At 41.3% G+C, this 72,089-nt stretch overlaps 2 protein-coding genes across 2 annotated transcripts; one reads left to right on the top strand and one right to left on the bottom strand.

Annotated features, from left to right (window-relative positions):
- Nucleotides 1–16,541: 16,541 nt before the first annotated feature.
- LOC120573525 (28S ribosomal protein S28, mitochondrial-like) lies at nt 16,542–23,677 on the top strand. Its single transcript, XM_039823311.1, has 2 exons — nt 16,542–16,926; nt 23,529–23,677. The coding sequence occupies exons 1-2, from the start codon at nt 16,542–16,544 to the stop codon at nt 23,675–23,677; spliced, it is 534 nt and encodes a 177-aa protein (XP_039679245.1).
- A 16,248-nt stretch (nt 23,678–39,925) lies between these two features.
- Nucleotides 39,926–66,904, bottom strand: LOC120573524. Its single transcript, XM_039823310.1, has 9 exons — nt 66,605–66,904; nt 66,299–66,511; nt 65,962–66,091; nt 65,694–65,764; nt 47,646–47,952; nt 46,838–47,191; nt 46,483–46,581; nt 44,603–44,643; nt 39,926–40,828 (listed from the first exon to the last, which is right to left on the bottom strand). The coding sequence occupies exons 1-9, from the start codon at nt 66,902–66,904 to the stop codon at nt 40,694–40,696; spliced, it is 1,650 nt and encodes a 549-aa protein (XP_039679244.1). The 3' UTR covers nt 39,926–40,693.
- Between the last annotated feature and the right edge of the window lie 5,185 nt (nt 66,905–72,089).

The raw sequence follows: 72,089 nt of genomic DNA, 5'->3' as shown, positions 1-72,089 counted from the left end.
TACCAGTAATAATAAATGAATAGTAATACTAATTACAGAAATTCCACTTTATGCACAACAGTTTAGGCAATTTACAATTCAAGCTTGTAGTCATCCTTCAAAGTACCCAACTGAATAAAATTCTCCCACATGTCAACATCTCTATGTTTTCCGTTCATTTTAGCTAACATTCTTTCATATGATACATTCTCAACCATAAATTCAATCCACATTTTAAAAGAAGGACATTGAGTATCTTTCAAAAATCGGAGTATCAATCGAACTGCCGTAATTACACCCACAGTAACAAGTGAAAACTCATTATTTTTAATCTGGGGAATCTCAGATTTATCTCCTAAAAGGCAAATCCTTGATGAAAATGGAAGGTCAAATCCCAAGATATTTCAACACAATTTCCCAAAAAGTTGAATCTTTGAAAAATGCCAAAGAACATGCATATATGTGCCAGTTTCTTGTTTACATTTCCAACATTTATTATCATTTAGACAACCCATTCTAAAAAGTCGGGCTGGCGTATAATAATGCTGGTGTAAAACCTTATACTGGATAAATTTACTTCTTGCTTCCCTTATATACCTTCCACTGTTGGACAGAACTCTGCTGCAGGTGTCCTTATCTATGTCACTATTAATGTCTCTTTGCCAAATCAATCTCAAATTTTCACAGTTCTTATCACCAATCCTTAAACTGAGATTATAAAATGTAGATGATTTTTGAAAGGGTCTTGGTAGTTCACAACATTTTTCTAAAACATTCTTCTCTTGTCCAGTGGGAACCTTTGCCACTAAACAATTTCTAATCTGCCAATATTTCCAGAAATGATCCCGGCCTTCTAAATTAAATTTTTCTTTTAAATTATTGTAAGATAAAAGCTTATCATTACTAAATAAATCATTTAGGATACGTATTCCACTTCTAAGCCATTGTCCCCAAAACAAGGTCTTTTTCCCTACCTTAACAAATGGGTTATTCCATATTGATGAGTAATATTGACACAGGTGAGAAATCTTATACTTTTTGTGGGTGATTTTCCAAACCTCTTTGGAATGAAGCAATATTGGATTGGTCATATGATGCCGATCCCCTTCTGGGTTTTGTGAAAATGCCTCTATTGGCCGAAAGGGGGAGGTAAGTTGTCGTTCTATTAATACCCAATCTAAATCTAAATCATCTTCCCCCCAGTGTCTAGCAATCTTAGACATTTCAAATGCTACTTTATAGAGATCTACATTCGGCAATGCTAAACCTCCCCTATCTCTGGGCAAACATAACTTATTAAAGCCAATCCTGGGTCTTTTACCTTCCCACAAAAAATTCCTAATCATAGCATTATATTGTTTATATATCTGGTGAGGCATATTTACAGGGACCATCCCCGATATATAATTAAACTGTGGAGCTATCACCATCTTTATTATATTAATCTTTCCCCATAAAGTTAACAAAATCTTTTTCCAACCATCTAATTTTGCCTGTATTTTGTGTAGCAAAGGTTACATATTCAAATTCCTTATATTCTCTAAGTTAGGGCTCAGGTGGATACCTAAATATCTAATACCTTTATGCATCCATTTAAACTTAAATGTACTGACTGAGGAAGAAAAACACACGGCTGATACTGGCATAGCCTCTGACTTATGCCAGTTAATTTTATATCCTGAGAATTTAGAATAAGATTCATTTTTTTTCATTTTCATTTTTTCATTTTGTTAACACTTTACAATCTACGTTTAATAAACTTATTGGACGGTAATTAGCAGGATCCATCGTATCTCTTCCAGATTTTGGTATGAGTGATATTAAGGCTTCATTAAAACTGTCAGGTAACATATCATTCACAAGTATCTCTGAAAATACATCCGTTAATACTGGGGTCAACTCATCGACAAACTTCTTATAATATTCTGCTTCCCCGGTCAATTTTGACCCAGTGGTGCAATGGGGCACTTTTGCGCTCAACAGCAGATGAACACACACACACGTACATGAATGCACATGCGGAGACACACATACACCCCCCACCCCCCCAGAAACACACACATTCATACAAACAGCAGCTGAGAACTACCTCATGTAATTGATCACATTATGTGCTTTCCAGCACATGGACAGAAAGATAGACGTGGATAAAGGTAACGTTAATGCTCCTAAGCTTGTTGAGAAAGCAGACGCATGGAGCCAAATATGAAGTTATTTCTTTAGTCAGGGCGAGCCCACAGATCCCACGTAGCCCGCCTGTAAAAGATGTTTAAATCTCTGCTGACCAAGGAGCCAACAGACATGCAGACCTCTTCAAAGAATTCAAAGAGCATTATTCAAAGAGAGAGGTTAGGAGTGTAAATTCTATCAAATATAAATCAAATGCAAGCTTATTTTGGAACAATCTAATTTTTTTCACCTTCAGAATTTGACAAGGTAATTGAGGGCAAAGCTAACAGCTAAATTTGGCTTTAGCTTTTTAGCTAACTTCCCAATGACAAAGGCAGCGTTCACCCTGCTAAAGCTAACGTTAGCACAACATGCAAGCTGGTGTCCACAAGTTTACAGTTCAACTGTACCAGTTATAAATGATCAATTTATACTCAATCAGTACTGGCAATGAGCTATTAATGGGGTGGGGGGGATTATGTAATAATAATCTCTTTCAGAGAGCAAACAAGACAAACAACAAATTAATATGTATTTGTGTCTAAATGACATATAAACATATTTTCCAATTCTATTTTGCCTGAAACGCTTCCAACACGCTAGCGTCTCGCGTGAAAAATAGGCGTCGGTGCTATTTCTAGCAGGCACGCGTCTCACGCCGGCAGTGTGTAAGCTCTAACCTGTTAACATGGGAGCCGAAATATAAACGGACACGCCACGCAGCTGACACGCTCACGCGACGCTTCCAGTGTGTAACCGGCCTAACTGTAAAAACGTAAACCCAGCACGCTACAGCTGGAACGTTAGTACAGCCATGAAAGCAGCAAACAAACAAACGAGATCAACAGAGATAAATTCTACATGAACTAAAAAAACAGCATGTTTCTAACAGTTGCGTGACCAGAGACGTAACAAACCTCAGGTAAATATTGAGGATGTATTTGAAAGATGGAGACAGCTTAGAGCCCAAAAGGATGCAGAGTTGGCTAGTTTCCTCCTGAACAGGTAAGCATTAGCTTCAGGCTAATTTATCACGGCTACAAGGGACGGGCATTTTATGTAATTTCAACATCCGTGTACTCACATTGAATTATATAGCTGAGTACCTGAGTTGGTTACTTTAAGCATGGTTCACACGGGACGATTTTAAAATTGTCGTCCGATTTTCCAATCCTGAGAGACCCCACACACGGCGATAAAAAATCACGGGTCTAACAGTTTTGGTGGTACAGTGTGTGGGCCGCGTACGGAAAATAACCACACAACAACCACCGAACCGATTTGACTCCCGAGCATTCCCAGGTCCGACGGGAAATCCCGCGCAAATTTCGCGATCAAACGTGATTTCTAGAGTAAACAATATGCAAGGAATAGAGAAGGTGGGTGTAGTTTGAAGTCGTTAGCAACAAAAGAAAAGAAGAAAGAAATAGAGGCAGGCGGGTTAAAGAAACTTGAAAAATAAGCATCACACAGATTAATTACCGTTTGAAATAAACGTTCATATATTCGTTTCCATGTACTCTGGTGGACTGCAGTTGTGGATGTAGTTATGTCCATCGACTTTATTTGTATTGTTATATTTTACAGGTTTCTGACAGAGAAGGGGTCAAGGAGCTACTTCGCATGAATGTGGAGGAGCTTGAGTTTGTCCTCAATAAAGTAGCCCCGTTGATCACAAAGCAGGATACAAACATGAGGCTGTCCATTTCTGCGAAGGAGAGACTGGTGTTGACACTAAGATTTTTGGCAACAGGTTTGTTTGCAACAGCCTGTTTCGTTTATTGTGTTTACTTTTACTAAATCGGGTGAATGCCACTTAATGTTGTTTCTTAATCTTGTTGGAGAGTCCTTTACATCGTTAAACTTCCAGTTTAGAGTTGGAAAGTCAACCATCTCCCAGATTGTCACTGAAACATGTGAAGCCCTGTACCGAGCATTACCTAAGGATTATCTCAAGGTAATGACTAAAGTAGATTACATTACTAATGAAATGTTTGTTGTCGTTTTTTTAAATACACACACAAATGAAATTAAACACATAATGCTTGTGGTCTATTTTTTTTTTTTCATCAAACAAGTATTTAGATAAAAACTAATAAAACATTTGAAAAAAATATATATATTTTAAATAGTCTAAAGTATTTAACAAATATTTGATATCACTTCAAATATTACAGTGGTCCTCACTGAAAGTTTAATTATTTAAGAGCTTTGCCCTGATGCATAAATCTGTCATTTCAGACACCAACCACAGAGGAGGAATGGCTGGACATAGCACAAGATTTTCATCAAAAGTGGCAGTTCCCCCATTGCCTTGGAGCCCTAGATGGGAAACATATAAACATTTTGCCCCCAGCTCATAGTGGAAGTATCTTCCGTAATTACAAGGGGCGGTTTTCTGTGTTAATGATGGCTCTTGTTGATGCCAAGTACCAGTTTCTGTATGTCACTGTGGGAGCACAGGGAAGAGCATCAGATGCTGGAGTGTTTAATGAGTCAGATTTCAAGAAAGCACTGGACCAGGGCCTTCTTAATATCCCTGCAGCAAAACCACTTCCACAATCAGACATACAAGCACCCTTTGTGTTCCTGGGCGACGATGCTTATCCTTTGCGCACAGACCTCACGAAGCCATACACATTTCGTCAGATGGACTATCAGCAGAGAGTTTTTAACTACAGGCTTTCTCGAGGACGCAGAGTTGTGGAAAATGGATTCGGAATACTTGCAAACAGGTGGAGAGTATTCCTCACCACCATAATGCTCAACCCAGACGAGGTACAGAAGGTGGCCTTAGCTTGTGTGTGTCTCCCCAATTATTTGTATGGGATTCGGTCTGACACATACGCACCTCCAGCCCTGATTGACTCAGAAGACGGTGACCACAGATTTGTGGAGGGTACCTGGAGACAAGATGGTCTGGGAGCCATGCTCCCTCTTCAACCTGGAAAACCCTGCAACAGCTCCATGGCTGCCAAACAAACAAGAGACAAGCTGAAGAGCTACTTTGTTTCATCTGCAGGCAAGGTTTCCTGGCAGGACAACTACATTTAGGCTCAAACATGTCATATTCAGTTATTCTTTTTCCATTTTTTGCATTGACAAATTTATAGTTCTGCAAATACAGCTTTTTTTCCTTGTTTCTTCAGTATAAGTTACAAATTGTAAGTGTCTGGAAATTGAACATGAATAACAAATTGACCCTGAACTGCCTTAACTTTGCAATATTTTAAGGTTTACAAAATTGTATATTCACAACTTTGTTTGTATTCAACATTAATATTTTGATATATAGTGCCACCTGAAATTCCCTGAGCAACAAATTAAACTGGCTGCATAACCAAATGGTTTAGCATCATCATATTTTAATGAAATAATGTTGTTACTTTTTCTACTCCTTGTAGTATTACTATGACATTACAGAATTCAATCTTGGAAGTTAATTCGCAACAATTGGGTAGAGGTCAAAATTGAAAACAAAAAACAGTCTGCTTGGAAAAATAAATAACTGTTTATTATTCACTTCAGGATATAAGCAATCCAATAAAACATTTGTTCATGTCACTTATGGTGAAATGGTTAAGCATTTGTGTGGTAAAATACAACTTAAGGTCTTGATATAACAAAAAGGCCGAAATGTAAATAAAACAAAAGACCTCAATAAAGGATGTACACAATTATAACTGAAGATGCATTTGAAAACACACAAATGCATTGTTTTTCTGATTAACCACAAAAAACAGAGGTAGTTGTAGTAAACCTTGAGAACCAATCTATCCTTAAATCTGTATTCACTCACTGTCTTCTAGCATTCTCCTGTAGCTATGCGTCTCATTATTTTGAAGCTGGTACTGATTCGGGTGGGAGTTGTGTTCCTATGGGTAGAGGCATGTGGTGAGGTGGTTCTTGTGGAGTTGTATATGTGTGTAGAGGGGTTGGTTGTGTGTTGGGCATATGTACAGAGGAGGGTAAAGGGTAAATACTAGGTGGCAGCTGGTATGAGTTAGATACCTGTGCATCGTTCTCCTGAGCCTCATATACATCATTCATTATTTTTCTCTTTAGTCTTGTCTTTACCACAGTGTTTTTAATTGACCTCAACTCCTCAGCTACTTGTGCTCCAAAGTTGCTGTCACTATCAGCAATAGGTTTGCTTCTACCAGCCGTAAAAGCAGTTGACATCTGCTGTAAAATTTTCAATTTTTCCATTTCAATGGCATCAGCAGATTGGCTTTTCTTTAGTCTCTTCGCAGTAGGTGTACGAGGTACAGGAGGGGAAAGGTCGTCATCATTCTGGATAATAGATGGTTCCTTAGCAGATGTTTCGTCTGACATCAGAGAGACGTCGTCATCTGGATCACTCAAGGGGTCCCTCTCTGCAGCCAGGCCATCTTTAATTGTTTGAGGCAGCTATATAAAAATATATGAATGGCTTTTTAGACATAAAACTTAAATATTGATGAACAGTCAACAATTAGGCTACATACGCTGCTTTCAATGGCACGTTGGGTGACATGCTTCCTCAGAAACATCAGTGTCTTCATAAGCCATCGTTGTTTGCTTGTTAGTGGCTTTTCAAAAGTCCCACTTGGTTTAGTTTTCAGAAGCTTGCTGAACTGGGTTCTTAAAGTTGTGGCCCGCGTCTTCACTTCGTCCACTGACATGAACAAACACGAGACATTTATATGAATGAATATTATCGTAATGCTAGCGATGGGTAGTGTAGATAAACATTACCTGGTATCTCAAGTGCAGCAGCAATTTCTGCCCAATTCCTCTCCTTGTCATTTCGGTTATGATATTCTTTACACGAAACGTTGTACAAACATTCACGGTGTTGCCACAGGTCGATGAGTTGGTCCTCCATCTCCGACGTCCACCGGACTTTCTGGTGCGCCATGCCGCCGGCTGTTTTGATTTTGTTTCCTGGTGCTTTCCTCGCCGCCTCGTCACCTCGCTTTCTGATTGGCTACACGCCACAGTCCACAGGCTGCGTGCTCGTTTGTCCCCGGGGGACACCACACATGAGGAGAAATCGGGCCAAATAAATCCAACATGTTGGATATCCCCGATTTGAGATCGGAGCGGTCCCGACGTCCTTCCGAGCAGACGAGAGCAGTCTTAACACACGACACACGGCAGGAATATCTGATCAGATTATTTTACCATAATCGGAGCATCCTTATGATTGTCGGGAGGGGTGATTCGGGGCTAAAATCGGCCTAATTATCCTGCCGTCTGAACCAGGCTTTACTCGCAAAAACAGTTGAGACACAGCCAGTAAAGTGTTCCCGACTGGTACTGGCTAACGCTGCCATGCTAACCCTGCTAACCCTGTTAACTGCTAACGTTACTGGAGTACCAGGCAAGCGAGTGAGTTATTTTACGCCAAGAGAGGAGGGTTGTAAATTGGGAAGAGTGGACCGTGAGTTTGCAGTGTGTTTTGCCGTAATTCTAAGCCAATAAAGTGTGTTCAGTCGGGTGGAGAGGACAGCAAGGTAGTGGTATTTTTAGCGGTTCCTAACGTAATTTTAAGCGTAGGAAGTGTGACTGTCCGTCAGGTGTAGAGGGTGGGCAGGTTGTTGTGTTTTTAGCGGTTCCCACCGTAATTCTAAAGCCGAAAAAGTGTGTCTGTCAGTCGGGTACAGAGCTCTGCGTGAGTAAGGGCTTCTATGAATTTCAATATAGCCAGCATCTATTTAGTATTTTGTATGCGAACCTGCTCCGACGGTCTTCCCAGACGTCCATGTTGAAAAGGAAAGCTCAGCACGCATCTAGTTCCACATTCAGAAGTGTGCCGTGACAAAGCTCATGCCGGGGACACTAAGACGACACTGAACCTAGCTTAAGACAATGACTGAAAGAGCAGCGTCATGTAACGTAACTGGCATACTGCGCTCAGCACAACGCACCAGGCTAACGTCTCAGATCAAACTTTCAAACTAGGAGGTTCTGATCAAATATGATTCAATATTATGTTAATATTCTGATAATGCATTTTAGTTTGCCAAGAAATTAATTGACAGGCCAAAACCACCACAAAAGGTTTAACCCTCATGCCCTCTTCGGTCATTTTTGTACATTTTTCTCAAGTTTTCTTTTTCATTTTGTGATCATTTTTGCTGTGTTACTTCTTATGGCATGAAATTTTGTAGGAATCCTTCTTTTCAGTCAGATTTTTTAAATCCAGTGTTTTTTACTCTTACATGTCTTTTATACTTAAATGATTCATTTTGTACCCTCTGGACACCTTCGAGGCAAAAATGTCCACGCACACAAAAACTGTTATTAAATCATCATATATCAATATTTTTTTCTGTTTTTTTTTCATGAATCACTTAAACAACTTCTTACCTAATCAAAACCACCAAACATTCAATCATTTTCAGGATTTTAACCCTTTAAATGCCAGTTTATGTATTTAAAGTATGTCATTATTTATAAAAAAAAAAACACAAAAAATGATTTTTTTCCCATATAATGAATAATATGTAGATGGGGCTTTGGTGGTGATTAGAGGCTTGGATATGTCCAAGATAAGCAACAAAACTGATTTGATTGCATTAGTATTTTTTATGTAATTCCAGATACTCCCTCTGGACACCTTCGAGGCAAAAATGGCCCCATTCACTTCCATTATAACCACATGTTTTGATCTCACTGCCTTTACAGTATAAAACCATGCATTCTGTAATATCAGCATTTCATTTGGAAGAAAACTAGTCATATTTGACATTTTTACAGTATTTCACCAGATTCAACCATTTTGCCCTTGGAGCCCGATGCATGAAATTATAGTTAAATTATGGAGCTCTGTGTGTGTGTGTGTGTGTGTGTGTGTGTGTGTTGCATACTGTGCGTGCGCGTGTGTGTGTATATGTGTGTGTGTGTATATGTGTGTGTGTGTGTCTGTGTATATATGTATATTTGTGTGGTGGGTGTGTGTGTGTGTGTGTGTGTGTGTGTGTATGTGTGTGTATGTATGTGTGTGTGTGTGTGTGTGTGTGTGTGTGTGTGTGTTGTGTGTGTGTGTGTGTGTGTGTGTGTGTGTGTGTATGCGTGTGTATGTATGTGTGTGTGTGTGTGTGTGTGTGTGTGTGTGTGTGTGTGTGTGTGTGTGCATGCATGTATGCATGTCTGTGTGTGAGAGAGAGTTTGTGTAAATCTGTAAACAAACAAACAATGACAATTTTAGTGGTGAAAAAAGCGCACCTTACTTTTGCCAGTTATATTATGGAGCCGTGTGTGTGTGTGTGTGTGTGTGTGTGTGTGTGTGTGCATGCATGCATGTCTGTGTGTGAGAGAGAGTTTGTGTAAATCTGGGTGAAAAAAGGGCTTCTTTTGAAGGATGCATTTCATGTGTCTTTGAAGACGTGCTTGAATAAAAACATTGTCTCCTGCTTTAGTTGTAAACAGAAACAACTATTAGTGTGTTTATGCACCTGGCTCTAGAGAAGGAGACAGACCTGGAGCAAAGAGAAGGAGCCTTTATCTTCCAGCCAACTGCAGGACTCATCTGAAGATGACACAAGTTTCTGGAGTCTGACAAAATGGTCACTGGTGTCCTCCAACTCTGTGAGAGCCTCTAACCCTTCCTCTGAAAGTGGAGAGGACACTGAAGATCCTCTCCATCCTAACATTGAATGGACAGTGAAGAATTGGCAAGTCTGGTCTCCATCTAATACTGAGACGCTGCGCAACATTCAAGCACCGACCGGCATGATGCCAGAGCCCAGGAGATATGCCATATCAAGAATCCATGATGTGGCATCCTCTTTCGACCTTTTCTTCACTCTTGACTTGATCCAGCTGATTCAGGAAATGACAAACCTACACGGGAGGTGTTCAATCTCAGGATGGAGTGATGTGGATGCTCAAGAGATTTTAACATACATGGGACTTCACACCTGGCTGGTGTGTACCCGGTCCAAAGGGGAATCCACCCGGAGCCTGTGGGATGTCCATAGTGGGAGACCAGTCTTCAGGGCCACCATGTCCCACAAACCATTTGAAATGATAAGCGCCAGTTTACAGCAAATGCAGGAGACAATGTTTTTATTCAAGCACGTCTTCAAAGACACATGAAATGCATCCTTCAAAAGATGCCTTTTTTCAGCCCTAAAATGGTCATTGCTTGCTTACAGGTTTACGCAAACTCTCACACACACATACACATATATACACACACACATACACACACACACACACACAAACACACACACACACACACACACACAAACACACACACACACACACACACACACACACACACAGAGCTCCATAATATAACTATAATTTCATGCATCGGGCTCCAAGGGCAAAATGGTTGAATCTGGTGAAATACTGTAAAAATGTCAAATATGACTAGTTTTCTTCCAAATGAAATGCTAACATTACAGAATGCATGGTTTTATACTGTAAAGGCAGTGAGATCAAAACATGTGGTTATAATGGAAGTCAATGGGGCCATTTTTTGCCTCGAAGGTGTCCAGAGGGAGTATCTGGAACTACATAAAAATACTAATGCAATCAAATCAGTTTTGTTGCTTATCTTTGACATATCCAAGCCTCTAATCACCACCAAAGCCCCATCTACATATTATTCATTATATGGGAAAAAAATCATTTTTTGTGTTTTTTTTTATAAATAATGACATACTTCAAATACATAGACTGGCATTTAAAGGGTTAAAATCCTGAAAATGATTGAATGTTTGGTGGTTTTGATTAGGTTAGAAGTTGTTTACGTGATTCATGAAAAAAAAGCAGAAAAAAATATTGATATATGATGATTTAATAACAGTTTTTTGGACATGTACATTTTTGCCTCGAAGGTGTCCAAAGGGAGTTTCTGGAACTATGTAAAAAATACTAATGCAATCAAATTAATTTTGTTGCTTATCTTTGACATATCCAAGCCTCTAATCACCACCAAAGCCCCATCTAGATATTATTCATTATATGGAAAAAAAATCATTTTTTGTGTTTTTTGTAATAAAAAATGAAATACTTCAAATACATAAACTGGCATTTAAAGGGTTAAAATCCTGAAAATTATTGAATGTTTGGTAGTTTTGATTAGGTAAGAAGTTGTTTAAGTGATTTAGAAAAAAAAGCAGAAAAAAATATTGATATATGATGATTTAATAACAGTTTTTGTGTGCGTGGACATTTTTGCCTCGAAGGTGTCGAGAGTACGTTTTTTTAAGGAGGGCATGAGGGTTAAGGAGCCTCCTGCTGTACCGGAGTGTGCAACATCAACGGTAATGACTTCATAGAGTTTATCGTGTGGTGAAATTGTACATTTCACTTTATAGGCTACTGATTAAATATATTCAACCTATTAAGTTGTGTTTGTAATTTTAATTTATTGATGTAGCCTCACAAACTGTATTTGTTGTGTCTGTATTTTCAGAATGGCTCTTCAACAAATAAAAAATTTAAAAACACGACTGAGCCGAAGACCTATAACTCACCACCTATACAGGATGGCTTTTTATCAACCTTTAGTGCGGCTTTTTATCCTGTTTTGAATCTGTTGAAAACTGTCTGGACACCAAAGGAGGGCCCCGTGCCCCGTGCTCTCGGACAAAGGCCTGAGCAACAAACAAGGCCTCCTAACCTTTGAGTTTTAAGTCTTCTTACCCTGACTGTAACCTTTTACTATAGAGAGCCGAAGTCCCTCCCCTTCCGGTGGACCTCATGGGACCTTAATTCGGAAAAACTGTGAACAGTGGTCAATGGTGAAAGACAAACTATTTTCTGGTCCCGATCGATTTGTGCCTTGGATTACACATATGATGTTTTTCAAAATAAAAAAATATTTTACATGTCAAGAATGTCATGTAAAATGCTATGGCAAAATACGTAATTAGACTACAAGTCCAAGTCGCTTACCTGACGTCACCACATTTTCCCCTCCACTCACGGTTCTGTCCGACCTTCTGTCACAGCTAAGTTAGAGAAAGTCTCTCTCTCTATGGCTCGGAGCTAAGCTAGCGATGCCCGTGTGTTTTGTACCGGAATGCCACCATTACAGCAACGGGAGTTGCTCTTTCTTTCGCTTCCCGGCAGATGAAAAGACGAGGACTCGGTGGACCAAAGTCATCTGTGTGAACTTATCTAAATTAGCTTATTCAGTTAGCTAACAACGAGTGCTAACTAATGTCCGCCTTTATTATTACTATTTTTATTATTATTCCCATAATCTTTTAATACAGTCGTCTTTAAAATTAACAATAATATTAATAAGGGAACCCTTTGGAAAATTGTGTGGTTTTCTACATTAACTGCACATGGAAAGTAAAAATATGTCACTAGTATAGCAGCAGCTAGACTCTTTTGGCGCAAAAATGAATGAATGAAAACCCCATAAAACATCAGTCCTGTTGGGAAAGTCAAGTGAACCCTTAAACATTACAGGTTGAACTCCTTTTGGCAGGAATAAGCTAAAGCAAATGCTCCTGGTAACTTGATTCCGAACTGCACAACAGATCACTTTTTATGACCAATTAATGCAGAAACCCAGGTATTTCCAAACGGTCCACATACTGTCATACTCATAAACATATTCTTCTTGAGACTGTAGTAAGAGTAATGTGGCTTCAGAAACTAAAAGTCCTACCATGTATCTATTCCTCAATTCACTAATTTGCTGATTGCAATAAGTAGGTCCACTACTCTCAGTTCTGATTTGCTATACAAGCACACGTCAAGTCAGGTTTTATATATCTACGAGTTGTCTCAGAGGTAAGACAGGTAAAACAACAATTAACATGTAACTTTGACACAATTTTTTCTCAATTGAGGTGTATTAACTAGTGTTATGATTTTAGAGTTATATTTAACACTAACATGATCAGGCAGTTCAGGGAAAGTCAAGGAGAGGAAGTCAGCCTTGCATGAAATTCTTCTGGACTGAACCAAAACCTACGATACTATAGAGGAGGCATCAGAGGACCTGCTGAGAAGAGGCTACTCCGTGACAACCACCAAACCTACGGAGACGCTAATGGAACAGGTGCAGCGGCTGTCCTGGAAGAGAGTGGACAGACGAGCGAGGAAAGACAAGGCCGGGCGGGATTCAAGCTACAAGGAGAAGCTCTGGACCTTCAGGAGAACATCACCGACCCTCTCCGGGACCTAAAGGATTTAACCCACAGCTCGAGGACGGCGGAGTTAATCGAGAAATCTCTTGAGCTGTATTACGACTGTAATTAGTGGGGGAAACCCACGATTGAATTGCCTGGTTTGTTCGGGGCCAAACTTTCCACTTTGGCTTTTTTTTATTTTTTTCTTTCTCCTCCATGTCACCATTACAGGTAAGGGCCTCTCCCTCCGGACAAAGGAGGGGGACTTTCCCCTTCGAGCCACCTTGGGAGGCTCAACAGGGTCAGGTTTATAGACCCCTACATAGGATGCCACACGGACAAATTGTGTTCAGTTGGATGTTTATTCATATGTTAGTGGTTTATTCTCTGTCGGTTCTGGCAGGGAAGGGGAAGCGCACCAGGTTTTTGATCGGGATAAAGGGGAGAATCACATAGATGCAAGACAGGTCTTTAATAATAGCAACATTTAATATAAACGGAGTACTTAACCCAGTTAAAAGGGGGAAAATCTTATCAAAATTAAAGAAAGATAAAATCCAAGTAGTTTTCTTGCAGGAGTCACACCTCAATGACTCTGAACACGCTAAACTGAATAAATCAGGATTCAAACATGTATACTTTTCTTCCCATGGATCGGGAAGGCGGAGAGGAGCGACTCTGATATCCGGTGCTGTTAATTACGAACACATATCAGAACATAAGGATAGGGAAGGCAGATTTGTTATGGTTACAGGCAAAATAGAAGGAATTGTGATGAGTCTCCTTAACGTGTATGTCCCGCCGGGCAGTGATTGGTCCTTTTATAAACATGTAGTTGACCTAATGACATCGAAAAGTCAAGGGATTTTAATATGCGGTGGAGACTTTAACATCCGACTAAATCCAAAAATTGACTCATCAAATGGGAAGTCTGGCGCAAAAAACATTAGCAGAAGATTAAATACTTGGATGCGCAAAGTGGGGATTGTGGATGTGTGGAGAGAGATAAACCCGTCGAACCGAGAATATTCACATTACTCGCCCGCCCACAATATCTACTCGCGCATAGACTACTTTTTTATGCTGAAAGGAGATCTTTTTAGGGTGGATAAAGCCTGGTACTGTGTAAAATAAATAAAGTCGATGGGCATAACTACATCCACAAATGCAGTCCACCAGAGTACATGGAAACGAATATATGAACGTTTATTAATCTGTGTAATACCTAATGACATTTCTATGAGAAAAAAACAAATCACCTCCATATCATGATGTAGCAAGTATAGTCCATGCTCGCGTTGTCTTCTTTGACCATTGCCTTTTCTTTTGATAACGTTTCTTTTCGGTTAAAAACACACTAAAAACTATCGCCACTGCATCCTCTTCGTCCACAATGATTGTTTACTCTGAAGTCACGTTTGATCTCGAGGGATTTTGCGAGATTTCCCGTCTGACCTGGGAATGCTCGGGAGTCAAATCGGTTCGTGTGTGATGTGTTGATTTTGCCGTGTGCTGCGCACCACACACTGTACCACTAAAACTGTTAGATCTGTGATTTTTTATCGCCGTGTGTGGGGTCTCTCAGGATTGGAAAATAAGACCAGGTACTATTTCAGATCATGGTCCCATTTATATGTCAGTTCATCTGAATAATAAGAAGAAATCCACCCTCTGGAGACTGAAATCAAACATTCTGAATAACCCAGTTATTACAGATAAATTAAACAAAACAGCAATACTATGAGGTAGGTGGAAAATCACTAAAACTCCTATCATATAGGTTAAGAAAACAACAAGCGGATAGAACTATATAAATAAGAAACTCTGCAACAAATGACATAGAAACTAACCCGGAGAAAATCCAGCAGTGCTTCCAAAAATACTATAAAACATTATATTCCCAAACACAGACAAGCAACGACGACCGGATTGATGCCTTTCTGGCCCAGATAAACCTTCCAAAGATCACTGAGGAGCAAAATGGAAAATTGATATCTAAAATAACAAAAGAAGAAATTCATTCAGCAATTAGGAAAATGAAAGGGGGGAAGTCACCAGGGACAGATGGTTTTCCCACGGAGTGGTACAAAACAATGCAAGATCAACTAACTCCAACATTATTAAAAACTTTCAACTGGGTTTTGGATAACAAAAACATCCCCCCCTCATGGAGGGAGGCAATTATTTCGGTTATACCTAAGGAGGGGAGAGACAAATTGGAATGTGGGAATTATCGTCCTGTAAGTCTTCTAAATAATGATTATAAATTATTCACTTCCATATTATCTAAAAGGATAGCATTGATACTACCAATATTAATACATAAGGACCAGACCGGCTTTGTCAGACAAAGACGGACCCAAGATAACATCAGAAAAACACTGCACGTTATAAGACACGTCACACAACAAAAACTGGAGTCACTGATACTAAGCTTGGATGCAGAGAAAGCGTTCGACTCAGTGAGGTGGTCATTTTTATATAAAGTACTTTCAAAATTTGGCTTCCATACAACTATAATTGACACATTTGCGGCTCTATATAACAATCCAACAGCTAGAATCAAGATCAATGGGGATCTAACCAACCCACTAATTCTTGAGAGAGGAACGAGACAAGGGTGTTACGCGTCGCCTCTTTGCCTTACTTATAGAACCCATAAGTCAACTGATTAGACAGAGGTCGGATATAAAGGGGGTAACAATGACATCTGGGGAACAAAAACTATCCCTATTTGCTGACGATTTATTGATAAGTATAACACAGCCTACACAGACGCTCCCAAAACTGATGAAATTGCTAGAGGAATTTGGTCCCATTTCGGGTTATAAAATGAATATCAACAAAACTCAAGTATTAACATTTTACCATGATCCACCACCCTCAATTAAGACCATGTTCAATTGGAAATGGGAATGGACCTTCCCTGCTTACATGACTACTACCTATGGGCTGAAATATGTGCCACCAGAAACTGAATTTGAATCATTTATATTTGAATTTGAATTGCTAAACTTGAATAATTGTATAATAAATAAATTCAACTCTCTATATATCCTCACATTTAGTTCTCACTATTCAGATTCAGATCAGCAAATTCAATTTCAAGTTACTGAGACAGACATCCGGGTACTTGGAGGATGAAGGAAGAGCAATCGAGCGCAGATCGATAGGTAGAGTTCAGTGGCGCAGGATTAGCACTAAAGATGCCAAACTGTTTTTGGATGTTGGAACGAAAGAAATGACAAAAACCAAACAGCAAGGGATAACAGTTCACAGGTGAGAATGTGTTTTATGATATATATGCCGCCTTGGACCTGCAATCCTGCCAGCTGGGGGCGGCGGAGGTGGAGAGTTCCGTGGCCGGTGGCGCGTCTCTTTCCCGGGCAGGAATACTGCTTTGCCTCGCTGCTGCGCCGGTCCCCGCTCATCCAGATCGGACCGGCCAAAGACAGAGTGGTGATCGGCAGGATCTATCACGTAGTCCAGGACGACCTGTATGTAGATTTCGGCTGGAAGTTCCACTGCGTTTGCCGGCGGCCGGCGGACGGAGAGAAGCTAAAGCGGGGCAGCAGGGTCCGTTTGCGGCTGCAGGATCTGGAGCTCACTGCCCGCTTCCTGGAAGCCAAAACCGACACCACGCTGCTGGAGGCCCGGGCCGTACTGCTGGGACGGCTGGAGGGAAGGGAAGCCCGGGAGAACTAGAACCAGGACTCAGCGCGTGACTGTCACAGCCTGCTGAAGTTTAAATCAGAGGTTTCCTAAAGGGAGTCTGGCGGGACTCGGACTGTGGACGACCGAAACCTGATTTTAAGTCTCGCTAAATAAATAACTACATGCAGAACTAAATGAATGAATAGTGGAGGAGTGAGCGCCCGGACTTCGTTCTGTCTGTTTAAACTTCACTTTGAAGCAGAACCTCTTAGTTCAGAAGGGTGAAGTTTCTGTTTGGACTCAGATCTGTGAACTGATTATAATAAATATTCTTTTATAAACACATGAATTAGTCTCTTTGTTTTGTTTGTTACTGCACATGATGATAAAGCTACACTTTTAAATCACAAACAAAACTAACTTTAATATGGTATATAAATGCTCTAAGGAAGGAGGACACGATCAGATATTAGAGTTGATTAAAAATAGACTCAAATAATTTACTATTTTGCGTTTTAATGTGGAAACATCTTGTATAAACTTAGGGGACTGGCTCTTACATCACATTGTATTGCAGCCTTGCTGATGTACAAAGTAAACCAATGCAATTCAAATGTTTAAATTAATTAACTTGTATTGTCAAATATGGATAGTCACACTATTTTGCATGCAGCAGGCTAGGCTAAGGTAGGTAGCGATAGTTCATTTTAAGTTTACTTAAGTGGAAGAATGTGACTAATAAACCTAGGCCTACTAACACCAGGCATTACATTGTGAACATTGTTAACAGGTAGATTATATTATCTATGAGTCTCTGGGTCAAGGCGAGGCTGTGCTCCAAAACGTATGTGTTGGCCGAAGAGGAGTCCTGTGTATCTGCGCCACTGAACTCTACCTATCGATCTGCGCTCGATTGCTCTTCCTTCATCCTCCAAGTACCCGGATGTCTGTCTCAGTAACTTGAAATTGAATTTGCTGATCTGAATCTGAATAGTGAGAACTGAATGTGAGGATATATAGAGAGTTGAATTTTCAGTGAAGATCAAAATTGATTGGACTTCAGTTACAAACGAATAAATTCTGTAACTGCCTCTGTCGCCAGTTTATTTCATGTATTAGCACCTTTTATTATTTCATTTCTTCTGAATTGTACGTTTACAGCAAGACGGAACTAATTATTGCTTCCGCCCGAGTGTTTTCACCCGAGCACCTTTTAGCGACGCACCGAGGAAACTTTACCGCAAAAAGCAAATTATTTTTCCACTGTTATCGTGTTTAAGTACATACTAACAAAGAAAGTATACAGAAGAAGATAAAGGACGTTTAAAAGGATGTTTAGCACCTCTGTGTGATAAGCAGCAATGAGGTTTGTTGTCTATTTATTTTGCTATGAGGGTGTTGGTGTTTACGTGCGTCATTTTTTGGTGTAAAATATACATAAAGTGTCTAGCTGTATGAGCTTGATTGTAACGCCAGATGTGTGAGACATGCATATAGCATTATTTTGTTAATGTATTTTTTCTTTCTTTAAACCAGTTCTCACGGGTTTACCAGCATTAAAGCCCTGTATTCAAATCAAGACCTCTTGCCTCATGCCTGTCACTGGAGGAGCTACAAATTCAATTTCAAATTATATTATTCAGATTAAATTTTTCAATGCAATGATTCAAATTAAACAATACAATTTCAAATTATGTGATTCAAATTCAGTTTTTCAATGCAATTATTCAAGTTTAGCAATTCAAATTCAAATATAAATGATTCAAATTCAGTTTCTGGTGGCACATATTTCAGCCCATAACTACCATGCAGCCCAACTGAGACCTTTAGTCTGCCTGTGTTCACCAACATATACTGCAGCATGGAAGGAAATAGAAAGCACGATGGTTAACGGCAGTTCCAATAACCGCCCTACTAAGTGATAACAAATTACAAGGAGAACAGGAAATTCCCGACAACTCTATAGCAGGCAGCTTTCTGAAATCCTGGCAGACATTAGTCAAAATTTGCAGATTAGGGGAGGCATCTAAAATTATGAGATGGTGTGCCTATGATTCAGATTTTGCACCAAACAGATTTAAGACATGGATCTCAAAAGGTTTGACTACCTACTATTCATTTGTCAGCAAAGGGGCATTTCAAAGTTTTGAAACATTACAAAAAGATCATGGACTGGGAAAAGATGACTTTTTTAGGTACCTGCAAGTGAGACATTATTTCAATAAAAATCTTAAAGGGGTGTCGGGAACAGGTGAATCAGGGTTCATGGAGATATTTTTATCATTAACAAAACCCAAATCAGACAACAAAATTATTTCCAAATTATATAACTCCATACAATTATCTAAACAAGAAAATACAGAATACATAAAGAAGAAATGGGAAATGGAAGTAAAGGTGACGATCACACAGGAAAGCTGGGAGAACATATGCCAGCTACAATGGTTCTCAACTGGATCAAACACATGGCGGGAGTTCTGCTGGAAAAACATGGTAAGAGTTTTTATCACACCCGTACAGAAACGACATCAAGGCAGTGGAGACGCTTGTTGGAGACTTTGTGGGTCAAACGGAGCAAACCACTTCCATATTTTCTGGGACTGCCAGGCAATAAGGCCTTACTGGGAAGAGATCCACAATCATATAGAAAATGTATTTAATGTTAAAGTTCCATTTAATTGTGAATCTATGTATTTGGGTAATCTAATGTTTGAAACATGGAACATTCAAGATAAAAAATTGTTGGCTATACTATTGGCGGCCAGTAAGAAAACAATCACGAGGAAATGGTTAAAAGTAGAACCACCCACCATTGATGAATGGATTGAAATTGTTTATGATATTTATGTTATGGAGAAGATATCTTTTTCCCTCAAGGTTGAAAAAGAAAAATTCTATAAGATCTGGACCAAATGGACTGAATATCTAAAACCAATCAGATCTGATTTCATTTGAAGATATTGGTGCTTTATGCGGACCTGCCCTCTTTCTTATGTGAGGTTTTGAATACCCGAATTGATGCGCTCCCCGGTTCTGTTTTACTTTGTTCCTAAAAAATCCCAGAAGGGCAATATGGTATACAAAAGTTGTAATCATTGTATGTGATGGAAATTTGCAACATTTATTTTCTAAATAAAAAGATAATTATAAAAAAAGAAATTCTTCTGGACTGTTATCATTGCTTTGAAGGGTGAGTCAGGTCAATATTATACTTAACTAATTACTGCAATTGTGAATCAATGCGTCTGTTAGGAAATAATTATGGTAATTATAAAGAAGTGGTTATTTCTCTTTCCTTCAACTGACTTAACTCAAATTTTTTGTTTTGTTCCCTTTATTTCCTTTGCAAGAAGTACACAGGACTCCCCAACCAGAACTGACATGGACACAGGAAATCTAAAGTTAAGTATTTTATTTTCAATCTTCACGGTTAACATTTTCAGGATACATAGCAATCTTTCAAAACTCATAGAACTAGAATTCAAATCAAATTTGTTCAGATACGTTCATGTTTTCTTTCTTCTTCTTTTCCTCAGCACCATCAGACCCAGTTCCTGTGTGTCCTGCTTGTGAATCAGTGCTCTTAATGTTTATGTACCGTAATTACCAATAAACTCAATAACTTGTAGTCATTATGTTTCTGTCTTAATCTAAAACCAATATTTGTGTTGACAACATTCACACATAGTGTACTTTACAGAAGATGAAATTAAGCCTTCTAGATCATACTTTAGACTTTTCACACACATTTGCTTAAGATCAGGCTTAATTTGAGCCGGAACATGTTCCGGCACCTCTGACATTGGATCCGGAACCTTTTTTATGTCAGAAATATATTTTTATATATCAGAAAAAATGAATCGCCTAAATGAAAAAAATAAACTACTGTTTGTGTAGTGTTCAATGTTGTTATCTGTCTTGTTAGGCTTTATTCCCCATTGAAGTTCCACAAAAATCTTGTGTTTGCATTTCCGATGTGTTTTGAGGTGTAAGACGGAGGGGGGAGAGGGATGGAGGGATGGGAGGCACCTCAACAGCGCGGCGCTGCACTTCTTGTGACACAAGCACTTGTGCTGCTTGAGATTGCTGTTATAGCCTCGTTTCACTCCGGTGAAAAATGTCAAAAAGACAACAAAATTTGCTTAACTTGTTCAAATACGCTGGCCAGTCGGATCCCAAACAAGCAAAAACCGTTTCTGCCGATCAAGAATTTGTAGACCACGGTGGGTTTTTTGGTTAATTTAATAGTCCGATGGATAATTGCTGCTTGTGAAAACGATTGTTGCAGTGTATTTTTTATTTAATTTTTTATACATTTCGCACTGATGCAGTGCATGTTCTGAAATAAAAATAAACATTGCCCTGATGTACACATAGCGTTGTTTAGGTTTTTTTAGTCAGAGAAGCTACATAGGCTGTGTAATTTTTTTACCCCCTTTTTGAGTCGCCGGATCCACCCCCCTCTGCGCTCCGGGACCTCCTACTTTACAAAATTAAGCACTGCTTAAGATCAATGACGTTATTCACACACAGTGCTCAGGGGTAGTAATGTTATTCTTAGTACTGATTGTGTATGTAGGTTTAAAGTCTAGGACCCTAATTGAACAACAACAAAAGTGACTTGTTCATAAACTAAAATATGTGGGCGGATATAGCAATGGACTCCTCACTGGTGTATGCCGACCTTGAAGGGGGCGTTTGCTGGTTGATCTTCTGGTGAAGACACAAAACAATGCTAAAATGCGCCCAATATAGAATGAATGAATGAGGAAATGAGAGAGCACTGTGTCAGAGGGAGGAGACGGAGAGAAGAAAACCTGCTCCTGACCAGGTTAGGTTCACAGGCTCAGTTACCATAGTAACTGACTCACAGGTTAAGTTACCTCTCTTTATGAAACAGAAAACCCAGAGTTTCCCTCATCTCAGGATTAACAAACTCATTTTTAACTAAACCTGCTTTCTGAAACGGACCTCTAGTGTCTAATTGCACATCCTGTATATCCACACACCTGCGTGCTGGAGGACTGTGCAGACCCACTGAGGGATCAGTCGCTGGTGGATGAAGGACGCATTTGCCTTGGTTGTCTTCTTTGTGTTGGAAGAAGGGATCATTGACCTGGTCCAAATCTAACCGCATAAATACACTACAGGACTGTAAATACACACAGGTAAAGAGAACACACAGGAAGTAAACAGCGGCACAGGGCTGCTTTTAAGAAACTTACTAATGCTGTATGGGAAAGATCAAGGATACTTAAATATCAGCAGTGTTCTTTATCACTTAATCAATATTTAAATAATTACTTTTTAAGTAATTGAGGTCATCATAACACTGTGTGGAAGAGTTCTTGAAAACACATAAGAAATTAATAAACAAACACTTTTTAGGTTTACACTCCCTAATTCCACATTCCATATATCCACACACCTGCCAAGCACTCCCATTAAATTCCAAAACATGCAATTTGCATTATAAAATATCTGTTCATACTGAATAAAATAAATGACTGGACACTGAAACACAATGCTAATACATATTTTGCATTAAGTAAACTATGGATTGAGTATAATTATGCAGGTTTAAATTATTTGTTATTACATCTTCTCATTGCAGACGAGCAGACAGGGAGCCAGATGGAAACTCCAGAATATGCAGTTGCCATTTTCCATATGGGAAAGACAAAGGGCCGTGTCTTTTCCAGTGGGGCAAGACAAGCTTGGTCCAATTATGTGAAAACGGCACTGGATAATGACACTGCTGCCCACTGGCCCAAACTCAGGACCCTCCACAACACAATGTGGATCCACTCCACTGGAAGAAGCAGGGGATGATGTCGTCCAGTCTAGGCCTGTCAGTGGCAAGTGTCATCCACCCATGTACACGGCGGTAGGCCTACCTGATGATGTCATCCGAATGGAGACGGGGCTTCCAGATATGGCCATGTTCAGACGGGTGGTGGGGCTTGTGCAGCGTTTTGAAGGCTCCATTGTTTATGCAGCTGGCTGGAACGTAGAAGGGGTACGTTTAGAAGACCAGGTCTTCATGACACTCATGAAGATCAGGCAAAACTATCCACATCTGCACCTAGCACAGCTGTTCTGCTGCAGCACTGCTACAGTAGCCAACATTGTGAAAACGATTATTCATGTGCTACACAAAGTCTTGTTTAAAGCAGTGATGGCGACAGTGCCCAGTCAGCACAAGAATGCCTACAGCACGCCTGCTTCATTTAGACCGTCCGAAGGCAACTGCAGGATGATAGTGGACTGCACAGACGTCCATATTGAAGCTCCCAAAGAGATGGACAAGGCCAAATTAACATATTCAACTTACAGAGGGATGCACACCTTTAAGGTACTGATATCTGTGGCCCCAAATGGGGTCATAAATTACTGAAGTGCACTCTACTCTGGCTCTGTCTCCGACAAAGCAATCACGCAGCAGTCGGGGATTCTGGACCACCTGGTTGCTGCTGACCTGGTCTTGGCGGACAAGGGTTTTCTAATTTCAGACATTGTGCCAGAGGGCGTAACAAGTAAATATACCACCCTTTCTGAACAAAGGAAAATGTATTGAGAGTGAAGTGAGGGCGCCAAAAGAGATTGCAAAAAACAGGATTCATGTCGAGAGGGCTAATGCTAGGGTGAAGGAGTTTAGAACCCTTGACCTGATACCCGCTCACCTACGAAGCTCAGCCAATGTCTCGGTGCAGCTGTGCTGTGCATTGGTCAATCTTCAGAACCCCCTAATATGGGAAGTAGGCAGCACCCTTGCTGAAAAATAGTAAGCACAAGCTTATCTGTCCTCTCTGCATATTGACAAACACATACACACACACACACACACACACACACACACACACACACACACACACACACACACACACATATTAGAGCAGGTTGAATTTGACATATAGCATAATATAATAAATCTTAAGAAATATATTTATTCTCTATAAGCATCTGCTTCAGTTTAGTTCATGGAATCAAATAGCATCTGATATTTATCTGCCTATTCATTATTAGTTACCTTCGGGATAGATGAAGCGGTTGACCTGCGGATGTTTTCAGAGACGGACCTTGTGTCTTTCAGGACCTGGCTGATGATAGGCCATTTTTCTGGCCAGATGGCAGCCTTTGTACCCTTGGCCCGGGGGTTGCAACTGTTGAGGATGTCAAAAAGGGTATCTATAACCTAGGTAGAGTCAAATTAGTTGAAATGTCACACAAGGCTTTCAAACCATAGAGTTGACATTGATCATTACTAAGAACATCATATGGATTTCCATGCACTTGGTCTTCAAAAAGGTTCTTGTGACCAAAACATCAACTTCACTTAAATAAATCAATACATAGGTAATATTGTTGGATTTAGATTGCATTTCTTCCCTTATTGAATTCCACTGTTCTTTGCATTATTATTAGAGCGTCTCTGAAACTGGAACTTAATGTCTGAGCAGCCAAGTTCACCTTCATCTTTTCATTCTCAAAATGGACGTGTCGCCAGGTCAACCTGTTCCCCATACGGAGGCCAGCATCTTCCTGGACATTCTGCAGGTCCTCCAGAAACTGCCAGCATATGGTACCAGTTGAAGACCTCAACTCCCTATGTCTGAAGCAGGTTTCTCATAAGCATGTGAGGTGGATCAAAAATAACATAAACTGGGGATCCAGTTGTTGGATGTTCGAAATATGGCTTTGGGATCCCAGTTGCTTGCACATTACACCCCAGCTGAGTGCACATTTTAACATTAGTGACATGGCCATCCATAGTTGTGGCCCACACACGGATATTACAGTCACTCAGTACATGTAGAATTTGTATCACTAGTTGGGCCTGTACATCTGTCAGAGTTGTGTGAGGTAGTAGGACACAGGTGACTTCCAGTACCCCTTCAAGCAAAAAACCATCATGACCAGGGCTTCTGTGGCTTCAGTCTCATCCTCATCATTAATTCCTAAATTGACAAACTCTTTCATTTTCTTTGATGATGAAAAGTAATTACATAAATACTTGGGTGCCAGGTTATTTCTTATCTTAAAAACTAAACACAGTTTAAGTTGAGAAACTCTCTCCTCCACTCTGAGCCACTTAAGACTGGAGAAATGGTCAGGGAGAAGATGTGTTCTAGGATGGACTTTAAGGACCACTCTGATCAGTTTATTTTGACAGATCTGTAGCTTGTCTTTGAGGCTTTTAGTAATCCCGTTCTTAAACCTTTCTACCACCGATGTGTTGCCCTTTTGATGTATACCCTCCTGTTTTTACCTCTTATGAGTTTCTCCTAATGTCAGCAATTGATTTTTTTTTTTTTTTATGATGTACAGGCATAGTCAAGATGGCATTGAACAAGAGCATCAGCCAGTATTTTCAAGGTGTTACTATCTAAGAGGCTGGATATATTCTTGCCAGGAACTTAGTCCTTTGGCTTACCTTTGAGATAATTTTTCGGGCCATAAACTCCCCTGATAATTTGTTGTCTATTATACAGCCTAAGTAAGTGACCGCTTCCTTGGCCATGATTTCAACATCACCTACGACTACCCTAAACCCCATAGACATAGACATAGAAGAAAGCTTTTCAATCCATCAATTAATGTACAAAATAGTAAATTAGTTAATGCTGTGTCTACCTTATCAAGGTTCTCACTGAAGGTAAAGGGAGTTTTACTGTGTCCTTCAAATACCGATATGCCTTTGGACCATAAAGGTGTAAAGTGAGCAGGAAATCCCTTTGATCTCTGGTGTAGTGTTTGCTGAGGTGCACTGGAATGGCTACACACAGTAATATGTATTGTCTTGTCAATATCATAATTGTATAACAACATGGCCTGCTACTCCTATTTTGATTACTTTCATGAATATCACAATTTACTTATGTAATCTTATCTAAATAATTCTTACCAGAGTACACATGGAGCATGTCTTCCAACTGTGTGGTCAGAAGATGTTGTCCCCTCATGGCTGACATATGTGGTTGTACAGCATGCCTAGCCCTTTTCTCTCTTCGACGTGTATTTCTTAGTTGTCTCTCTAAATCTCAATTTCGTTTTTGAGCTATCCTCAGCTTCTTTTTCATATTTTCAAGGCTTGGACAGCAGTAGCTGTGGTCCTAATAACATAAAATATACAGATGTATCATGATATCCATTTTTTTTAGGCTATACTTTTTGAAATGATAGATTCTTAAAAAACAAAGCTAGTAGCTATTGCTATAATGTATATGCTGTTTGTGTGGTTACTTTCAAACAGAACATTCCCATATCTAACTAACCAGGCAGTGAGGTGAGACAGTGTCTTGAGGAGGATGCATCATTGATCGTTTTCGTTTTAGATTTTGGGCCATTTCCTCTACTTCCATTTTAATAACAGCCCTTTGGGAATTTGTTATGGTCCTTGGCTTAATAATAATAATAATAATAATAATAATAATAATAATAATAATAAATTTTATTTGAATTGCACTTTACATTTCAGCAATCTCAAAGTGCTACAAAGCATATAATAATGCACTTAGGAAAATAAAAATATCAAGGTTAATAAAAATATTTTGGAAGAAAACCTATAAAATACATTTAGTACAGTGCTACAGAGCATACAATAATGCACTTAAGAAAATATAAATATCAAGGTTAATAAAAAATAGTTAGGAGGAAAACCTATAAAATACATTTAGTAAAAAGCTTTCTTGAAAAGATATGTTTTGAGGTTTCGTTTGAAAACATCTGTAGATTGTGGGGTCCTCAGGTGTTCAGGGAGGGTGTTCCACAGCCTCGGAGCAGCAGATAAAAAGGCCCTATCACCCATGCTGCAGAGCTTGGTTCTGGGGACTTGGAGGGTGTTTGTGGATGCAGACCGGAGGGTGCGTGAGGAGGTCTGGCGGGTGAGGAGTTCCTCTAGGTAAAGGGGGGCATGTCCGTGAATGCACTGGTGGGTTAGGAGGGAGACCTTATATTCTATTCTGAGTGGGACAGGTAGCCAATGAAGAGATTTCAGGATGGGGGTGATGTGATCATGCTTGCGCACCCTCATCAGGATCCTGGCAGCGCTGTTCTGGATGTATAGTTATCTCTGGATGCTCTTGCCAGAGATCCCGATGAGGAGTGCATTACAGTAGTCCAGCCTGGAGGAGATAAAGGCATGGACAAGCTTCTCCGCATCTGAGTTTTGGACGCAGTTTGGCAATGTTTTTAAGGTGGTAGAATTTTGTCTTACAGAGGTGTTTGATGTGGGTGTCAAAGGTGAGTTGAGGGTCCATTTTAACACCCAGGTTGGTGACAGATGTGGAAAGGGAGATGTTTTGGCCAGAGAAAGTGACACTGGTGAGTGGTGATGCTCTCTGTCCTGAATGGAGTGTGAGCTGGGTGGTGTCAGTCACTGAGGATGATCTGTGCTTGATTCTCTGTAGATTGTATGACTCCTTGAAGAGATTTTCTCTAAGTGTGGGTGCGTTTCCAAAAAAAATTAAAAATTGATGTGGCTACTGTTGATTTATGTAACTTTACTCTATGTGTAACGTTACATTTTAACGTACCGTTAGCTTGCTGGATTTGTCTTGAGATATTATAAAATGACATTTAGGAGTAAAGAAGAGTACTTGTCGTTAACATTAATTTAACTGAAAACTTAACACAGATTGAGTGAAATCAGCCGCATAGCAGTCAATGTAGGGGTCATATTAACGATGTGTTAAAACAAACCGTTATAACGTTACTAAACATCCTATTTGAGGTAAAAAATCAACCAACTAAAACAATGTTTGCTGTTCATAAATGCTGTTAGGAGCTAGCTAGCAATCACCAATAACTGACATCTCAGCCGGTCCGTTAACAGTTACTAGGTAACGCAACTAGCTAGTGTGGTGGCAAATTTTATTTATTCTACATTATTGTCTTAATGAGTGTTTAGCAATTCCACAAAATTCTGTTTCTTCATGTGTAGACTTAAAGTGATGGTTCGGAGTAATTTACCCTAGGGTCCTTTGCACCATGACCTCGAGCCAAACACCTGGGTCAAAAATTGGGAGAGTTAGCGTGAGTAGCCGTTAGAGCTGGCTTAGCCGCGAAGCCTTAGCGGATCCACGCTAGAAGCTCAAAATGACCCCACTTATAATGCCCCGAAATGATAGAAAAGGTCTACACTAGTACAAATAGGTTATGCACTCATAAAACGATGGATTAGAAAGTTTGTAAGTACACCAGAAGTTTATGAACACTTGCCTGCTCTCTTCTGCTCTCTGTTGCTGCTGCCGCTGCTGCTGCTACCTGCAGTTAGACTCACAGCAGCAACAACAACAGCAGAGAGCAGAAGCCAGCAGGCAAGTGTTATTTACATAAACTTCTGGTGTACTTACAAACTTTCCAATCCATCGTTTTATGAGTGCATAACCTATATATACTAGTGTAGACCTTTGGTATCATTTCGGGCATTATTAGTGGGGTCATTTAAGAGATACAAACGTGGGTCCGTTAGCCTCGCCAATTATTCAGCGGTAAGCGCCTTACTTCACGCTACTCTACTACCTACGCTAACTCGCCCAATGTTAGACCCAGGTGAAAAAAGCTTCTGGGGGGGTGTTTGGCTCGAGGTCATGGTGCAAAGGACCCTAGGGTGAATTACTCCGAACCATCACTTTAAAAGGCACCAGTGAGAGAGCTGGCCTCGTAAACTATGAGCATTAGCAGAAGTTATTTTCGCTAAAGAATTGCAGCTCCTCATTTGTTTATTTCTTGCAGATAAGGTGGAGAAGGCTATAACACTGTCAGAACCGTATCTCTTTCTGTCTCCTGAGATAAGCAGGTGTTTTGTCTAATGTAGGAGACACAGGAGCAGAATGGAAGGTTGAAAAATCATCTGACTGTCTATGGTATTTTTTTAGAAAAGTGACAGTATGCTAAAGATATTTGGAGAGGGGTGGCTTAACGGAGTTTCTTCACTATATGATGTTTGGATGTTTAGACTTTAGGTTAGAAAGACATTTTCAGTTGTGCTGCGTGTACCTTTGAAACTGTGTTTCTCCATTTGCATCATTCGTCATTCATTTTGATTTTATCATGAATATCACTAACCCTGCTGCTTCATGGAAAACTTCCACCACACTAGCTAGTTCACCAACCTTTCTGTATTTATTTATTTATATATAAAAAAAATCTACTCCTACTAACATGTGGAAATTGATGCCAGCCTCCTGGGTGTCTTCGGTCCTTCTGGTAAAGCAGTTAGGTGCTGCACAGCTGACAACCATACTTACTGCCTATAGGCGACAATTGTAAACAGTACCCTAGTAAGATGGCTAAGGTCTCTTTCTCAATGATGGAGTAGTTCAGCTGATGACGTTTGAACTTTGTGGAGAAGAAACACACAGGATGACACACATCCCCATCACCGTCCTGTAACAACACCGCACCAGCTCCAGTGGCACTGGCATCCACCTCAACCTGGAAAGGCCGAGTAATGTCAGGCGCAGCCAGCACAGGAGCACTACAGAGGAGAGACTTAGCAGAGTTAAAAGCAAGGTTGCACTCAGCATTCCACACAAAAGGAACCACAGGACTACACAACCTGGTCAGAGGAGCGACTACTACCGAGAAGTTCTTACAGAAACAGCGATAGTAACCTGCCATGCCTAAGAAACGCCTCAGTTCTCGCCTAGTGCTGGGCACTGGTAGCGACACAACAGCAGCCACCTTAGCGTCCACTGGTCGGACCTGCCCCTGGCCAACCTGCTTACCAAGGTAGGTAACAGTAGCCTTACCAAACTCACACTTGGCCAAGTTAAGGGTGAGAGAGGCGTTCGCCAGCCGCCAGAATACGGTTTCCAGACTGGACATGTGACTCTCCCACTCACTGGAGTAGACCACCACATCGTCAAGATACACACTGCAGTTCGGTACATCTCCTAATACATGCTGCATTAGGCGCTGAAAGGTGGCAGGCGCGTTCTTCATGCCGAAGGGCATCACGGTGTACTGCATAAATGCATCAGGAGTGACAAAGGCTGACACTTCAGACGCTCGCTGTGTCAAAGGAACCTGCCAGTATCCTTTGAGTAGATCAAGCTTTGAAATACACACAGCTGGTCCAACCCTATCAACGCAGTCATCCATGCGGGGCAAAGGGAAAGAGTCCGACACAGTAACAACATTCATTTTGCAAAAATCAGTACAGAAGCGAGGACTACCATCAGACTTCAGTGCCAACAAGCACGGAGAACTCCATGGACTATAGCTGGGCTTGGCAAGGCCATTCTCTACCAGATAGCTAACCTCTTTTCTCATGGCTTCCCTTTTATGGGAGCGGTATCGCCCACATCAATGTCATGCTCTAGCACACTTGTACGTGACGGTACATCTTGTACGTGATGGTACATCTTGTAAAACACCAGGATACCTGCCAAGCATTTAAGAGTCTACAATAATACTTCACATCCTGTTTGTGAAGCGCGGAAAGATAGGACAGCTGCTGGTCGATCAGAGTTAGCTAGCCTACCACACAGATAACCTTCACGGGGTGTCAACAAGTCGACCTCCAACTCAGGCTGAGTACTGACGAGAGAAGAAACCCCTACCACAGCAATGTCTGAGGTCTTCTCTGGCCCTCTCAGGTCAGCTTCTCTGGGATGAAAAGATTTCAGCATGTTAATATGACACAAACGTGTCTTCCGTCTATGCTCAGGCGTACGGATAACATAGTCTGTGTCTGAAACTTTACCTTCCACCACGTATGGACCTGAGAACCGGGCGGCAAGAGCAGAGCCAGGTGTGGGCAGCAAGACCAGCACTTTATCACCTGCGTCGAACTGACGCACGACTGCCTTCTTGTCAAAACGTCTTTTCATGTTGACATGAGATGAAGACAGTGATTCCTTGGCCAACTGTGTAGTGTGGTGCAGATGCTCCCTACAGTGGGATACAAAGTCCAACACATTATTTTGACAGGAGGTATCACCCACTAGTTTCTCCTTCAACACTTTCAACGGGCCACGCACATTGTGACCGAACACTAGCTCTGCTGGGCTAAACCCTAGGGACTCCTGCTTTGCATCACGGATAGCAAAGAGAACAAAAGGCACACCCTCATCCCTGTCATTCCCAGTCTCGTAATAGTACTTCTTCAGCATTGACTTCAAAGTCTGGTGCCAGCGCTCAAGCGCACCCTGAGACTCAGGATGATAAGCACTGGACACAGAGTGGGAGATACCGAGAGAATGGAGAGTCTGCTTGAAAATCCTGGACAGGAAATTTGTTCCCTGATCAGTCTGTACGGTCTTCGGCAGACCATAAGTCGTAAAGAACTTAATCAACGCTTTAGTAACCGCCTTTGCGGTTATCTTGCGCAAAGGAATGGCCTCAGGAAAACCGGTAGAAATACACATCATGGTGAGCAAAAACTGATTCCCAGACTTGGCTTTGGGCAATGGACCCACACAGTCGACCAGAACATGCTCAATGGGCTCACCAACTGCAGGGACAGGCCGAAGCGGAGCAGGGGGCACAGGCTGATTAGGCTTACCTACCATCTGGCAAGTACTGCAAGTTTTACAAAAGCGCACTACATCTGCCTTCATTCCTGGCTAAAAGAACTGCTTGAAAACACGATCATGGGTTTTGCTAATGCCCAAGTGACCTGACCATAAGTGCTCATGCGCCAGTGCCAAGACATGCTGCCGACAGTCAACAGGGATCACTACCTGCATAACCCCCAATCCTCATCTGAATCGGTCGCCACCCACCCTGACCGTGAGACCCACCTACGCATCAACACACTATTCTCCACAAAAAATGGCAGTTCTCCATTACGCTCTGTCCTTTTTGCAACTGACTTCCAACACTTGTCTAACGAAGGATCATTTTTCTGAGCTTTAATGAGAGCCTCCCGTGTAAGCAGCAAGGGTGCACAGTGTCAGGTACCAAAACAGTATCTGTAACCTTTTCACCAGGCTCACCGGAAGTACAGCTTACTGGTCTGCCACCCGAGGTCACGCTTTCTCCAGAAAGGACAGAAGCAAACAAGGAGTCAGACAAGTTAACTTCTTGGGCCTGCTTACGACTCTGCGCCCTAGTAGTCACACTAGCTACGAACACATGAGGGTGTTTCATGGCTAGCTCATCGCGTTCCGACTCAGGAATGGGGACGTACACAACTTCAGGAACAGGATACACTTTCCCCCCTGCAATATCATTCCCCATGATAAAGTCGACGCCATCAATAGGGAATCCTGACTGGGCGCCTACTGTGAAAAACCCTGTCACTAGGCCAGACTGTACATGTACATGAATCTGATACAGCGGGGCCAGCACAAAACCCATTTCAATGCCCCTCACAACTGCACTCACACTTGAGCTGAGACCTAGCAGCAGAACATCAGACAGGACCAGAGACTGCGAACAAGCCGTGTCTCGCAGTATTCTCACTGGATGCTGATCCTCGGATTTACGTGAAAGAGACACAAAACCGTTAAAGATGAATGGTTTAAAACAGTCATCAAGCATGTCAGGAGTGAAAGACTCCAAGGACTGGGCTCGGGGAGAAGTTTGAATCAATCCCACACCCTTAGGTGGCTTGTGAAACGACCCCTGCTGTTTCCGCTTCCAAGCGTCACAATTAGCCACCAAGTGACCAGACTTACGGCAAAAGAAGCATAGTTTCTCAGACGCGAGGGAGCACTGTCGTAACGCACCGGAGGATCTGATTTTTGGGGAGCTTCACGTGGAGAAATATCATGTTTACTAAAAACGGTCTTATGCATGAGCATAAACTCGTCTGCAAGAGTGGCAGCTTGCTGGAGGGTGGTAACTTTCTGTTCATTTAAATACACTGTAGTACACTCGGGTACGCAGTTTTTAAACTCCTCCAGCAACATCAGCTCACGCAAAGAAGACAGCCTTACCACCTGTCAAACAGGATCCCTTACTCCCTCGCAAAGTCAACATATGACTGGCTCTGTGCTTTTCTAAGACTGCGGAAGCACTGTCTGTCTGTCATATGCCTGCAAAATGGCACCTTTAACTTTGTCATAAGTGAGCCCATCCTCCACAGACAAAGAGGAGCAGGCCTCTTGAGCCTTACCCACCAGCTTACACTGCAACAAGATTGCCCACACGTCTTTAGGCCACTGTAAAGCAGCAGCAATACGCTCAAATGCACCAAAGTAAGCTTCTACCTCTGACTCAAGGAAAACAGGCACCAGAGAAATGTGCTTACTCACGTCAAAACTGACAGAACTGGGAGAATGCGCGCCAGCAGTGGTAACATTACGAGCTCCCAAACCCACCTGTATTTCCATCTTTAAAGCAGTCTCCGCCTTCACCTCCAACTTCTTCAACTCTAACTCTCTGCGGAGCTGAAAATCCCTCTCTCTCTCCTCCCGCTCTGCCTGAAGACGAATCAAACGCACCTTTAACCTGGCATCCAGTTTGGACCCCGGAGAGGATTCCACAGACAATAGTGACATTGGTTCAAACTGCGGTATAGTGACCGGTTTTCGGTCGGCTCCCTCAGGTCGAACAACCGGAGTAACAAACGGGCTGATCTGTTTCATCAGGTGCACTCACCTCCAGATCAGGGCCGCTCAAAGGTGCAGAGAAAACTCCCTGACTAACGAGACCAGTGAACACAAAAGCCTTTAGCTCAGCTTTTCGGAGGGAAACTGACACAGAAATGCCATAATGTTCCGCGATCACATGCAGATCCTTCTTTGTACACTCGCCAAACGTACCTAAAGTGGGGTCAGACACAAACGTACTTAATTCAAAAGCAGCCATCACCCATAACACAAGCACAAGCACAATCACGCTGAACACGCTAAGTTTAATGTTTGATATTAATAAGCCCAAACAATAGGCCTCCAGCCTCGCCTCAAGGACACAAATCTTCCTCAGAACCTGCCTAACCAACACTAAACCCTGTCTATCTTCTGAGCCGTGCTGGGCTCGAGGCAACTTACAGGCAACACATCAGCGGCCGAAACCCTAAAACGCCAGCCCCCTTTGGAGAACGCCGTTTCCGCCCAGGATTGACCGCGAAAACAAACAAGGCAAAACAATAAATTAGTGTCCGAAGGAAAGGCTGATTAGGCCCAGCTGGACACTACCCTACCTAGAATGAGGAAGCAGTTTCACAATCACACACTAGCAAAGCCACAGAGGCAACACAAAGGGCTGTATAAAAATATCAAAACAGAATAACTTACCGCAACAGACGATGAAAACGTGCAAACAAAGGATCCCGGACGAGCCCCCAAATACTGTTACGTCCCCAATCCGTCTAGGGTTCAAAGGACGCAAACAATACAAAATGATAACCCGGGAGAGAAACAAAGGATATCCGGCAACGCTTTCAACAAGAACTTAAAGGATTTATTATACAAACTAAACACAAAACGATCTTCAAAAAGAAGATGAATCACAACCAAACAAATTAGAACACCACTGGCCCACCGGTTCTGGTAATGTGCAGACTTCTCTCTGTCCTCTGGCTTCCACTGCACGTTCACTCTCCTTGTCTTCCACTGCCAGCACCCCACACTCTGGCTGGTCCATTTAACACCTTTGCTGACGAGCAGATCGGCTGCAGCAGCAGGAGCATTATCCCAGCACACACCTGAAGGGAATCACACACACACAGAGACAACACAGCAAAACAAGGCACGTAACACCTAGAGATTGGCATGGTTTTATTTCAGTTAGCCTAATGGCTGGTTTGATTTGCATTGAGAGATGATTTTATGGAAAGTACCCCATGCCAATCTCTAGGTATGATGAAGGGTATGTGATGATGTGAGACTATTTACTGAAAGTAAAACACATTTGAAGAGGGGATATTTGTTGGCCTTGACAGCGGAAACTTGGCTAGCTTAGCCATTTTTGACAGTTGGAATCAGTTGGAGTCAGTTGGGATCAATTTCAAAAATCATTGTCCCATCAAAGTGTGCTACCATGGAGACGGAACTAAAAAGCAACAGATGCAGCAGAGAGAATACCCTGTTAACTGTAGCAGCACTAAAGCAAAGAAGAAACACAAAGAGGCAACACTCCTGTCCAACTGTTTGCCGATTATATTTTTTGCAACAACAAAAATATAACAAAATAATGTCCTATTTCACACAAATGACATCAATAAATGGAAGCAGGCCATCTGTAACAGTTATCCACACATTGCCAAAGAAGGCATTGGTCGCGGAGGCCGCTTAACTGTGTGTCAGGACGAAACCCTTGATACAGACAACCCTTTACTTTGAGGAACTCTTCCCCAAGCTAAAAGCAGAGGCTGAAAGAGACCGACCTAGTATCAGCTGCATCACTATGGGAAGAGACACAGGAGCAGATCAGGAAGAGGAGGGTGGCACAATTGATCCCAGAGGTCACAAAACCAGACCTGCAGCTCATAACCAGTCCATCTGTCCCTCCAAAACCCTCCAAGCTATTTCAACAACTGAGAGATGCCTGAGCCTGTCCCTCCTGGAGCTGGACTTCACAGAGTTCAAGGAGCTCACTATGGCCAGACTCGCTGGATCTGAAACCACCCTGCACAGCTGAGACATGAGCTCCACCAGCTAAAGGATGACAGCCACGAGGCCATCGCAGAGCTGAGTAGGGAGAGTGAAGTCACCGCCACAGAGCTGAAGGAGACCCAGAGGAGACTCAGACAGCTGACACGGACCATACTCGAGCTGGAAGAGGAGAACACCACACTCAGAGCCCAGACCCTGAAAATACAAAAAAAAACAGAGACCTGATCTTCAGCAAAGAGCTCCAGGAGATGAGGGAGCAACTACTGAAGAAGAGCTGCCATGAATCTCTTCCCAGCTACAAACATGCCTCTGTCCCAACACCTACCCTCTCCCTTGCTACCAAAGCAACAACTGCCTCCGACACCAGCAGTTCCCACCTTCCACAGCCTAGAGACACTAGCAGTTCCACCTTCCACAGCCTAAAGACACTAGCAGTTCCACCTTCCACAGCCTAAAGACACTAGCAGTTCCCACCTTCCACAGCCTTTACCCAGGTCTCCAACCCTGACACCCAGAGACTCCCCCCCCCCTCCCTGCTGCCCTGACGGAGCAGCCAAGCCAGAAGCACAGGTGGTCCTACTCATGGACTCAAATGGCAAATAAATAAGCCCCACAGAGCTCAGTCAGGGCAGCGGCATTTGGTAGTCCAGTAACCCAGAAAGGGTGACTTTGTGCCGGTCGTGGAGCTCTGCGGGCTGCCGATATCTCTGTGCCCGAGTAGCAGTGCTTCGGCTGTAGTCTACTTCCACCGAAAATAGTCCCAAGTCAATATCTAGTCTAAATCTGCATTGCTATTTTTACTTAATACGCAGGCCACAAGAAGTAATTAGGTTTTGTTTTTGTTGTTGTTGGGTCACTTTTACTCATGACATGCTAATGGCATAAGCTAGCGGCGCCACCGCCGGACTAAGACAATGCATGCACTGAGACAAAAATGTGTTTGCCCACCTATATAAATATAAAGGAGACGGTGAATAACCCTATTTCAACAAACGGTGGCGTATTCCTTTAAATGCACAGTGGATGTCTTAACCACACATCTCCCAGCAATGCACTACACAGGCAGAAATGATGCTGGGTATGTTCCCTGCAAGCTCCAAACTTCTATTTGCTTTCCATGAAAATGTCTGTCCGGATGGGGATGAAGCCAGGAAACTTGTGCAATAACGTAATGTTTGAAAGCAGTACCTTTTGACACATTAACTATAAACTGCTTTTTAATGGCTGGTCGTAGCACTTTATTAATTATAATTTCCAATTTATATTTAATTTCATTTTAATCATCATTTAATGATTTGTTGGGTATTTGTGAATTGTATCTTATTGAGTTTAATTTATTTATAATATTGCTATTTTTTTCCTGCGGAGATGTTGCTGCACTGCGCCTTATTGTCCCTCCTACATTGCCGTAGCTTCCGTCTCCTCCTCACAACACCGTCTTGTATTGCTGAGGTAGGTTGCATGTAAAATGTGTGATGGAAGTTTTCCTCAAAGCAACAGGGTTTAGTGATATCAATGATAAAAATGAAAGCGAATAAAGACTGTTTGAGAATTTAAACCAAAGTTTGGTCTTTGAGTATTTATTTGCAAATGCAGAGAAACACAATTTCACAAGTACCGCAGCAAGTTCTGAAAGAGTCTTCTGCTGAACCAAAGTTCAGCACATCTTTTATAATCAGAAACTCAGTTAAAGCCATCCCTCTGCAAATATCTTTAGCATGCTGGCACTTTTCAAAAAAATCCCTTAACCAGTCAGATGATTCTATAACCTCCCTTCTGCTCCTGTGTCTCCTACATTAGACAAAACACCTGCTTATCTCAGGAGACAGAAAGAGATACGGTTCAGACAGTGTTATAGCCTTCTTCACCTTATCTGCTAAAAATAAACAAATGAGGAGCTGCAATTCTTTAGCGAAAATAACTTCTGCTAATGCTCATAGTTTACGAGGCCAGCTTTCTCACGTGGAATGGAAGAGTCTTCACAAAATGTAAGAATATCTTGTAGAACATTAAACAATCATTAAACCAATAATGTTAAAATAAAATTTGCCATCACAAATGCTGCAGCGCTATTTCATGGTTTTCTTTGAAAATTGTGTTGTGACCCTTCAATATGTATTGTCTCAAAGATAATACGATATTAACTAGATGTTTTGTGCCATTTTTACGGTTAAATATAAGTTTTAACGGTGCTTTGTTTAACTCCCTTTCTTTTTGCGCTGTTTCTGTGTAATGTCAATGACGCAGGTTCTGCAGTCCATTTTGATATTGTCTTCTGCAGAACAAATAAATTCTGGAAAACCGTCAGCTGAAGTCCAGATTTAGGCTACATGATGCTGATGATGACGCCATTGTGTGTAAGTAACTTTTACTGTTTTCTCCTTTCTCCTTCTCCCTGTTTAATTTTACTGTGAGTTACGTTTTTTTATTCACACCACTCTCATTTAATTGTTTTCCAGCTGCCTGTAAGACATTAGGAGACAGTACGCAGTTGATCGAGAAGAAAGAGGGTAAGATTTATTAGATTAGATCCGTCTTTGGTCAATGGGACTGTTTTTCAGGCGCATTAATAGATGTGTTGTGTCCATACGCAGTGAGGAAGACGGCATCGTTGGCGGGGTGTCTGGATGGGTTGGTGGACCTCCGTCCTTTCGCAGCCAGGAGCTCATGAGCTCTGTCCCACACTGCCGTCGAGATTAGAGGCGATTCCGAAGTACAGGCCAACGCACCACAGACGTCTGCAAAATGGACCGAATTCAGACAGAATGCCGCCAGTTACCTACAGCTCCGAGGCGGCCGTGGCAGACGGACGCTTCACGGTGCTCTAGGATTTGGGGCTTCTCGTGAGCTTGGCTATTTGTTGTGTGGGCAGATCTCCCACGCTTTATTATACATAGTTGTGTGTTTGTGCTAATAAAGCTCTTTCTTTGAATAAACTGCACGGTCCTGGCAAATAATTTTCCTTTCCAAGAAATCTCTCCTGGTCCCGCAGAGACAATCTAGAGGAGCATGATGTATTCATATTACATACTCTAGAGAAATAAACATCAAATTAAAATGTTTCACACACCACAAACTACCGTGGCTTAAAACAGCTAATGTGTGTGTGTGTGTGTGTGTGTGTGTGTGTGTGTGTGTGTGTACTCAATCTGAGTAACGTATTCTGAATACTTGGATTACTTCAGGATTACTTCCACATTGAATTGCGTTTTATAAGTGTAGGAACGCAGCTATCACATCCATCTTACTAAACAGGCCTATAATGGTGTGTTCTTTTTATTCCAACTAGCTGCATGTGTACCTGAACAAGCAGATAGATTATTGTATTGGTAGTCCCGAACTGCATACTACAAATATCTAACCGCAGTCTTGCTACCACGAGCTAATTTTAGCTAACGTTAGCTAGCATGTCAAACGGGGCTAGTCAGTCTTTAAACAGCTCTGGAGCTAGTAAATCAGCACGTAGGAGAATGTAAAGTCGCACGTCAATGTTAAAATAGCAAGGTGACCAGTAAAACTACAGCAGACGACTACCCTTGGCTAATTAAAAAAATAGCTTACTTTAAGATGCTTCTTCAGGTTGGAGGTGGAGTAATTTGGACGCTGAAAGGAGGTTGGTTGCACTGCACAGTTATATTTCATTCTTTGAAATTTCCAAGATAGAAACGTATTCCTGTCCTGGCTCTGTCGTGCCGGTTCCGACTCCATTGTGACTGATCACGCAAATAGCTTTTTTTTTCGATTTCATATCGGGGCTTCTGGAAAATGCATAGAGTTGCCTTAATTTATTCAGAGTGAATAAACTCGTGAAACAGATAAGTATCGTCATGTAATCCATTGACTTCAACAATGTAACTGTATTCTAAATACCAACTATTTAAATTGTAACTGTAACGGAATACAGTTACTCATAATTTGTATTCTGAATACATGTATTCCGTTACTCCCCAACACTGTGTGTGTGTGTGTGTGTGTGTGTGTGTGTGTGTGTGTGTGTGTGTGTGTGTGTGTGTGTGTGTTTGTGTGGTGAAAAGCATTTACCTGATGTATCTGCATCGTGCCTCGGATTGTCTGCAGGCCATCAGGAAGAAGACTGTCCATTTTGTCAATCTCCTTCTCAGTGACGTATATCAGCTACATCAGACTACATAATTTTTTTGTCTTTCACGACAGTCACTATGGCAGACTAGAAAGACATGTTGCCAAAAAACCTTGCTGTGTCTTGGACAGATGAGTGGCAACACTACAAGTATGACGCCGACCAGACTTCTTATCGCCATGGTTACTTATGTGCAGGAAAATGTCGTAGAACACGTCACGCTAGGCGGAAAAAGAGCGAAGGTTCTGACATGTTAGATGTTCTGCGTTGTGAAGCGTCACCGTTTTGTAGTGAATTATAGATCCGATGCCAAGATTAATGGCTCAGACCCAAACGCCAGCTGCCCTTTTCAAATACTTTTCCTGATTCTCTTGTATGACAGATGACAAAATGACAAAATCCCCGAAAAATCTGAGTCAGAATCAGATGTAAAAAGAGTTTAATGTGCTCGAAAAGATTTCAACACATAAAACCAGAGAAAGTTCCAGACAGCTTACTGAAGATGTCTTTGTCTGGTGTTGCCTTATATCTGCTTTCCACCCCAAAAAAATTCCTCAGGACATGCTGCTTAAAAATCCAATTGGATACGTTTGAGTCTAAGGACCTCTTTCTTAGGGAAGTCCCTTGTTGATGTCATATTGCTGACTCCTGTCTCTTTTAGCTGACTTTGCATCTCCCTAGCCAAAGCCTCAGGCAGTTGGCCCTGTGCCAGTCTCTGACTCTGTAGCTCGCAAATGCATGTGCAGTGATGGGACTATGGGGAGGAGGACCTGGGATTTCTCTCTGGCAGACACAAGACGTCACCTGTCATCTCAAAGGCACACATCATATGCTTGCCCCTAATTTAATTATAAACCAGATTTTATCACATTTTGACACAACAACCAACATCAGATCGCTGATCTTTGATGATGTCTGAGCGTTTTTCTGCGACGTGTCTGTCGGGTCAAAGTCGGGCTGAATTTGTGTAGTCTGATCCTGGCATAACACAAAAGCAGAACTTTAAGCTCCCTTTTTACAAAAATCATACACATCTTGAGCTCATGCAACCCAAGAAAACATGCAAATAAAACACTGCAACATCGTCAAAATGAGAAATCCATTCTCCAAGTTGACAACAAACACATGACATAAAGAAATACCCTTCCAATACAGAAAGACTGAGTACAAAGTGGACTCTTGAGGCACAGTCATTTGTGTTGTGTGTGTGAGAGTGTCGAGTATGTTTGGTGGGGATCTCTGCTGGCTGGATCAATGCTCATGTAGGTGGAGTCTTCAGCGGTGGAGACTGAAGGATGGTTCTCATAGTGGCAGTCTGGGGCAACCTGAGGAAAACAAACCACCATAAAACAGTTATGGCCCTTGAAGTGACTTTTTTGGAGGCAGGAAATGAAAAACAACACGCTTTTGAGAGCTTTGGGCAAGAGGGTGGAGGCTGAAGCTGTATACTTACTGTAGCTATGTTCTGAAGGACATTTGAGTGATGGACTGTGCAGAAAGAGGTTTGGGTTCTGTTGCCATTTTGATGTAAATATTTTGACTACTTGAGTCCGTTCTAACTGCTTTTATTTTCTATAAACCAACTTACTATTTTAATTTCTACTCATTATTTTATATAGTCCTATGATAAAGATGTATTACTTACTCTGTGTCTGAACTAATATTTGTCCTTGTCAGGGGTGTGATTCTTCCGGAATCACACTCCTGGCCAATAGTAGTGATTGAAGGGAGGGTCTTGGCGTAGGAATCGTAAATTCAAATTCGGGAAAAAGAGCTCTACGCAGCGAACACAGATGTGCTGGGTGAGCCATATACTTATATTATGGCCATATACTGTCTATGGCGAGCCGTCGGTGGAAGCTAACAGAAGCTAGCTGGTGTAAACTGACAGCTGACTAGGTGTCTCAAAGCTACCAAGTGATCGACGGAGACAGGGAGACAGGGAGTCCGGCAGTCGTGGCAGACGAAGGTCCAGTTGGGAGTTTGGATGGAGAGTCCACTGAAGTCCACTGTGGTCTGAAGGGATAATCCTCGCTAGATCACTAGTTTGCGGTAACAGTTAGTCGGGAGGTTGACAGCTAACGTTAGCCAGCTGAAGCTAACAGTTGATCGACGGTGAGTAACGTAGCTACGCTACACAGGCTGGCAGCAGCACAGAGTCCAGAATTGATAAGTCACAGCAGGAGATATAAAGGTTTTGAGAATGACCAACACCTAATCTAAAACTTGGGATACTTAATTTACTAAAAAACACAACAAAATATCAATTTCGCGGATTGTGAAGCGGCGATATTCACATCAGCATCCTCACGTTCCAACATAATTTTTTTTAAAGTGGTAAATAGCTACATGTTTAAGTATCCTCAATGTATATGGACTTTTAACCCTTGTGTTGTCCTCGGGTCAAATTTGACCCTTTTGAAAAAGTTTTTTATATAAAAAATATGTGTTTCAACCAAATTGCAGGAAATTATCATGGATATGTTTTATGGGTTCCATACAACGTTATATGCAGGTAAAATTAATGATAACTTTCATTGAATTTTGGTTTGTTATATTCAATTTTATAGCATTTGAAAAAAAAAATGAAATGGTTTTAAAACAGTATCCTGACTAAACTTGAACATACACCAGTCTGTGATCCACTCAACATCCTCTGATCTTAACTGTTAGTCAAAATAATTAATAATTTCTGCTTTTTTACCTAAAAAATAGGTATAATGTCATAAATTTGGTGAATAAAGAAAGCTTTGAAAGCTTTTTTGACAAAAACCTTTTAAAACATTTTTTTACAAAAAGCGACAAACGGGCCAGAAAAAAGTGCTAAAAAAAGTGAATTTTCAATTTTTACCCAGAAGGACAAGGCAAGACAACACAAGGGTTAAACGTGACAATGACTAAAACAAATAGTTTAAAAAAAACTACAGTAAAACGTGATCATGTGAAATTGTATATATACAATACCTTGGCCACAATTTATGTAGCTTCCTTAACTAAAACTAAAACAGTTAACTTTATTATGTGGTGCTAATGACATTTTTCCTCAGGTATTTAGAGAAACCAACAAAAATCTGTATATTCTCAAATAGTATGGTCTTAGCCACTATTAGTTGTTTGACGATGACCTGGCCAAAGTAGTAAAGTTTAGTTTTCACAATGATTCATTGTAGGATTATGATATTATTGCAATATGTAAATCCACATTGACTCTTAATTTAACATATGGTTGGAAGAAGTAAAAAGTGATCCAAAACGTTTTAGTGTTTAAAAATTATGACTTTTATTATTGTGTAATGTCAGAAGGACTTTAACTGTTTTGCCAGTCAAATTAACTTTAATGAGTGCATATTGAAATATTACACTGTTGGTTGGCAAAAAATGCATCTCAAAATGCATCAGATTGATGCTTTAAAATCTGGAATCTTTAAAATTTTCTTACGAGGGAGCATGCCCCCGGACCCCCCCAGAAGGGTAATATCCTTCTCACCTTTTTCACCCCTGACCCATTTTCATGCCTGAACAGTACTATTACACATCTCATAAAGAACGCATGCTGAGTATGCAGGTTAACTATGGAGGAAATAAGAGAAAACTAAGCGAGATGAAATTAAAAATATTTTTTTTTTCATTTGAAAATTTTTCATTGAATTTCCATTTAACATTGCCTTTTCATTTGGACTTGACACATGTCAATGTAAATGAGGAGGCGTGGCCCAAAGGCTGGTGGGAGGGTCTGAAACGAAAGGGGTGCAGAAAGAAAAAGGAGAGGTCGCAGTTCGGACGATGACTACCCGGTTGAGATTGTGTGTGTGTGTGTGTCCTCGAGATCTGACCACACACAAACACACGTAGCAGAGCTACCCACACCCATGTTTCTACTGTTGCTTAATTAAATATAACATCAAAAGAGAGAAGTTGTCTGAGTCGTGTTTTAAACAGACACACCTGGGGTGAAGTTGGGAACCAGAATCAGCTTTAAATCCAGTCCTAATCTAGTCCTCACTAACACGGGCCCAATTATAGTAACTACATGAAAACTTCACTGTTGTTGCATGAAATGTCGTTTGTGTTTAGCCTACATCATCATTTTCTATCATGTGAAATAAGAGGCCAAACCAGCCTGATTGTGAAGCTGCAGACAGGTGCTCCCCAACAGTCAGCTCCCCCTGCTGTTCATAAGGTGCCTCTGCACCCCTTTCGTTTCAGACCCTCCCACCAGCCTTTGGGCCACGCCTCCTCATTTACATTGACATGTGTCAAGTCCAAATGAAAAGGCAATGTTAAATGGAAATTCAAAAGCCAAATATTAAATGAAAATTAAAAGCCAATGTTAAATTGAAATTCAAAAGCCAAATATTAAATAAAAATTAAAAGCCAATGTTAAATTGAAATTCAAAAGCCAAATATTAAATGAAAATTAAAAGCCAATGTTAAATTGAAATTCAAAAGCCAAATATTAAATGAAAATTAAAAGCCAATGTTAAATTGAAATTCAAAAGCCAAATATTAAATGAAAATTAAAAGCCAATGATAAATTGAAATTCAAAAGCCAAATATTAAATTCAAAAGCCAAAGCCAAATGAAAAAAAAAATAATAATTTTTATTTCACCTCGCTTTGTTTTCTCTTTGGACTTTCAATTTCTCTTTGGACTTTCAATTTGAATTATGAATAAATATTTCCTCCATAGTTAACAGTCTGGCAGATTCATTCAGTAAGCCTTCTAAATGACCACACAGTTAAATGAAAACATCTCAAAGAAAAACAAACGGTATACAGCCTTCCTAAAAGGATAGGTTGGGGTGCTGTCACGCATCATGGGTCGCCCCCATATTTTCCAGCTTTTTTGTCCTATGCCAATCACACCTATGCTTGTGCTACTGACAGCTGTGGTGAGCTGCTCAATCCAGACACTGAAGGCCCTGTTTCTGAACTATTTCGTTTATGAGCTCAAATAATAGATATTTTCACCATGAGACCTGGCTAATTTTTGCTATTACGCCCAGATTGGCCCTGATACAGATCCTCATCTGAAATGATGATCATGTCCACTGGTACATCTTAGCCAACGAGAGGAAACAAAGAGTTAAAGAAAGTCACCTCCATGTTTATGCCGTCTGAGTTTCCTCCGGTGTTCAATCCTGTGGAACAGATATTATGATTAAGAGATATGATTTAAACGATTTTTGGGGCCATTTTAAAATCACAGCTGAAGACGACAAAGGTCTGAAATGACTCAACCAGGCGAGCTACCCAGGGGCCCCTCCCTTAGTCTCTCTAGTGACTGTTAGCACATTGAAGCCCGAGATAGTCATTTCACCTTGCAATCTAAACAAATCCTGATAGTTGATCAAACCTGCCAACAGCAGGAAACTATGTTTTTCCAAATTGCTATTTGCCCCTGAAATGTCCTTCCACCTCCCCACCTTCATCGTGGATTAGCATGTAGTTGTTTGTGAATGTTGTTGGTTTCTTTAACACCTGTTACTGTCAGTGCTGTCAGTCCGGTCTCGGACTCAAGGTCTCAGACACGTTAGTATTTGCACTTGGCCATTGGTCTCGCCAAATATTCTAGTTGGTCTCCACAGAGTCCAGCAATTCCTCCCTTAAAACAAAAACCATTGATGAAGCGCACTTGATCAGAAAACGGGTATTAGTTTAATTCAGAATCCATCTACAACAGGCATTGACATTGGTAAGTAAGGTAAGTTAAGAGGATTTTTTAAATGGACAGTCTTTCATTTGGACTCAGACTTGAGTTGGACTGAAATCTCTCTGGACTTGACTAGTTCTGATCTTGTACTCAGCAAAGGTGGTCTTGACTGGTTACTGTTCTCTAAGGGTGTTTTCACACCTGTAGTTTGTTTGCATTGGTCTGAATCAGTTGGTCAGCTTGTAAACTTGGAGCCAAGCCTACTAGGGACAAGTGTCTTGAATTAGCTTCGGCTAAAACCACTATGATACATACATCAGATGACTGTTGAAGCTCATCTATGTTTTTTGTATCTCTCATTATCTAAATAAACCTTTAATAATAATTTATCCTCGGTTTGGTTTGGTTTCACACCTGGAAAAATCCAAGCGTACTAAAATGCGTCATTACAAATCACTTTATTGAGCTGATCTCGGTACGCTCGTTTGGTCCGTTTTTGGCGCGCATCAGAGTGTGATTGTGTAAGAAATAAAAATAATCAATCATCACTGTCTGTGCTGTATGAGGATACAAATTATAGTTGAATAGTATTGTGTGTTTAGTGTGTTTAGTGGAAGAGCACTGTGACAGCTTAGTCATGCAAAATGAGAAAAGGATACTGTGCAGAAAGCAGCACTGTATGACGGTGGTCAGAAAGCAACAAGAGTGCAGCAACGAAGTTAATATCAGTTTGATATCAGTTTGACCATGAAAGTAAGTTACTTCTCAATCTGTGACGGACAACAGTGGCACATTGTTCTTTCTGACCATCAGCATAGCTAAAGTCTGTCTAACAACTGATGAAGAGTGCGTGTGCCAAAAGACTGGGACCAGTCTGTGCACCAACCAGGGGACGCCAAGTCTAAACCAAGGTACTCCTCCAAATTTTAATAAACAAATCAAAATGCTCTTAGAGACTGATATATGAATTCATGTATAAGCCAGAAAATTCAGTCTGATGAGAGGAGCCTGTGTGCCTGCTCAACTCGGACCCGTGTACACGTTTATGCTCATATGATTTTACTTAAATAAATACTTGTTAAACTTTTAAGTCCTCTCCTGTCTACTTAGTGGATTTTAACAAGCACAATTGCCACGTTGTTACTTGCCCAAACAATCTGTGCCACCTAGTGCGATTCCACCGAACTAAACGAGGCAAGCGCCCTAAATGTTGTGTAACTCAGGTTTGTGACCATCTGTGTCCTCGTGTTGATTTGATTTGACCCGGTCAGAACAAAAACATTATGGTTGAAGTGGTTCAAACCTTGACTTGTTGTTGCTGCCTCACCATCGGGTTTGCAGTTCCTCCGAACACAGATGATCGTCAGCGCCAGCCCAGAGATGGCGACGACGATAAGAACACTCATGGCTACGTATAGCAGCACACCTGTGTTAAGAGAAGAGAAGTTGGTTTTTACGGATGCTTCTTAGATGATGATGACTTAACCTTGTGGGACTCAAGGCCCTGTTCATGTACTTACGCTCATGGGTAATGTAGTATATATACGATGCACATAATTGAGGGAGAACAACATTTTGTTGAGGAGGAAAAATCCAAAGAGCTAAACTGTCCAGCGTTGGCCCTTTGCTACATGCTGGAGTGATAATTATATGTAACTGCAGAAAATCATTTTGAATCTTACCATGAAACTCACCACCTGTGACAACGATCCTAAACTTGCGGTAAGGATCTGAAGACGAAGACGTGTTCAGACCACACCTGTACAGTCCTGAGTCAGATTTGGTCAGCTGTGAGATGTTCACATACAGAAATCCTTTCGACGGAAATCCTTGGACATTTCTGATGCTGTATCGGTCTCTTTGCTCTGTGTAAGCAGTTGTTTGAACGAGAATGCCTTTGTCTCCACATTCTTCCTTGCAGAAGTACTTCTTTCTCTCAAAGAGAGGAAAGGAAGAAAAGTAGCATGCAACGATGAGATTATCTCCAGTTGTCTTATGGAAGGTTGTTTCTTCAGGAGGATTTCCTCTCAGCAGTGCTGTTGAAAAGATCACCAGTCAGTAGTTTCTGTCTGTACTCCAGATAATGATCCACACTACCACTGGGAGCTGCTCACTTCAACCATGTTGACTAGAAGTGTTTACTGCTTCCATCATCTCACCAGCTCCTCCTAATCTCATTAGATCACATTCAAAGAATGTCACACTTTAAGTAGCTTTGTGACTGTAGATAATGAAAATAATGAAACTTTCACCTGTTAGTAACCTCTTTGCATAATAAAGGTAGTTTTATATACAGTATATTGTTATACATAGTTGGTGTTGGCAGGAAACTAGAAAATTGCCATACTGTACCTATTAATGAAAACGTTTTATTAGATAGTAGTCCTGGTTTAAATGAGCATTTATCAGAGTTCGATCATGAATAATATACAGAACAAAATCATCTGTCAGTGAACAAAGACACTTTTCAGATTTTCAGTAGAAACTCACCATCTACAACAATGATGTCAAAGTCACTGGATGTAGATCCCACACCACACCTGTACCGTCCTGAGTCAGACTTGGTCAGCTGTGAGATGCTGACGAAAACACAGTCTCCATTATAATCAACGCCGTATCTGCCCCTCTGATCTCTGACAGCATTTGTTTCAACTAGAAGGTCTTCTTTGGTACATTCATTCTTACAGAAGAACTTCCTGCTTTCGGACGAAGATATAACGCATATAACTCCTATATCTCCTCCTTCACTTGCAGTATAGACCCAGATTTGGGCTCGGACGAGACCAGAGTTTTCTTCCTGCAGAGCTGTTGTAAAGATGAACAATCATTAGTTCCTGTCTGAACTTCAAGCCGTAACGGAACACCAAGAAAACAGGGAACTATGAAATACTGAAATAATATCAAAAGAGTCCAGACTTCAGCCACAAACCACAAACCGCTCTGAGTGACTTCCAACATGATCTTCTGTTCCTGTTTATCAGAACAAAGGACTGACTGTACTCTAATCTACAGTGGGTAAATATAAAACAGGCAGCAGACTTTTAGTTAAACTGAGTCTGTGCTCTTCATTTCCCTTTTTGATTTGAGTTTATTTTGTGGAAGTCAAATGTACGTGTAATGATCTACTATATGTTACAGCAAGTCCGCCCTAAAACAAGACTCACATGCTCATATGTACATTGTTAACGTGTTACTTCTTTGGTCCACACTGCTTCAGTAGTCGGACTTATACAAATCAAGTTGGTCCCTACGAAGTGACAGTCTTTGTGTTAGTGGCTCAGGAAGCAAACAGTCATAGTCAAAAAAGGTATTTGAGTTCTGAGTTTTGAGTCTGAATTCTGACTTTTTGCTTACAATTTTTAGTTGTTTCTTAAAGTAAAAAGGCTGTAGGCTGACTTTAATCTCAGAATTCTGACTTTAAACTCGGAACTCACATGTGGCCCTAACCCTCTTCCGTTTATGGAACGGCTGATCAATAAAGAAAATAAAGAAAACAACAGGACCGAGTGACAGAAGTACAACGTGAATGTACTCACAGAGGAAGAAGAAGCAGATCAGGGTGTGATGGATGTTCATTTTAAGACTTCTTTCTTCTTCACTGGCAAACCAGGAACTTGTTTAGTTCTTTATGTGATGGGGTCCCTCCTCCAAACACAACACAGACAGCTCTACTCTCCTCCCCTCTCCATCAGTCTTTATTTCTACTGCAGGCTCTGAGCTTACCTTCCAGCACATTCTTACTTCCAACTCATCAGGTACTTGCTTGGTCAGGAACCCTTTGCTGTCACTTTTAACACTGATTCTGCCTTCTACAGGTAATTACACATCTGAACAGACCAATATGACATACAGTTGGGGCCAAAATTATTAGCCCCCCAGGAATTATGGAACATTTTCCTAAAATTCTTCCCAATGTTTGCAGCATTGATACAACTTGATATAATCAAACATTCACCAGTGCTATTTAGTAGCTTTTGGTACATTTTTTAATATAAAATAAATTTTTAGGCTTGCTTTATATCAAATATAGTGAAAAATGGGGTGCTCAAAAATATTAGCCCCCATGTGAATTTTTGCTTTCAAAACACACCTAATTAACCAATCAGCTTTCAAACCACACCTGTGCAGTCAATTGGCTTCCTAACTAGACATGGTCATTCAGTCAGCATAAAAGGACTCCAAGGAACAGGGCACTTCAGGGTTTCCTTTGTGTTTTCTGATTTTTTGATTGAGACGTGTGTGCGGCGGTCTTGTAGGCTGTGGAGACGACGTGCCGACGTGTAAGGTGAGCGTATTGTGTCACTTCCGGTGTTCCCGTGTTACAAACGCTAGTTTGCTGCTCCGGCAAAAACTTACTGAACTCTGCTTCACTGTTTAAATTAGCAGCTATTTGCCTGGATTGCATTTGAATTACAATTGTTTTACTCAAGCACTTATACTTAGCTTCACTTACAGCGACTGACTCGCTGAATTTACAATTGTTAAAACACTGTTAGCTACTTTAGCTTAGCCATTAGCAATGGCTAATTCCTCTCCCTCTCCTGCTCTCTCTTGCTCTGTGTGTCAAATGTTTAGCTATTCCTCTGCCTCCTTTAGTGATAACGATACATGTAATAAATGTAGTATATTCGCTGTTTTGGAGGCAAGGCTTAGTGAATTTGAGTCACGGCTCCGCACCATGGAATCAGAATCGATATGCTTCCGTAAGCTGCCAGCACCATGTAGTTTATACGGGCCAACATACTGTAGCTTCTGTAGCTTCTGCTAGCTGTCCCCGGCAGACCCCGACAGCCGGGCGAGTGGGTGACTGTCCGAGGGAAGCGTGACGTTAGATCTAGACCAGGGAGTGCACATGATGACGGTCGCTCTAAACCGGAGCTTTTCTCCTCTCTAACAGGTTCTCCCTACTCAGCGATACACCCGCTGAGAAGCCAGTTCTGGTTATTTGGGAGCTCTATACTGCGATATGTGAAGCCAGCGCCCGGCGGCTACAGTAGGCCTACCTACGGTCATATGTATCCCCGGGGCTGGAGCGGGCGATATAGAAACCCATCTAAAACTGCTGGCAAAAAGAACCGTAAATACAGTAAGATCATACTTCACGAGGTGGTAATGGTCGTAAATCGGAGATCACTAAAATGAATGTTGAGTCACTTTGTGCATACGCAAAGACAATGTCGGACTCAGTAGTTTTCTGGACCCTTGCCAAACCTGACCAATGATGAAATGTACAGCCGTTACGTCATCCTTCCACCGCTGGTTGTCGGGTGGTGCCCACCTAATGATGTGGGCTATGTGAATAACTGGAGGGCGTTCTGGGGAAAGCCTGGGTCTGATTGAGAGAGACGGCATTCATCCCACCTGGGACGGTGCCGCTCTCATATCAAAAATCTGAACGAGTTTATCAGACATAAACCATGACAACCCAAGTTTGATATTAGTAATCAGAGGTGCAGTGCTACGCCTTCTGTGCCGTTGGAGCAGTCGCCCACTCATGGTCTAATAAGCACGGTGTCTGTCCCCCGGCTCAGATCGGTTAAATCAAAGGTAAACAAAAGATGCGTATACTTAACAACCTAATTGGAATTAAAACTACTGCAATAGAACAAAATAGGAAAATTAGATGTGGACTATTAAATATTAGATCTCTGTCTTCTAAAGCAGTACTGGTAAACGAGTTGATATCAGACAATAAAATTGATTTATTTTGTCTTACTGAAACCTGGCTGGGCCATGAAGACTATGTTAGTCTAAATGAAGCCACTCCTCCCAGCCATATTAATACTCAAATTCCTAGAGGCTCAGGCCGAGGAGGGGGAGTTGCAGCCATCTTTGATGCAAGCCTGCTAATTACTCCTAAACCTAAATTACATTATAACTCATTTGAAAGTCTTGTTCTTAATCTTCAACATCCAAAATGGAAAACATTACAGCCAATTATATTCGTTGTTATTTACAGGGCTCCAGGTCCCTTATTCTGAATTTTTATCTGAATTCTCAGAGTTTTTATCATGTTTAGTCCTTAAATCAGACCAAGTACTTCTTGTAGGTGATTTTAATATCCATGTGGACGTTGACAATGACAGCCTTAGTACTGCTTTCAACTCATTACTGGATTCAATCGGTTTCAGTCAGAGTGCGCAATGCGACACGACTGTTTTAACCACACCCTCAACCTTGTGCTGGCATATGGTATTGAAATTGAGGATTTAATAATATTTTCGCAGAATTCGGTATTATCAGATCATTCTTTAATCACTTTCGAATTCTTACTACCTGATTATATTAAATTAGATAAAAGCTCCTACACCAGATGCTTATCTGACAGTGCTATAGCTAAATTTAAAGAAGATATTCCAACAGCATTCGACTCTATGTCATGCCTTAACATAACAGAGGACCTGTATGTTAACCTCAGTCCCTCTCAAATTGATGCATTTGTAGACGGTATTACGACATGCCTACGGATCTGACCTTAGACTCCGCGCTCCCCTGAAAAAGAAGATGATGAAGCAAAGGAAACTAGCACCTTGGTATAACTCCCAAACTCGCAATTAAAACAAATCTCGCAACCTCGAATGTAAGTGGCGTTCCACCAAGGTGGAAGAATCTCGTTTGGATTGGCAAGAAAGTCTCAAAACCTATAGGAAGGCCCTAAGAAAGGCCAGATCAGACTATTACTCATCACTAATAGAAGAAAACAAGAACAACCCAAGGTTTCTTTTCAGCACTGTCGCCAGGCTGACAGATAGCCACAGCTCTACTGAGCCATCTATTCCTCTAGCTCTGAGTAGTGATGACTTCATGAGCTTCTTCAATGATAAAATTACAACAATTAGAGATAAAATTCATCACCTTTTACACTCAACTTCTAACGGTTCACCTTTAAACGCAGAGTCGTTAGAAATAAAGACTAGTCTCGACATATACTTAGACTGCTTTTATCCTATAGATCTTCAACAATTAATGTTAAAGATATCCTCAGCTAAGCCATCTACCTGTCTCTTGGACCCCATCCCAACGAGACTACTCAAAGAAGCATTACCTGTGGTTAACACCTCATTACTAGATATGATCAATATGTCTCTATTAACAGGTTATGTACCACAGTCATTTAAAGTAGCTGTGATAAAACCTCTTCTGAAAAAACCCACCCTGGATCCTGAGGTCTTAGCAAACTATAGACCTATATCTAACCTTTCCTTTTCTATCCAAGATCCTTGAGAAGGTGGTTGCTAATCAGTTATGCGATTTTCTACATAGCAACAGTTTATTTGATGACTTTCAATCAGGATTTAGAAAGAATCATAGCACAGAGACGGCACTGGTGAAAATTACTAACGACCTTTTAACTGCTGCAGACAAAGGTCTTGTCTCCATTCTTGTTTTACTAGATCTTAGTGCTGCATTTGACACAATTGACCATTCAATCCTGTTACAGAGATTGGAACACTTGGTTGGCATTAAAGGAATTGCTCTGAGTTGGTTTAGGTCCTATTTCTCTGATCGATCTCAATTTGTGAATGTTAATGATAAATCCTCCAAGTACGCTAAATATTAGCCATGGGGTTCCTCAAGGCTCAGTGCTTGGACCAATTCTATTCTCCTTATATATGCTTCCTCTAGGCAATATTATTAGAAAACACTCAATTAACTTTCACTGTTATGCGGATGACACCCAATTATACTTGTCAATCAAACCAGACGAAACCAGTCAGCTAGCAAAATTTCAAGAGTGCATTAAGGATATAAAATCCTGGATGACCTATAATTTTCTGATGTTAAACCCTAACAAAACTGAAGTTATTGTGCTGGGCCCTAAACACCTCCGAACTTCATTATCTAGAGATATAGCTACTCTGGATGGTGTTGCCCTGGCCTCCAGCACCACTGTTAGAAATTTAGGAGTTATCTTTGATCAGGATATATCCTTTAATGCCAATCTAAAACAAACCTCAAGAACAGCCTTTTTTCATCTTCGTAACATTGCCAAAATTAGGAATATCCTGTCTCAAAACGACGCTGAAAAACTAGTCCATGCATTTGTTACTTCCAGGCTGGACTATTGTAATTCCCTACTGTCAGGTTGCTCAAATAAGTCTCTTAAGACTCTCCAGCTGATCCAGAATGCTGCAGCGCGTGTTCTCACAAGAACTAAGAAAAGAGATCATATTTCTCCTGTATTAGCTTCTCTGCATTGGCTTCCTGTTGAATCCAGGATTGAGTTTAAAGTCCTTCTCTTGACCTACAAAGCTCTAAATGGTCTAGCACCATCATATCTAGAAGAGCTCCTAATACCCTATTGTCCCACTAAAACACTGCGCTCCCAGAATGCAGAGTTACTGGTGGTACCTAGAGTCTCTAAAAGTAGAATGGGAGCTAGAGCCTTCAGTTATCAGGCTCCTCTCCTATGGAACCAGCTCCCGATCTGGGTTCGGGGGGCAGAAACTGTCACCTCATTCAAGAATGAACTTAAAACTCTCCTATTTGATAAAGCTTATAGTTAGGGAGTGAGGAGTTGCAGTGTTCACCTAACTGGCCCAACTGCTTCTCTTCATAATTGTTAGATTAATAATACATAACAAAGTAGAGGGAGGCAGGCCAGCCAAGCCAGATCCGGCAGGGGAGAGTTCTAAGCCCGAAAAAGCTACCTCTCCTTATGACCTGTCTCTCTTAGTTACCTGTTATAGTTCACGCTGTTATAGTCCTAGACTGCGGGGGGACTTCCTTCCTTTGACACACTGAGCTGCTCTCTCCTCTCCCTTTCTATTACTGTTTCTATTACTGTTACTATTACTATTACTATTTGTGTGCAGCCCGTCCCAGAAATGCTTGTTACTAATCCTAGCTTCTGGGGAGTTTACTCCCCGGAGTCCTTATGCTTTTTTCCCCCAGCGTATTTCCTTGGAGAACGTTGGCACCAAGACCCTGGTTGCAGCTGTCGCCGTGGTCCTGCTGCACTCCCTGCTGAGCTCAGCGATGCCCTGCAATGTCATGCTGCGTCCTGCTGAACCCTGCAGCTTCCCGCTACATCCAGTCACTGTTCCATTATTAATGTGACTACTATCGCCACTGTTCATCACACCCCCAACCGGCTCGTCAGACACCGCCTACCAAGAGCCTGGGTCTGTCCGAGGTTTCTTCCCAAGAGGGAGTTTTTCCTCGCCACTGTCGCACTGCTTGCTCTTGAGGGAATTACTGGAATTGTTGGAATTGTTGGGGCTTTGTAAATTATAGAGTGTGGTCTAGACCTACTCTATCTGTAAAGTGTCTCGAGATAACTTATGTTATGATTTGATACTATAAATAAAATTGAATTGAATTGAAATTGAACACATTACTGAGAGGGACTACTTTTCCTCACCATGCCAAAGACAAAGGAAATCAGTCTTGAGCTCAGAAAGAAGATAGTGGAGGCTCATGATAAGGGGGAAGGCTATACTGCCATTTCCAAGCGTTTCACAGTGTCTAGAACCGCTATACGTTGCATCATTGCCAAGTACAAGGAGACAAACTGTGTAAGAAACAAACCTGGGCGTGGTCGTAAGCGCAAGATTTCAAGAACTCTGGAGAGGAAATTAGTCAGAGATGTCAGCCAGAAGCCCCGGACATCTGCCAAGATGATTGTTGCTGGCCTGGCCTCTTCTGGAGTTGATGTTTCAAAAAACACAGTTGTGAGGGCTCTTCATCATGGTGGGCTTCAGGGCCATCGTCCCAGAAGAACCCCTTTGCTCAAAGAGCGGCACATCACAGCCACCCTGAGGTTTACCCGGGAACATTTGAAAGGGAAAGATGAGTTTTGGAAGTCTGTGGTTTGGTCTGATGAGACTAGGGCTACAGCTATCGATTAGTTTAGTAATCAAGTATTCTAGCGATTATTCCATGGATTAATCGAGTAATTGGATAAAAAATACTTTTGTTTTATTGAAGAGCAATAATATACAATAGTTTGGGTAAAATTTTGGAAAAAGCAACATTGTTATTGCCTACATTGCTTACAATATCATCTCTCAAAAAACTAAAGATATTAAGTGCATTGAAGTGCCATATTACATTGTTTTTAAAGAAAACATTTTCAGAAATGCATTAACCAATATCCTCAAACTAAGGCATACATTAAACATACATAAACATTAGGGCTGAATGATTTTTGAAAATAATCTAATTGCGATTTTTTTAAGCTCTTTGTCTTCTGTATTATTCAACAAAGACAAACCATAAATCATTGTATGGTATGAACAACACACAATTACACACTAGACAGTTAAATAAGTACAAATATATATATATACACACACACACACTGTCAAGTAAGTTGAGATCCCTGACATAGGCCTGACACAGGAAAATTGGGTACTTTCCAGCATGACCCGGCTCTGCCTGGAAAGGTTGGATACTTTCCATCATGCCCCGGCTCTGACTAGGAAGTCAGGGGACTCTCCACCTGACTATGTCACTACGTTTACAAGCTGTCAATATTCGGGTTATGGTCGGGTTAAGGTCACTATTCGGGTTTCTGAAACATTCGGAATAACCCGTTTACATGCGTGAGCAGAGAGAGTTACTCCTACATGGAATTTGTAATCAATTGGCAATATCCCGACGTAAACGGCGACGCACGGTTAGCGTCTGGACGTAGCCTACGGACAACCTTAAGACGCAATAACTTTTCGGTCCCCTTCTTATAAATCTCACTATCTCGTACTTTCTGCCGTCAACAAAAGACATTATATTCATGGTTTTCACCACACTAATAAAGAAATTGGTTTCCTCCTCGCTCCAAAAGTGTGGTGCTGTCCTGCGTCTCGCCATGTTTACCTCTACTTCTTGTTTACTTCCGGTATACTGCGCGCAGGTTTTCTGCACTGACATATATATAACTATATTATTATAGTATATAATTATTATTATTATTATAACTATGTTTTCTGGCGCATACAAGAAGTTCCTCTACTCAAAAGACCAAGATTCCTTGCGAATAGAACACAAATCAATGTTCCTTTTGATGGGGATATGCCAATACGCGTTTACATGACCAAAATTTCGGGTTAGAAAAGGGGTAACCCAGGTAGCATATTCGGGTTTTTAAAAACCGGAATATGAGCATATTCGGGTTTTTGCCGGTGTTTACATGGCCGTGCGCGACCGGGTTATTGCTAATATTCCGGTTTTGAACGGGTTATTGGCTGCATGTAAACGTAGTCTGTGACGAAAATCCAAAAAGAATAAGAGACTATGATCCTGATGCTATGCGCACGACATATATATGTGATTTAAGAGATAATTATTGTTTGATTATTAAGGATAATATTTATGTGAAATAGGTATTGTGTGTATACTGATTTAAAGAATGACCACTGTTTGATTGAATAAGGTAGGACAAGTGGTATTTGGGAGAGTGTGTTGACGCAGTAAGGCCAATGTTGAAACAGTGGGGCCATGTGGTAAAAATCAGATTATGAACGTACTAAGCTGGAGGTGACATGTATTAGTAAATATAGAGAAATGGATGAGTTGAGATGTGGAAATATACAGGCAGCGTGTGTTGTTAGGGACACGCGCTCAAGGATACATAATGACGCATACAGAGCACACACACATTTTGAAAGGATAAGAAGGGGCACTCCAGGAAGTATCGGGGTTAGTTCTCCTGCCAGCTTCCGGAGTTCAAGACTTGCTGTTCGATCGACCACATCAGAGCAACTAGTTCTTGGACTTAGAAATTTAACTCAAGAGCCAGAGCAACGAACGAAGCCAACATCGCAGAAAGAGGATCTCCTATCACTTACGGCCGACACGGGAGCGATTGGCAATAGGAGAATTAACCAGCCTAAGGATTACAGTTTGGATTTTAAGGAGTACTCTTTCGTTCACCCTGCCAATAGTGACTGTTTTGGATAAGAGATTTTGCGGACTTTTGAATTGGGTCGGGAGTTTCACCAAAATCCAGCAGTATGGCAGGCTAGGAAGGACTGTACTGACGAGCACATCCCTTCCCTCTCTCTCTTCTCTCCCTGCAACACTGGACATTTCACCTTCCAGCTACAAGCCTTTACATCAGGTGTTTGGAATTAAATAAATTTTTACTTACGAATAATTGGTTAAGCTAATGACTTTGAAATATATAATTAATCAGTGTTTTGAGAATTAAATGCATTACGCAATTTCCTTGCTAAAAATCTGCAATAAAGCTATCATTGAAGTTAAAGACTGAATTGTGGACATTGGATTCATGATATCTCACTAAGGCAAGAATTCTTAAGAAGTGTGTGTACAACAACAAAGTTAGGTTCTAATCGGTTGCTCTAGCCATAGAAATCAAACAAACCCTTGGGGCTCACTGTACGAGCCACTAAAGCCAATCCTAGCAAATACCAAGTGCCCAGATCATTGAGAGGAGAGCTGCCGTTAACGTGCGTGACTGGTGCTGTACCTGGCCCTGGGGCCATTCGGTCAGGTGCGGTGGTAGTGCAAGCAGGGTAGACGTATGGAGGAAGGCAGTTAGAAGCTAGGCAAGTCTCCTCGCCACCAGCTTAAATAGTCCCTTTAACCTAGTAGGGTAATACCCATAGGCTACAGAGACTCGGACCCTTTAAACGGAGAGCTGGTCCTGTACCTCCCACGGGGGGTAATTCGGGGGATCTAACAACACACACACACACACACACACACACACACACACACACACACACACACACACACACACACACACACACAGTATTGTTTACAGTGCACAGAGAGGAGCTGCCTCCAGCCCCTCCCCTCGTGAAGTTGCGTGCCGTGTGCATGACGAGCGGCTATCGTTACGTTAGTTGCTGATGTTCTTGCCGTGGGATTAACTGTACTAATAAAACCGTTGAAACACTGTGGCCACGCTGCTGTGAAAGCTCCCCGAACACTCATTTATCAGTCTGATTGTTACCCCTCTCCGTGCAGTGTTGGGGAGTAACAGAATACATGTAACGGCGTTACGTATTCAGAATACAAATTATGAGTAACTGTATTCCATTACAGTTACAATTTAAATAGTTGGTATTTAGAATACAGTTACATTGTTGAAGTCAATGGATTACATGACGATACTTATCTGTTTCACGAGTTTATTCACTCTGAATAAATTAAGGCAACTCTATGCATTTTCCAGAAGCCCCGCAAACGAAATCGAAAAAAAGCTATTTGCGTGATCAGTCACAATGGAGTCGGAACCGGCACGACAGAGCCAGGACAGGAATACGTTTCTATCTTGGAAATTTCAAAGAATGAAATATAACTGTGCAGTGCAACCAACCTCCTTTTAGCGTCCAAATTACTCCACCTCCAACCTGAAGAAGCATCTTAAAGTAAGCTTTTTGGATGTAGTTTTACTGGTCACCTTGCTATTTTAACATTGACGTGCGACTTTACATTCTCCTACGTGCTGATTTACTAGCTCCAGAGCCGTTTAAAGACTGACTAGCCCCGTTTGACATGCTACCTAACGTTTGCTAAAATTAGCTCGTGGTAGCAAGACTGCGGTTAGATATTTGTAGTATGCAGTTCGGGACTACCAATACAATTATCTGCTTGTTCAGGTAGGGCTGCACGATTATGGCCAAAATGATAATCACGATTATTTTGATCAATATTGAGATCACGATTAATTATCACGATTATTTGTTGATTTTAGCCAAAACAAAATTTTATTGTCACATAATTATATAATTATAACTGCTTTTACATCCATATTATGCTACATTCTTACTAATACATTCATATTGTGCTAAATTCCTCCTTTATTGAAGGATACTGTGAAGGAGTATGCCATTTCAGCTGTTGTGCGACCGCTTTCCACACATGCATGTTTGCCGTGAAAGATACAGGCAACGCAATTTTCTGTTCACGTTAACGGCGCAATATGGTGCCTGGTATCTACCAGACGAAATAGCTACACGGATTTCTGTGGCTCATTACACTGCCACTTACATGTCTGCGTTGCGCTCTGATGCTCCGAAACCCACGTTAGAGGCAACATAAACATCGCTGAATGTCGCGCTAGTAAATGTATAACACGTTACACAGCAGCTAACGTTAGCCTACCGTTAGCCACAGTAGTAACTGGATTAAACACGGCTAAAATGCTGACTGCTTAACAGTGTAGTGTATCTGTATTTCACTGTAGGTTTCCAACAGCGGGACATTCAACAGTCTGCTGCTAAAGCTATGAGCTAAAAGACACAAACTAGCACTGGTCACTGCTGTTGTCTGAAAAACAACACAGATGGGACAAAACTTTGCGTTTACTGGTAAACTGGTAAACATCGTGACCGGCTTATGATGAGCGATTGCTACCTATTGTGGAATATTCCTCACGTTACTCTGTCCTCTGTGATTGTCTACATCTAGAAACTAAGCTGCGCGGTGCAGGCAGGGAACAGCTCTGATTGGCTCATGGAGACATGTGATCAAACAGTGGTTTATGGAGCGCTAGATTGGCTTTGCAAAAACTGTTCTATGAACGGAATGACGCATTTTAAATATCGCTCGATCACGCAAATTTGATCGTGGGAAGCCAAAATCGTGATCGTGATTAAAATTTGATTAATTGTGCAGCCCTATGTTCAGGTACACATGCAGCTAGTTGGAATAAAAAGAACACACCATTATAGGCCTGTTTAGTAAGCTGGATGTGATAGCTGCGTTCCTACACTTATAAAACGCAATTCAATGTGGAAGTAATCCTGAAGTAATCAAAGTATTCAGAATACGTTACTCAGATTGAGTAACGTAACGGAATACGTTACAAATTACATTTGTGGGCATGTATTCTGTATTCTGTAACGAAATACGTTTTGAAAGTATCCTTCCCAACACTGTCTCCGTGGCAGCTCCTCCACTCCATATATTTATAACGGAGCTAACCGGAGCTAACCACTTATCAGAGCTAATCATTGCCAACCGAGCCTTCAGTTCTGCGTGCCTGTATCCATTAACTGCATGTATGGACTCGAGCCTGAACAAAACCCTTCATTTTATTAAAATGGCTGTAAATGTTTTAAACTTCAACTCAGAGTTGTTTGAATGACAGAGATCAGCTCAAGGTACGGCATAGCGTTAGCGTGCTAAGTTGATGCTTTCTCTGCGGAGTGCAGACTGATTTGCTCTAGCGATCATCAAATCGAGACCAAATCGCAGCCTTTGCGATTAGGAAATCGCGTTTTAACATATCGCGATATTACCGCAAATGCAATTAATCGTTCAGCCCTAATAACCATTACCTTAAGTTGTGCAACTTAACTTTCAGAACTACAAGTTTCAACCTGAGACTGATCTGTATATAGGCCTATATGTAAATATTAGTTATACTCAACCTATTTCTGTTTTGCCGGGTTTTTTGTTACTGTTAACCGGCCGGCATGGAGTTTGTTTTGACGATGAGCGGAGTAGTTGAAGAGCTTTGCTAGCTTCAATGAGTTTTTGTTGATAAAGGCTATAATGACTTCACCAGAACTGCTGATGGTCGCAATTGTCTTTAATTTTCATTGCGCTTACGTTATGGAAATTACATTTACGATAGTAATGCGGAGACTTTGCTGCTGAAGTAGGACTCCTTTCTGGATTGACATTACTTTACCTCATCAAGACACGGATTATTAAGTTTAAATTTGCTTTGCTGAAAGGAAAATCGTGTAAAGGCATGAGGTAAGCTGACAACAATAGATGTTAATACATGATGACTGACAGCAGGATTCAACATGGCTAATGTTTGGAGAGCTAACGTTAGGTGGTGAAAATATAACGTTAAGTGTGGCTGGTCGGTTAGGGGTCCGTGTTGCTGGATGTGGCTACTGTTGATTTACGCAATGTAAATTTACTCTGTATAACGTTACATTTTAACGTACCGTTAACTTGCCAGATTTGTCTTGAGATATTTTAAAATTAGATTTAGGAGTAAAGAAGAGTACATGTCGTTAACTTTAATTTAACTGAGATTGAGTGAAATCAGCCGCATAGCAGTCAATGTAGGGGTCATATTAACGACTTGTTAAAAAAAACTGTTATAACCTTAACGTTACTAAACGTCCTATTTGAGGTCAAAAATCAACCAACTAAAACGATGTTTGCTGTTCATAAATGCTGTTAAGAGCTAGCTAGCAATCACCAATTACTGACATCTCAGCCGGTCCGTTAACAGTAACTAGCTAGTTCACCAACTTTTCTGTATTTATTTATATATAAAAAAATCTACTCCTACTAACATGTGGAAAGTGATGCCAGCCTCCTGGGTGTCTTCGGTCCTTCTGGTAAAGCAGTTAGGTGCTGCACAGCTGACAACCATACTTGCTGCCTATAGGTGACAGTTGTAAACAGTACCCTAGTAAGATGGCGGACAGTTATCCCATTAGTTATGACATCAGATCATATTTATTGTTCTATATCTATGGCGCTAACACACAAGCTGCAGGAAGTAAGTTAAACTGGCCCCCCCACCCCCCCTGAACTGACTGTTTCACAGCGACATCACATCTCACATCCTGGTCACTGTTCAACTCGTTATTTCAGGGTGCGCGAGCAGTACATATTGGCGTATTATTTGTCCGTGAAAATCTCGATATTGATTTTAAAGGTTTAGTAAGTGATGTTAATCCAATACACTTTCTGTCAGTGAATATCTTCTCACGGTCCCGTGTGAATGTGTTAAATGTTAATCGTCAGCCCTGGCTGTGTAAATGGAAAACAAGCGGAAAGGAGTAAAGGAGCCACAAATCACTATTCCAGCCAATCGCAAACAGGCAGAAATAAATATACATGGAGCATTTTCTAGTGTGCAGTGTTGTGCTCCCCCATCCCTGTTCTTCTTTTCCCTCTCTGCCTATCTATCTCAGGTGCTCCTGATTGGGCCATTAGTGGGTGGCCCCGCCTCCTGTACATAAGGAAGGCAGGGAGACAGGGATCTCTCTCAATCAGGCTGAAGCAACCCTTGCACCAGGGTGGCTGTTCCTGTCTTTCTGTTGGCTTTATTTCTTTTGAGGATGGAGGTCTGGTAGTCTAGTTTTCTTTGGTAGTTTAGGGGGGAGTACTGGATCCGACGGCCCTTTGTGGGTTGGCCTAGGCTTCTTCCCTTCTTTTGTTCTTTTTGGCCAGACCTCCAGACTCTCATAGTATTGGTAAAATCTTTGGTGGTTAATTTATGTAAATAAAATGACTTTAACTAGTCTCCATTACGACTCACAGGACAAACGGGAACCCTTTCTCCCAGAGTAAGGGGGACTCTCGGAGACACTAGGCTCGTTCGAGATGAGCTGCGCCTCGCCTGTAAAGTAGACCAGAGTAAGCAGCAGCAGCCGGGGACGGTGACGAAAGTCGGAGAGTTTCCTGCTGATTCCAGCAGCCTTCAGGATGAACAGGAAGTGACAGAAAGACTGGTGGTCCGATTTTAATAAAATGTTATCAGACCCATATATCAGCTCCTACACAGTCTCCAGCCGTTTTTATTATGACAGAGTAGCTGTCAAAATGCTCTACATGCGATCTGTTGCTGATTTTAATTAACAACAGACTGTAGATGATCTGTAATCTGAACAGATTAGTCTCTCTTACTTCTAAACGTAACTATCAGCCACACTACATGTGTTCTGTACAAAATAAGCCTTTAAATCAGACAAATCACAGTTAAAATCCCTCCGATTCAAAATCAATAAAAAGTGTATATAAAATGTCATGTTGAGTCGATTCAGCTGAGAGGCCGGCGTTTCCCAGCATGCACTGGGTCTGCCTGCGTCCGCTTGGCTCTTGCAGTTAGTGAAAAGCAACTGCGCTACCTGCGTCTCAGAACTGCGGCTGCCTTGGTCTCGTGAGATTATCGTTGCCCATGTGTGCATGACGTTAGAGCAAGTCGGGATCAAGTCGGACACAAATCTAACCGGCATGCATTGGGCGGCGATCGCCGGTGATCGATTCTGCGCCGATCTGGTTCATCTCGAACGAGCCTAAAGTGTCCAGGGCCCGCCCCTAAAATCCAAAAACGGCGCAGGGCAGATTTTTGTAAGCCTGTCCCTCCAAACGGTACCCAGAAAAATAGCAATTTTTACGCTGTCCGCTAGAGCCCTTGTTTTTCAGTATGTTGTTGCCAGCTCTTTATGGAGTAAAATCATGTTGGTTTGGACATGCTAGCACTTAGCATGGCTACACAGGAAGGTAGGCCATTTGGGATCACTTTTGCCAATTGGTAAGGACAATAGGGAACAGTCAATTCCCCTATTAAAAACAGGCCAAATGTCCTGGGTTAGGCTTCCCTACCACACATTACTTTGGCTTTTAACACCAGGTAGAGTGTTGATCTCATGTGTATACTTGCATATTTTTATTGTGTGCGGGCAGTGCATTCTAGTTTTTATTTATTGTACTTATTTAATTTTTTTTAATTGTATTGTTTTTATCTTTATATTGGGTACCTCATCTTTTTATTGTTATCTATTCATGTTTAATCTTTTTGTGCAGCACTTTGCAAACCTTGTTTGTTAAAATAGTGCTATATAAATAAAGTGGATTGTATATACATGACAAATGTCAGTTTTTAAAAGAGGTTGTTGTTTTTTTTTTTTTGTAACATGAGTTTTTTTGGTCCCCATAAAAATACTTTGCAACTAAACCAACCTGGATCCAGCTCCATAGTCTGTTCCTAAAAGAAATGACAGCCATGACTCTGGGGTCCATTCAGTATGTGGGGAAATGTCAGTTCTTCAGTACATTGTGTTTCTATGTTTATTCATAGTGCTAGAGGGTTGGAACCTTGTCCTATTCAAAGGGGGGCTTGGAAAGAATAAATGCTAGCAATATGGTGTTGCTAGCTACATCTTAGGGTGTATGTCCTGACCCTAGTTGCCAGCATCTTAGGGTTCTGGAGTTACAAATACGTAACTATGGTTCTTGATTCTCTATTGTCCTGACCACCGTCTCAGAATGTCACCCTGACAGGGTGTCAGAATGTCACCCTGGTGTCCCGCTGCCATGGCAGCAGGGACACTGGGCAACCCTGAGATCACTGTCATAAGTGTGCTAAATGTCAGTTTTGGAAGATAAGGATTTTTTAACGTGAGTTATTTTTGGTCCCCATAAAAACACTTTGAAATGACTTATGGCTATGAAATTTGGATGTGTTGTGCAGTAGATATGTAGTCTATTAGCCCCATAGTCTGTTCCTAAAAGAAATGACAGCCAGGAAACTGGGGAAGTTCCCATTCACTCTATGACAGTTGTTAAGTATATCTATGTATTTTAATAAAGCTAGATACTTTGAACCTCTCCAAACTCAAAGGTGGGCCTGTGTTGAGATTACCTGACCAATTTGGTGTTCCTAGCTTAATCTTTAGGCTAAGCATGCTCAGTATTATAGTTGTCATTTTAAGTGAATAAGGACAAGAGAGTGACTGACTGAATTTGAAAATAGGAACTTGTATTTAACACAAAAAACATAATGACCATTTGAAAAACACAATATAAGAAAATGAATGTTAACGTCTACAAAACAAAATGAATCTTAAATACTAAAATAGAACATCTAATGAAAAAGGAATCTTTTAAAGTACTAAAAAAGAACATGTTAGAAAATGAATCTTAACCTATCTAAACTTAAAACAAAAAGTAAGGAAATTTGTGTTTGGTAGATTATTTCTCTGTGGTAACAATGCTTTTTGGCAATAAATCTTATACCGTTGGAAAGCCTGTTTAGTTCCCTTTCAAATGGTGCCCCATTTGTAAGGAACATGCATTTGTGGGATGAGCAGCAGCGCTGAGTATGTGGATTGCGCCCATGAAAAATTTGCCAAATCTTCTCTGCCAGTGCCAAACTTATTCTGCCATTGACTCGTTTGGTGGATTGGATGATTGAAGTTTGAAGAAACAAGACATATTGGCAAATTAACAATTTATTCATTTCACAAACAGGAGCCTCAGTAGCGTGTGGAAGAACCGTACACAGCCACAACAGCCTGGCACCTCCTCCTCATGCTGGTCACCAGCCTGGTCACACACTGCTGTGGGATGGCATCCCATTCTTCAACCAGCATTTGTGGTTGTTGAGGTGGAGGCTTCCGGTGACTCCGGTTTTGGCACTTTGGGGATAAGAGCCAGGCGGAAATGCTCCCTCATCATTTTTGCCTGCGCCATGTCCAGGCTGAGGGTGTAGAATCTGACTAAAACTCGACTAAGATACCTTGAGTTCTCTTTTGACTAAAACTAGACTAAAATGACGAGACTTTTAGTCGACTAAAACTTGACTAACAAAAATGTTTGGCACAAGACTAAGACTAAGACTAAATTAAAAATAGGTGACAAAATTAACACTAAGCCATACAACACCTTACGACGCCAGAACGCTCAGAACACAGACGCCAGAACACATCAGCTAGTTAGGGAGGGGAACATATTTTTAGTGGTGGGGAAACTGGAGAACCCGGAGAAAACCCACGCAGACACGGGGAGAACATGCAAACTCCACACAAAGGCCTGGATTCGAACCCAGAACCTTCTTGCTTCTTGCTGTGAGGCCACAGCACTAACCACTGGGCCCCCGTGCTGCCCAGTGGGGCAGATGCCCTGGTGGTACCGCTGGTAGTCCCTCAGGTAGTTTTCTGTGAACACATGTTTAAAATTATAAATTATAAATTATAAATAAAATTATATATATATATATATATATATATATATATATATATATATATATATATATATATATATATATATATTTTTTATTAGTATAATCTCCTACTTTTCTTTCTTACCAATTGAAGCTGGGAATCTCAAGTTCCTCAGAGGTTTCGAAGAGTACTTCCAGCCGGCTCCTGCTCACTATCCTGCTCGTCCAGCTGAAGGATCAGAGGTTGCTCCCCAACCGGGTCTTGCTGCTCCTGTTTGGGTTGAGGAAGAGGCTGATGCTGCTGAGGCTGAGCGGTGTGCATCTGAGAGGTTTGCAGCTGAGGGGACAGCTGCTGAGGTGTCCAGCTGCGGTGGCTGCTCCTCTATTTCCACCTCAACCTCTCCATCTCCTTCTTTGCTGCTGCAGCTGCTGGTGTCTCCTGTCTTTGGTCATCAAATAAATAAAGAAGAATTGGCATTATTTTGACACTCAATGGTATATTTCTAAACTTCCAGCAAACCCAACTCACCCTGGCAGATGCCAGAACCTGCATGCGGCAGAGCCACTTGGCCAGCCTCTTGCTTTTGGTCCGCATGGTTTTTAGCTCTCTTTCCACCAGCTGGAGGCGTGCCGACAGGCGTTTCACCTCCGCCATGCTGTGGACTCTCCTGGGGTCTGGGCACTGCGGGGCCTCTTCCTCCGCCTCCCCTGGCACCTCTATGTGGTCACCCTCATCTTCTCCCTGCATGCAAATCCATATATGTAGCACATTTCAGTGACTAGGTGATTACAAGTGCTTCACATAAAACAAAGAGAATTGAAGACATAAATTTACCTTGAGGTCGAGCCCTGTGGACATTTGGACTGCCGAGTTTGTTCTCCTCAGCGCAGCCAGGAGGGAAAGGGACTTGGTCCTTCTCACCAGGTCCAGGTTGACCTCCACCTCGTCCCTGGTCAGCTCCCTGTGGCCATCGAGCAGATGCTTGTCCAGTCTTGTTCTGTGGTAGCTACAGCCCAAGACTGGACAAGCATCTGTCTGGATATTGACCCGTCTGGTCGCCAAAATTAATACAATTTTACGCTCCTTCGCATTGTGGACACCATGGGCCCGCCGCAGGTGATCGGATCGAGCCATGTAGTCTTTCAAGAATACAGGACAGCAACATGTTCCTTTTGTTATAGTCATGTCTGTGAGAAAGAGGAAAAAAAGGACAAAAAACGTCCTTAGTTGTATCAAAAACTATGATAAAATTCAACATCATTATTACAACATACAATACAATATAGAGCATCTACATGTGTTATAGTTGTCCCCCAAAACACAAATATGCTGCTACCAAAAGTGCGATATATGTGACATTTATGACCTTAATATATCCATGTAGTACATGTACACTGAAATTGAATTTACAGCTAATCATAATTATTCATAATTTAAAACTTTTTATACCGCTTATATTTAACAACCTGCATTGTCATATACAACTTTTGAAAACAGTTTACATGCAGAACAGGACAGGCAAAAAAAGCAACTTACTTGAAACTCAGTTGATGATGAATGAGAGTCTACTTGATGTTGGGAGGACTCGTCTGGGATCCAGTTGGCCGATTGAAAGATCAAAAGCTCATTTAAGTCCAGGTTCTGCAGCAGATCTGACTAAAATTGAAACACTTTATTTAAAAAACTTCAGTCATTCACTCCAACTCATTCAACAAAAATATCATCCTACTTCGCATCTGCACTTACTTCCGACAGACCCTTCACGTCCTCCAACAGACCCTTCGCATCCTCCAACAGACCCTTCACGTCCTCCAACAGACCCTTCGCATCCTCCAACAGATCCTTCGCATCTGAACTTTCTTCCAACAGACCCCTCTCCTCAGCCTCCTCTTGGCCGTCTGGCAGCTCAGGGGATCCCACCGTCTGCATCCCTTCAATGAAAACCGTATCAAACATAAATAAATACAACTTAATGACTTAGGCAAGTCTTTTGTCACTGTACTTTGTCTTAACTGTTTCCAATTACCGTGTATGGGTAAGTTGTACTCATAAAGAGCCGTCTGGTGGAAAACCATCCTCTTCACCATGTTTTTCTTATCAATTGTTATGCTCTGTGGGTGCTGTGTGAGAATCTTTGCTGTCCCCGGGCTGATGAAGGCCTTCTGCACCTGGAAAAATAAAAACATATACAAATAAGAGCTCAAATATATTGCTGTTCATGTAGCTCATCCTGCTTGTATGTTCCAATTTGTTAAATTGGAGTGCTCTTACACCAGGAGTGACTGCCACAGGAAATCTGTCCTTCTGTGGGAAATAAATCAGAATTGTTAAAGAAAAGGTAAAGCTATATTTAACTCCTAAAGGCCAGCCTTCTAGCACCTTCCCAAAGCTAATTTGATTTCAGGGGCCACATAGGGGTCCAAAACTACAACTAAATTCCCGCACGGCACGCACACTTAACTAACCCCAAACACTGATAAAGGTTATCATTTAGATTTTTGGACACCTAAAACACCCTTTATCACTTGTACAAAATGATAAAGATCCAATTTCTGTATATAAGTCCCTTTTTATTGTAAAAATGTTACCCCATTTCTAAACGTGTCTGATTTCAAAAAAATAAATACAGTATATATATTTTTCTTAACTATTTTAGTCATTTGTGTCAATTATACTCACAATGGGTGTATTGAGTGTAACAGGACTCAGAGGAACTATGGCGCCAGGGGCGGCGCTGGCCCAAAAAAGGTTGAGAACCACTCAACTAAAGAAATGTGATTTGGGTTTTTGGTCCCTCCGTGCCCTACTTTTTGCTTGCAGGTGTGGCATATTGCAAACTTGTTATCTTTTGCACATGCGCTGAAGAATTTCCAAACAGCTGACATGTTGCAGGTTAACTAACGAGGTTCCCTACACTACCTTAATGAACCGCGGGACAAAGGTCATACGTCCCACTAGGGCGTTAGGGAAAAACGGGCCGATTTTCGACCTACCCTACGAGGCCTTTGCGGGGCTTCCAGGCTAACGCGCGGTGCGAAAACCGCTCCGCTGGGACCCTGGGGGGCCGCTGTGCGATTCTTTTTTAAAAGTTTTTTTTAAAGTTTTTTTTTTTTTAAATGTTTCCCATTTGTCAGTTTTTGATTTCCGGCCACCAGGGGGCAAAGGACACGGGACGTGCGGGAACAATACTGACATTTGTCATACTGACACCAGAGCCACTTTCTGACTTTTCGCCCTTATATATTTGCATCAGAAAGTCACCCAAATGTCATTGTCGGATGGGAAACATTCTGACATTTGGGGTTGACGGATGGGATACATTCTGACATTTGGGGGCGAGTAATTGGAAACATTCTGACGTTTGGGAGGGAGTAATGGGAAACAATCTGACATTTGCCAGGGGACATATGGCACACGTATTTGCCGAATGGCCCAAAATGCAGCCAGGAATGCCAGGTTTTGCTCCAGGACCCCCATGGTCCACCATAAACCCCAGTAAGTGGCTCTAAGTCTGGGTTAACGTTCTCCATGTCACCCATGGTCCATCCTAAGCCCCAGTGAGAGGCTCTAAGTCTGGGTTAACTTACTCCATGACCCCCACACTCCTTCATAACCCCAACTAGGAGGCTCCAGGAGTGAGTCTCGACCTCCAGGCCCACCATCCTCCCTCTTCACCCCAAAAAACCCTCTCCTGCCCTGGGTCTCGAAAAACTGACATGCCTCATACTTATGAATGGGTGTTCTGTATTCTCAATTGTCCTGACTTCCGTGTCAGAATGTTCCCCTGGTGTCCACTGCCATTTGGGTTACAAACTGACATGGCATTTGGGACATTGGGCATACTTATATGCATGACAAATGTCAGTTTTTAAAGATAGGGGTTTTTAACATTTCTCTGGAGTTACAAATGCGTAACCATGGTTCTAAATACCCTGTTTTTAAATCCCCATAAAACCACTTTGCAATGAGTTATGAGTTTGAAATTTGGATAGGTTGTAGAATAGAGGGTGCTCTACTTAAACAAATTGGATCCAGCTCCATAGTCTGTTCCTAAAAGAAATGACAGCCATGAATCTGGGTTCCATTCAGTTTATGAGAAATGGCAGTTCTGAAGTACATTGTGTTTCTATGTTTATTCAGAGTGCTAGAGGGTTGGAACCTTGTCCGTTTCAAATGTGAGCTCACAAAGAATAAATGCTAGCAATATGGGGTTTCTAGCTGCATCGTAGGGTGTATTTCCCGACCCTAATTGGCCTTAATTGGCAATTGCAAGAGAAACACTGACACACCTCATACTTATGATAGGGGGTCCTGTATTCCCAAATGTCCTTACCACCGTGTCAGAATGTTCCCCTGGTGTCAACTGACATTTGGGAAACAAACTGCCAGGGCAGTAAGGACTTTGGGGAATCATTAGTACCCTTTCAAAAGTATGGCAAATGTCAGTTTTTCAACATATGTGTTTTTAAGTGAGGTTTTATGGTCCCCATAAAACCACTTTGCAATGAGTTATGACTCTGAAATTTGGATATGTTGTAGATTAGAGTGCTCTAATCTCAAATGTGGGCCTGTGTTGAGAATACCTGACCAATTTTGTGTTCAAAGCCTCATGTTAAGGCTAATCATTCTCATTATAATGGCAGTGTCATTGTTAGTGAGGAAGGACAAGAGAGTGAATGAATTTGAAAAGAGGACCTTGTATTTGACAAAAAATTAAAAAAAAATAAAAACATTTGAAAAATACAATATAAGAAAATGAATCTTAACATCTACAAAAAATTTATCTTAACATACTAAAATAGAACATCTAATAAACACAAAATGAATCTTAACAAACTAAGATAAAACATCTAACAAAAAAGGAAACTTAAAATGAAAAAAGGGGATACGGCTCCAGGTCCATTTCCTGCTCCTCTAATATAAACAAAGGTGGCTGCTCCCCTATTGGGTCCAGCTGTGGAGGCTGTAGGGGCAGCTGTGGAGGCTGTAGGGGCAGCTGTGGAGGCTGAGGGGGCAGCTACGGAGGCTGAGCGGGCAGCTGCGGAGACTGTAGGAGCAGCTGCAGAGGCTGAAGGGGAAGCTGCAGAGGCTGTAGGCCCAGCTGCTGAGGATGGTCCTCAATTTCCACCTCAATGCTGCTGGTGTCTCCTGTCTTTGGTCATCAAATAAATAAAAAATAATTAGCATTATTTTGACACTCAATGGTATATTTCTAAACTTCCAGCAATCCAAACTCACCCTGCCAGACGCCAGAGCCTGGCTACGGTGGAGCCTCTTTGCCAGCTTCTGGCTTTTTGTTTGCAATATTCCAAGCTCCCTCTTCATCCGTCATAGTCTAATAAGCACGGTGTCTTTCCCCTGGCTCAGATCGGTTAAATCAAAGGTAAACAAAAGATGCGCTATACTAAACAACCTAATTAGAATTAAAACGACTGCAACGATTGAACAAAATAGGAAAATTAGATGTGGACTATTAAATATTAGATCTCTGTCTTCTAAAGTAGTATTGGTAAATGATTTGATATCGGATAATAAAATTGATTTATTTTGTCTTACTGAAACTTGGCTGGGCAATGAAGAATATGTTAGTCTAAATGAAGCCACTCCTCCCAGTCATATTAATACTCAAATTCCTAGAGGCTCAGGCCGAGGAGGGGGAGTTGCAGCCATCTTTGATTCAAGCCTGTTAATTAATCCTAAACCTAAACTAAATTATAACTCGTTTGAGAGTCTTGTTCTTAATCTTCAACATCCAAAATGGAAAACATTACAGCCAATTATATTCGTTGTTATTTACAGGGCTCCAGGTCCGTATTCAGAATTTTTATCTGAATTCTCAGAGTTTTTATCATGTTTAGTCCTTAAATCAAAGTACTTATTGTAGGTGATTTTAATATCCATGTGGACGTTGACAATGATAGCCTTAGCACTGCTTTCAACTCATTATTGGATTCAATCGGTTTCAGTCAGAGTGCACAAGGCGACGCACTGTTTTAACCACACCCTCGACCTTGTGCTGGCATATGGTATTGAAATTGAGGATTTAATATTTCCGCAGAATTCGGTATTATCAGATCATTCTTTAATTACTTTCGAATTCTTACTACCTGACTATACTAAATTAGATAAAGACTTCTACACTAGATGCCTATCTGACAGTGCTATAGCTAAATTTAAGGAAGAGATTCCAACAGCATTTGACTCTTTGTCATGCCTTAACATAACAGAGGACCTTTATGTTAACCTCAGTCCCTCTCAAATTGATACATTTGTAGACGGTGCTACGACCTGCCTACGGACGACTTTAGACTCCGTTGCT

Source organism: Perca fluviatilis, chromosome 14 (assembly GCF_010015445.1).
Source record: "Perca fluviatilis chromosome 14, GENO_Pfluv_1.0, whole genome shotgun sequence".
NCBI lineage: Eukaryota > Metazoa > Chordata > Actinopteri > Perciformes > Percidae > Perca > Perca fluviatilis.
This window is presented reverse-complemented; position numbering and strand designations above follow the sequence as displayed.

What these genes read in the sequence shown, in the direction of transcription:
- LOC120573525 (XM_039823311.1), top strand. Translation starts at nt 16,542, where the DNA reads ATGCCGCCTTGGACCTGCAATCCTGCCAGCTGGGGGCGGCGGAGGTGG. An exon ending in GGGACGGCTGGAGGGAAGGG is followed by an intron (nt 16,927 to 23,528) that starts AAGCCCGGGAGA and finishes TCGAGAGGGCTA; the next exon opens with ATGCTAGGGTGAAGGAGTTT.
- LOC120573524 (XM_039823310.1), bottom strand. Translation starts at nt 66,904, where the DNA reads ATGGCTCGATCCGATCACCTGCGGCGGGCCCATGGTGTCCACAATGCG. An exon ending in CCACAGGGCTCGACCTCAAG is followed by an intron (nt 66,512 to 66,604) that starts GTAAATTTATGT and finishes ATTTGCATGCAG; the next exon opens with GGAGAAGATGAGGGTGACCA. An exon ending in GGCAGCACGGGGGCCCAGTG is followed by an intron (nt 47,953 to 65,693) that starts GTTAGTGCTGTG and finishes ACAGCTCTGCAG; the next exon opens with GAAGAAAACTCTGGTCTCGT.